The following is a 70,932-nucleotide window of genomic DNA, read 5'->3' as shown; positions in this document are numbered from 1 at the left end:
CATCCTTTGAGAAAGTAATTTCTTTCGGAAGAGCCTTAGTTACATCCACTTTAACAAAGACTTTTGCCACATCAAAGTTTGTACAGGCTATGGTTTCAGGGTGCAGCCTCACCGGTGGTAAGTTTATTTTACTATATTAAAGTTAGTTTTGTGGTTTTGTTACGACTTCTAAATTGATATTGTTATTTAGAGTTGGAGAAATCAAACGCCACTGGGTTGAATGATCAAAAGGCCAACATTGAAGCTGGTGAATCTGAGTCAGATGACAAAGATAAATCTGACTCTTAACTCTGATGTGGTAAATTTAATTTCGTTTTAATTAGTGTAACGTTTAGTTTTCTTTTTGATGGGTTGTGAGTAGCATTGACTCACTTAATTTTTTTGAAAGCTATGATCTGTATACTGATTTTGCTTTATTTAGTTTTAGATGGGTTTAAATGACGATGAGAATGACTCGAAAAAAGAAGAGGAAACACCTTAAAGGTATTTTCCTAAAGAACTGGTTCTTTGCAAGATCTTACGAACATTTTAGCTTTGAAAGCTTGTGAAATTTGGATCAATAATGCAAGGAATAAAGAGTGGAACCACTGAGCAAGAGACCCAATGGTGGAGCAATAAACAACAACAACACAATTGTGTCAAAGAATCCAAAGATGCAAGTCAGCATAAGCCGTAAGGTAACTAAACCCAACTATAGCTAGAGCTGTAAAAGCTCAAAACTTTGAATATGAACAGTTGGATTAATGTTTTGTTACAAACTAACTTGGTGCAGGAGGGAATATGTGCACAAGTGCGGTTGTGTTTGTTCTCCAAAAAGAAACCAGAGAACGGGCCAAGTCACATTTTTCATAAAAAAATTTAATATTTTTTTCCTATTGGTGAATAGTTGAGTGGGTGAGTGAGGATTTGAGTTTAGTAGGCTAAATATCTTGGATTCAATATTTATTTTAACTGCATTGAGTTGTCGAGGGATGTGGTTTACAGTTTTTTGAAAGTATGGTTTTTTTATTGATTTTTTATTTAACTTTTCACTTTAAATAAAATATTTTATTAGATTAAGAATTTGAAATGAATTCATTTTTTCCTCAAAATATTTTTAATTGGATTCATATTCTACAAGAATATAAGAAATGCAATGTTATTTTATTAATCATCTGTAAAAGCTCTTTCAAAGTTCTTATAACATTCGAATAAGTATTAACAATACATCAAATGCTCTATAAATAATATTTATGTCTAGCAATACATCAAATAGTTGTGGTTTTCTTTTTTTTTGGTTTAACTTAAATTTTGGTGATAAAAAAAAGAAAAAAAATTTAGTAATAAAAAAAGGAAACAATTAAGGAATTCATTATTTTTTTAAATTTTTGTTAATGTGAATTTGAAGAATCATCAAAAAAACAAATATGTTTTTCCAAATATGATAATACACAAACATATAAGCTAACATGTTATTTATAAATATTAAACCGTAACAAAGAATAACATATTTTATTGTTACTTGCTTATTGTTCTTTAAAAAAAATTGAATTTTCTTTTTAGAATTTTTTAAATTATAATATTTAAGAAGAAATTTATTACAAATCTAATAAATTCAAGAAAAGAACATATTGTGAACAAAGTAAAATACTTATAATATTTATGAATTGTTTTAATATTATAACAAATATATAATTTGTAAGAAAGTAAAATTTGTAGTAAAAATAGTGAAAATTATAATTAAAAAAACTTAAATTTATTAAAAATTAAAAATGTATTTGTACTGTTTCGTTCATTTGCTTAGCCGCCCATCCGAGTATTATAAATAAACTTGTTATTTTTCTCTTGTGTGTACACGACTCCCATGATTTGTCGTGTAGAAAAAGATGATTAGTTTTTTTGACCCATTTGTAAACTGTAGATTCTACATCTAATCTATTAAAAGAGAAGTACCAATTGAGACTAACCCTTAAACTTGCACAATATTTACAGTTTAATGCCATTGAAATAATTAAATGAACCTACTTTTAAGTAATCTTTGTCTTTTGCAAAATTAATGAAGTAATAATTACTCCTAATTTTATGCTTTTCATGTCTTTTTAAAAATTAATAAAACATTTCCTAAATTAAATTCACAATCAATTAAATATAAATCTTTTAACTTATCTATATCATATTAATATTATAAACATTCATGAATATGAATAATATACACAATATATTTATGTAACAATATAAATTACATTTTTGTCTTATTTTCTCCCACAATTTACGTTACTCTTCTTTTTTTGAACAAATTCTTCTTCTTACCAATATAAGTATATTACATGCACCATTACAATTATTTACAAACTTACCATGTATATAAAATAATTTATTAGACATTCTCATTAAATTTTGATCCACAAAAAAAACAAAATACAACATTTGAATTGATGCAAGGATCATATTCTAAAAATGGTGGTAATACAATTGACGGTTTACAAGATAAAATAAAATTTAAAAATATAAACTATAAAATTATTATGCTTATAAATTTTATTAAATAATTATTTAACACAGGTAAAATTTTAAAATACATATTATCACTTAGCCAAAATAAATATTTATTTACAAAAATAAAAGCAAACATCTACAAGGTCGTGGTTTAAATGTACACAAATTTAAACTCATTTATAATTTCTTATCGTTACATCAAATTTTATTTTATTTTTAATCTTAATTTGTATATGTTCCAAATTTCATAGAAGTTTAACAATCATTTTATTTTTTTACAAATATTATAACTAATGTTTCATTTATAAATAGCATACTAATTCATAATTGTCTATTTTTATACTTTTCATTTAAAAATTGTGTTAGCTATATATCTTAGACATGGATATTATTATATAAATGTTAGATTTTTTATATAATACCTAATATCGGTGATACATTTTACGCTAAAATATAAAATTAAGTACAAATATAACATTTACATTTAAAAATGTGACTACATTAACAAATATATCATTAAATACAAACACAAATTAAATATTCGCGCGGTCGCGCGGGTCAAGGTCTAGTTCTTGTTAAAATAATTGAATTCCACATATTTTAGTTTCTTTAATTTTTACGGTGACTTTTAATTTATACCAGTTGATTTATTTGGATAACTATTCTTTCGACATTAGCGTGAGTAAAAATAGAGGCAAATGTTCTCCACACAAAACCATGTTGTATTTTACTTGGGTCATGTCTAGATCCAAATTTAGCTAAAGCCATTAATATACTATTTAAAAATAGAGGCAAACGTTTTCCACACAAAACGATTACAAATACAGGATACAGATAATTTTATTACTTCAAAAATTATATCTCACAAAAAAAAAAATGAATAAATTCATAGTGTTTCTATTTGCTATTACAATATGTTTTGAATCGAGTGAAGCTTTTTGCGCAAAAAGTAATGTAGAGATCAGGAACGAACTCGGCAAAGGTATTAAGCTCGAAATCGAATGTAGAACTGTAGAACCAACCAAAAACTTGGGGAGAGTGTCTATACCATTCAATGACAGAATGGCTTATGGATTCGTGGCTGTTTATGAACGAAGACACAGAACTATACATACTTGTAATATATGGTACGCGAGTCCGAAAAATCCGAGAAATCCTCGCGGTGGAATGCACATTGTAAATAAGCTTGAAACATTTGCAGCGGGCTCGAATAGATGTGGTCAATACCGTGAATGGGTTGCCAGACCTGATGGGATTTACTTCAGAAGAAATGTTAAAGACGCATTTGAACGTAGAAAAGACTATTCATGGAATACACTATACTTTTAAATAAGTTTTTTTTCTTATAACATAAAAAAGAATATTTATTTAAGTTGATTATTTGTATTTGTAAATAACTAATCCCTAAGTTTTGTATTAATAATGTGCTACAAATATGTAGCAAAATGTAATAAAATGTGAGGTTATTAAATGATTATATATATATATATATATATACAAGTGTTAGAGCATGTTTATTCAGGGTTCTTAAGTGTGGTTCTTAGGCTAATAAGTAATTAAAAAAAATGAAAAATGGCAATTAACTTAAGAGGCGGGTCTCGGAGAGGTGATTTTGGTCGGTGAAGAAAACTTCAACCCGACGAAGGATATGTGTTCTCTCTTCCCCGAAGTCGACGATGACCACGCTACCATACGCCGACGTCGTCACCTCTCTCGCAGGTTTGATCGACAATAGTTGAACATATCTACGTGTAAGTCGATCTTAATTTCGCTATTGATTGTTAGATGATGGACCTGGATTCTCCGCGAAGGAGGTAGGAGGAAAGAGCCGTGATCGTGGTCGCGGTCGCGGTCTCCGGAACTATATATACATCTCAATTCGTAGTTGAGCGTATCGTCTCACATGATGTTGATGGGATTCAGATTAAGCCAAAGTCTAGACATATTAGGTGTAGCTTGAGAGATTACGATGATGGGCTTATTGATATCACTAACAGAGCGCTGCGCTGATATCATTGTTTCTTGGTTTATGTTTATGGTTTATTTATTTGTGAGTGTTGTGACTGGTGCTTAGTTTTGTGTTCTTGGTTTTACAGATGTCAGCATGATAATACGATGTTGATTGGAGCAGATCCTTCTCATGTTGATGATAGAAAAATTGCTTAGTGATCAACCTCAACTTCTTCAGCAATTTGGATTGGATCTTCTTCCAGTTCTAGCGCAGGTACTCTCTGTTGTATGTTAAACTATCTTTTTTCTTTCCAATAGATTCATGGTTCGCCGTAAATGTCTCTCAGTTATCGGAAAGTTGATAGCACTTCAGAAATGATGACACAAATATATCTAGGTATGTTGTTTACTATTAAATTACTTCACGTGATAGTGGGTGCAACATCTTATATCTTTTTCGTATATCCACAAGTCTTGGTCCATGCTCTTCAAGTTGCAGAAATTCTGATGGAAAAGCTTCCTGAAACGTTCTCTAAAGTTTTCGCGAGGGAATGGGTGGTTCATGCTGTAGATCAACTTGTCTTGGTTGCTAAACCTATATCTCATGCTTGTTTCTGAGTTTGTTTGTTTGTTTCTCAGTTTATTATTACGACTTTGTTTTGAAGACTGAAGTTCATGTTTGTTTCTGAGTTTATTTTTACGACTTTGTTTTGAACACTGAAGTTCATGTTTGTTTCTGAGTTTTTATGATAACGTTTTTTGTATTCATTTTTTTTTTCTAAAAGATTTGGAAGTTTAGTTGCGTGTTTTACGTTTAGTTTTATAAAGATATGATTATTTTCAATTTTAATGTTTTAGGATAAACGTGAATCTATAAATTTTATCTTCAATAAAACAATGTTTAATAATTTTTTTTAAGAATCCTTAACTTAAGAAACTACCATTGTAGAACTACAATTAGGTGTTTCTTAACATAAACTCTTAACTTAATTTTAATACTTAAATATTGACTATGAACCCACTTAGAGTTACCCCAATAAACATGGCACGGGTCAAAGGTCTTATGTTTTTAATTATTTTATAAAAATTCTGTTTTATACTATTAGTAAAATTTTTAAGAAAACTATGTACTTTTTGAGTTTAAATTGGTTACTATTGTGTATTTTTTGGTCCTCATAAAACTTCCAAGCAATATTATCAGACCAGTTTTGTTGTTCTTCACATAAAAGTGCACATCCTCATCGTGTTTTTCCCATAAAGTACATTCGATGATTGTTTCACTATAATTAAAAGCACTGAATTAATATGCAACCAAAGTTTTCGTAACACTAACGTAGGAAAAACTGTGTGTAACTAAAATACTAACATAACTAAAATATTTTATACAAATAACCTCAGATCTTGTAGTTGAATATCCAACACTTTGTTAAATTTCCTGCATAGTTTCTTCGGTAATAATTTCATCTAGTATGTCTATATAAAAAATAGAAAAGTAAGGAAAAATTAGCCAAATTGTGAATGGAAAAATAATATTCTAACTTCATTATCTATTGAAATATGTACAACTAAAGAGAAAGAATATACCCATGAAGACATCATCAACATCTGACTGAGATAAAATATCTGGAAAATAGTTTAAGTTGAAGCGGGATATATTTGGAACCTTCTCAGATGTCTTCACATATGTAGTAAATATAAAATTTATCTTGTAAGGGTGTGTGGATTCCTCCGTAATCACCATTTTTACCCAATACTTAGAAATTCAAGATATCTAGATACTCTTTTTTTTAGCTTCCTTTTGTATTTTTTAATCAATTTCTGTTCAATAGAAGCTTGAATCCTGTCTCCCTGTCAAGTGTAGAAACTACGCAAACATATCAACATTTCAGGAGTCTACAACATACTCTTAGAAAACAGATCACTATTTACTCAAACATTCATGAATTTACACAAACATTCATCAATCTCATTTGCAACATATTTTTAAAAATTAAAGTGTGTACGTTTTCATCCACAAGAACAGCTTCCATCCCGAGAATAACTTGAAATTTAGGTTTAGAATAATATTTCCAAAAATAAATTACGAGTTCCCTCTAGAGAAAAACTCTCTCAAGCCCGCATCCCAAGACGCCTCCGATGGATCTCCCATGCTACAGCCACGCCGCTCTTTCATCCTCCCTCTGAAGCAGCTCTGCTCCTCTCCATGGCCATGATGGTGACTACTCCTCCGTCATGTCTCCGGCCCCCTCCAGATCCGCCGCTGTTTGAACGACCCACTTGAAGCTCTCTCTCTCTTCCATGTCGACGCTGTACACCACCTCGCCTGCTACTCTTCACGATCTGCTACTAAATAATTCCAAACAGTTTGCTCCAGCTTCACTCCCTCGGACTACTGTCTCTGCTCTTACTCCACAGGGATCCCGTGTCCCAGCTCTATGAGCCACGACGTAACAAAGAACATTCAGTTTGAACACAAAGCTTCATCTCTAAACCTAGCAGCAAGGGCCTTGTCTATAGATAAGGAAGTAGAAGTGAGTTATTAGGGCCTCTTTCCAGTACACAACAAATCTAAGTCTTGAGGACTGGCTTCTGATTGTCAAAGTACCGGGAGTGACTTGTTTTGTCAGTGTTCAACTCATACCAATGTACCTTCTCTGTTATGCTCAACCAGATATGGTTATCGAGGACTCCTAGGAAGCTGTTTCCTTCTCCTCTGCTCAGTGGCTCCTCTACCTTGGCAACATACCTCTCCTCGTTACTGGTGCATCCCTTTCAAACGACCACTACAGCTTTCTCATTATCGACATCCTCCTTATGTGGTCATTAACCCAGTGCCGCCGTCTCTATATAGCACCAACAGCGCCCATTAGCTACATTATTTCAGAGCTCAAAACCTGCAGGATGGCAACAATTTCTGTTATGGGCGTGTCTTTCCAGCTTATGATGTTCAAGGACAAGACGGTACTATACCTCAAAATTCATCTAGTACTTTTCCGTATGCGTACCTCCGGTTCACCTAGCTGTCCCCCTAATGGGGTGTTCCTTGTGATCTGTCTATCTCCATTGCTGCATTTTATGTTTTTTGAGCGTCGAACTCTCACGATGAGTATCTTTGTCTTTGGGGAAATGGCATTTTATGTCATGCCCGACGAATTCTCTAGAGTCGGAGTTCTTGACTCAACTCTCTTTGACCAAGCAAATTTAATGGAGCTTTCATCATATGTTATTGTATTAGCCTCAACCGCCTCACCAAAAAGTTTGCTCGTCGTTTCTTTAGAGATTCACCAACAACCAAACAACTGAACTGTTTCTATATAACCCATTTAGTGGAAGCCTAAATTATCAAGAACCAGAGAGTATCCATAATCTTTTGGGTGGCTTTGCAAATGAGGTTTTGTAAGTATCATTTTCACATTTGCTACTTAAGAAACTCTGAGGAGAGTGATTAGTGAACCTTTACTTTCACCTGTCTTTCCAAGGAGAAGACATAGACCAACACAAATTATAATCAAACAGATGAAGAAAGTAATTAGTGGCTCTGAAACTAAAATGTGTGATTGAATAAGTTTGTTTTATTTAGTTTTTTTTTTGGGTGCAAATGTTAAGATTTATACCAAGGTTTTTTGTTTTACAAGAGTTGTGGCAAGCCACTTATTACAAGAAGAGGAGGAAATTACAAAACAAAGAGCAGAAATAAAGAGAAGCTAAGGGGGATGATTGAGGGAGAAGTAAACCTGCAGCAGTGAGTGGTGACTGCTAGACAAAGACGGGAAGGAGATGACAAGATCCCTTAGGAGACGGTCTACCTGCTTAACCACAGCTGCTTCGGAGATTGATGTGCCTGCAAAAATCCTGGAGTTCCGCTCTCGCCAAACACAATAAACAATACTCTGCAGTAGAAGCTTTAACACTACCGGCAGTCCATATGAATCAACAACTTGTTGCAGAGACAATAGATCCCCAACCGATATAATAGATGACGGAATCGGTAGATTTGAGCTACAGCAGTAGTGTGTCCAGATTGCAGTAGAGAATGGACAGTGGAAGAAAAGGTGATCGTGTGATTCCAGACCAGAGCCGCATAACACACAGTGCAATGGGACTGACATACCCCAAGATGCTAAACGGTCCCTTGTGGGTAGCCTGCAAAGGATTGCCATCCAAGAAACAAACGAACACCTAGGAATCTCCTCCTTAAACCAAATCAGACTTGACCAAGAAACTTCTAAGGCCCTTTCTCTGATAGAGTGCCATGTTGCCTTAGAAGAGAATTTAGGTACATAATGGCCTGCACTGTTCCGCCAGAGGAACACATCTTTTCCTCACTGAGTAGAAAGAGGTGCCATTGTTGTGAGTACAATGTGAAGAGTTACAGCCTCTTCCGATCTAGCTGGTGGAAGCCGCCACTCTTCATCGCACACTGCATCACTAACCGCCGCGTCCTCAGCAATCCGGAGTTTCCTAGGTCCACGCTGTCCAAAACCATCTATTAGGGGACCTAGATCCGTCAAGTAATCATGCCAGAATCTGGCCGTTTTTCCATCTCCGATACTACACCTTAAAAACTCAGCAGCTGCTTCCTTTGTTCTCAACAAACTCCTAACAGTAGGGGAGAACCTCTGCGCATCAGCTGTAACCCAAAAAACTCTGTCTTCCAAACACTTTAGAGTGGAGGCAAGCCACCCATAATGACCCTGACCCTGAAAAGAAGTTCCAAACTCTTTTTAGCTCAATAACCTTTTGGAACTCCTCCAGTCTTCTAATACCAAGTCCTCCCTCCTTCTTTGGCTTGCAGATGCTGGCCCAACTAACTCTAGCCCCTGCGGCAGAGGAAGTACTATTTTTCCACAAGAAGCCCGAACAAAGGGAGTCCACTTTCTCGTAGAATCTCTTAGGCAAAGCAAACACTGAGCTCTTAAAATTTACCATCCCATACACCCCCGATGCAACTAGTATTACCTTACCCGCAAAGGACAGGGATTTAACAGTCCATGAGTTGAGCTTCAAGGTTATTTTCTCAATAAAAGGCTGTAGAGTAGCCATACTGATCCTACTAGGGTTCAAAGGGAGGCCTAGAAACCTGGTCGGAAATGTGCCAATCTTAAACCCGGAGAGATCGCTGATAACAGAGGCTTCTATGGAATTGAACCCTCCAAAAAAGATTTCTGACTTTGCCGCATTCATGTCTAACCCCGATCACAACTTAAACTCCACCAGTACCTTCCTTGCTCCCCTTAGAGAGTGGTTCGAACAATCTGTTAAGATGAGCAAATCATCTGCGAACAACAAGTGTGTGATACGCGGATCATCACACAAAGGGTGCAGTCGTATGTCACCAGCTTCAACCGCCTTTTCCAGCAGACTAGATAGAACCTCCATAGCCAAGATGAAAATATAGGGAGATATAGAATCACCTTGGTGCAAACCCTTTTTTCCGGGAAAGAAACCCGCTAGCTCGCCGTTGATCGCCACTGAGAACCTCGGTGTAGTAATACACTCCCTTATCCAAGTTACGAATATAGGAGGAAAATTCTGGGTGTCAAGCAGCTTCAGCACAAAGTCCCAGGATATGGTGTCAAACGCTTTCCTTATATCAACCTTAAGCATACAGCTCCTAGGGAAAGATGCTGAGTTGTATTTCCTTATAAGCTCTGATGCCAGTAGGACGTTTTCGCCCAAGTTCCTGCCCTTAAGAAACGCTGCTTGATTTCTGCTGATACAAGATTGCAGGATCGGCTTCAATCTGTTTGCCAAGATCTTAGTAATCACCTTATAAAGCAAGTTACAGCAGCTTATAGGTCTGAAATCACCCAATCTACAAGCTGCATCCATCTTGGGAATGAGACAAATGGTAGTTGTGTTCAAGTCCTTAAGAAGCCGGCCGTTGCGGAAGAACTCCGAGATGGCAGAGATAACGTCAGTTCCAACCGTGTCCCATGAAGCCCGAAGAAATTCGATTGAGTACCCGTCAGGCCCGGGACTTTTGTTCATAGGCATTGACTTGATTGTGCCTATTATCTCAACCGCTGAAACCTCTCTTCTCAAATAAGCAAATTGCAGCTCTGAGCATCTGAAAGACAAGACCTCTCCAAGCGATTGCACGGAGATAGGAGACTCATGCATGACAGTTTCACCGAGAATTTTCTGGAAGTAGGCAGCAGCATGGGTTTTTATCTCAGAGATGGTACCCAAGAAACGGTCATCCTCGTCTCGAAGATAGTGTATATGATTGTTCGAGTTGTGTTGGATAACGGTTTTATGATAGAATCCAATGTTCCTATCACCCACATCTGCCCACCGAACTCTTGATCTCTGTCAAAAGAACTTTTGCTCAGCATTTAGTAACAGGTTCAGTTTCCTTCTTTCACAATGTTCTTCCGCGGCTGTAGCAGGGTCTGGCGACATAAGAACCACACGCTGGAGTGAAGCCACTTTTGCTGACTGCTCCTTTACCCTCTCAGAGATACCACTGTAGTTTCTCCTATTGATACCTCTCAGCTCCTTCTTCAGTAATTTCAGAGATCTCACCAGTTTGAACTGATCAGAACCCACAATCGATCCGGGATTCCAAGCTGCAGCAACTATAAAATTATACTCAGGGTGATCGACAACATGATGATAGAACTTAAAGGGTTTAGGACCTCTTCGCCTCAGAGAGGGCAGTCTAACAATACAGGGAGCATGGTCAGATTGGCCTGGCTCCAAGAATTCCGCATAAGCATCAGGAAACAGAGAAGTCCAAGCTTGATTGATGAGAACGTGATCGATACGCTTGGACACCGGATCAGCGTCGTTATTGTTCCACCACGTAAAGGGAGAACCCTTGCATTGTGCCTCAAAGAGCTCAGCCTCCTGGAGAGCATAATTCATATCATCCATTCCAGCTGAGTCCACAACTTGAGAAGGGTAACCAGAATGGTGTTGTAGCCTGATAATTTGATTAAAATCCCCTAACACGGCCCAGGGATTACCGCTCAATGCTTGCGTATCATGAATGACAACAACCTCCTCCCACAAAGCCTCACGTTCTGCCACAACATTCAGGCCATAAACAAAAGTGACGGTGATATTTATATTCTCCGCCATAATATAGATACCACAAGTTACTGCTTGCTCCGAAACCTTATATACAAATACTGACACTGACGGATCCCAAACGACTACGATCCGACCCACTTCGTGATGCTCGTAGTTTCCAAAATATTTCCAACCTCTAGGGATTGCATTCAAAATACAAGCCTCATTATTTCTCCGGATATGTGTCTCCAAAAAAGCACCGAAGAGAGGTCTATGGATGTTAATCCAGCGTTTTACCATATCGTGGCATCTGTCACTATTGAGTCGTCTGACGTTCCATGCAAAATACATAGATAATTATTATTATTTGGGGTGTGTGATCTTGCGGCCACTCTTCCTTCCGCCTACAAGGAAGAAAGGAGCTTCTTCTACTGTTGTGTCCCTACCACCAGTAGCTGTCTCATCCTGCGGTGAAGTTCTCTCTACACTGGATTCATGCTGTACTATTAGAGCGTTGTCAGAAAAGCTAGGAGTTTCCGGAACCTCCACTGAATTCCCAATCTCTACCGCAGCTTTGCCAATCTCCACCGCAGCTTTGCTATTAGCGTCCACAGTATTAATATAATGGCTATTGTCTGTTACAGAAGACTGAGGAATCTCACCCTCCTCTAGCTCAGATGTCCTCTCAGTCCCAGCAGACGATTGTTGAGTAATCGTCCGCGGAAGTTGTCTAGTTCTTCAATGTTTGGATCTGTTCCTGACATTTTTACCAGCACCCGGAGGACTAGCAGATCGTTAACGAGATGAAGCGGAAGACTTAAACAGCCTGCATTCATCACGCTGGTGACCAAATTTTCCACACCCTTCACACTTTAATGGCAACCAAGGATAGCTGATTGAAATCTCATTTTCCTTGCTATTTGAGAAACCAGAGATAATCTTACTAGGCAGAGACTTAGTAAGATCCACCCTGACATACAGCTTAGCCACTTGAAAATTTTCCTTCCTCTCTGTTTCAGGTGCTAGAGAGATAGGTTTCCCCACCGCAGTAGCAATCCTGCTTAGACTCTCCTTGTTGAAGAGGAGATAAGGGACATTCCTGAGTTCCACCGGTACCACCGCACTTGTGATATGAGCCTCTTCTGGAGTAAATTCGGGGGACCAGGGAGCCACAAACATAGGATAACCTGCTACATTCCAACAGGTCCTAGCTAACATAGATTCCCTGGTTTTCGCATTAATGACCTTGAGAAGGAAAGCACCATCTCTTATATTGTGGACAAAAATTCTTGACCCAGCTCGCGCCCAAATTGCGTTGACTACACCAATGATACGGTCCATCGATGGGTAATCACCGTGAAATCTTGCGTAGATGAAATCACGGAACTCTTCCTTAGCAGCCACGATATTCTCATCGGGTATAAACACGAAGGGGACACCCGAGACGTGCTCTGTTGGCGAACCCAACTCCTCCAATTGAGCCGAAGCTTTAAGGAGACTTGCATAGCTTTTAACCTCTGGCAAATTTGAGACTGAGGGAACCTTTGACCCGCCAACAGCTTCAAACTGAGTAGAAACACCAGCTGGAGCCGCTCTAGCTCTAACCTCCTCACCGGAAGTGGAAGTAATAACTCGCTCAGAAACCGGAGGAGCCGGAACTGAGATACCTGAAGTCAATGAGACATGCGTCGAAGAAGTACCACAATCAGATCCAGATAGGTTAGCCTCGGCAGGAGATCCCTTCACTGGAGAATCAGCCATCTCTACCACCTCGGTGGTAATTGCAGCGGCAGCGCACAAAGCACCGGCGAGAGACGACGATTTCTTCAGAGTACGAACAGAGGCAGGGGGCTTAGAAGCACCTTGAAGGCGAGCCATATTGGTGGAGCCCCAGAGAGCGTTACGACGTTTCTTCTTAGGAGGCATTAGAAAAGAGAGAGCAGAAGGATAGGGGAGGAGGGTTCTCGCCGGAACGGCGTGGTGCCGACCGACGGCGGAGATTAGGTTTCCGAAGCCTTATCGCCTAATCGCACTTTTACGAGGAGAGAGTTAGCTGCGTGATGACTTTCAAAAAAGATATTGGTTGATATTTGGCAAACGTTACATGTAGTTGAACTTGTTAGTTATCAATATTGTTAACAGTAATCGCATTCCACATATTTTAAATTTTTGGTTTCTTTTATCTTGTGGTAACTTATAATTTCTAAATTAATTTATTTAGTTTTATTGTTTTCGGATAACCATACTTTCGACATTAATCTGACTAAAATCTATTTTGACCAATTATTTTACTTGGTTCATATTTTGTTTTCAAATTTAGCTAACGCCATTAATAGACTAACTAAAAATAAAGGCAAACGTTTTCCACACAAAAATTTATAAATACAACAGATAGATAATTTCATTACTTCAAAAATTATATCTCACAAAAAAAAAATGAATAATTTCATAGTGTTTCTGTTTGTTATTACTATATGTTTTGGATTGAGTGAAGCTTGCGCAGAAAGTCGTGTAGTATTCAAGAACGAAATCGGTAACCGTACTATTTTTCATGTCACTTGTCAATCCTGGAACCCAGCCATTTCTCATGGACAAATAAATATACAACCCGACCGTTCTCATATTTTTCGATTCGTCTCGGCTAAAGAAAGAACATCGTATATTTGTAATCTCTTTTACCAGCTTCCGGTCGATCCACATAATCCTCGTCCTCGAATAAAACAGTTTCATCATCTTGAAGCATTTCGAGCAGGCACAAGGTCGAATAAATGTGGTCAATACCGTGAATGGTGTGCCAGACATGATGCAATTTATTTCAGAAGAAATCCTAGTGACCCACTAGGACCTGTGCTTCGTTGGACTACCATCGACTAAATATGTTTTCCTAAATGTTATAACAATATTTATGTAAGTTGATTATTTTTATTTGTAAATAAAAATCCCTACGTTGTATAAATAAAGTGCTACAGTATGTAGCAAAAATAATAAAATGTGTTTATTAAATGATTATATATATTGTTGTTTCCATATTTTAGATAATCTTTTATTTTATTTTTAATAAGTAATATTTGTTTATTCAAAAACAAATTACATTCTCTATACAGCTGACAAGGACTGCAACATCGAGATCATGCATTTCTTCAAAATTAAATGTTCAACCAATTGGGACATGTTGTGTTCCCATGTGTTGGTATGGACATTCGAGTTTTAGGTCAGGTTTGGGAATTATTGGATATGACTTTTTTCATATATGTGAGTTTTGGACCTATATAGATACCTATATTCAAAGAGTTTTGGTATGATGTTGGTACAATTTTAGATTCTTTCTATTTGATTTTGTGTCGGTTTGATTTTAAATATTTTATATCTATAAATACACACGAAAACAAAATACCATTTGCTTAAATTATTTTATACGAAAACCCCATAAAATTTACCTTAAATTGTGTAAAATGACCAAAATATATTAGAAATAATTGAAATTAAAAAAAATTAAACTTCATTTTATTTTATTTGTAACTTCTAATTTAACATATATATAAAAGAGAAGTACAAAAATAAAATACCCCTTAATTTTTCGACTAATTTACAACGACATGCCACAGAAGTTATTAATTAATTTAATTTTTATGATTCTTTGTCTTTTCTTCTTTAATGTATTTCCAAAATCAAATTATAACTAAAAAATTTTGGCAACAATAATTAATATTATATATGTGTGTTTGGAAATAGTTAATACGTTAACTAACTACTTTACTAATTCCATATATACATAATATATAGTATATACAACAAATTTTACTATACATTATCATAAACTTTTAATCCATAAATAGTATATAAAAAATATTATATATTATCATAAAATTTTGATCCATACAAAAATAAAAATACATTTGTTCGGATATACATGTCATATTCTATCATAAAATTGATGATTTACAGGATAAAATAAAATTGTTCAATATAAACAATAAAATTATTGTGTTTCGAAATGTCATATTAAACAATTATTTGAACGGGTAAATTTTAAAATATATATTATAACTAATACAAATAAAAATTTATTTATAAAAAATAAAAATAAACACCTCAAGCTCTAGCTGAAGTTTTATACTACTTAAAAATGTCTTAAAATATGATTTTACAAATAGAAATTCACTACAACTAAATAATAACTCCGAAGGTATCTTTTCGGGGGAAATGGCTTGAAGAAGAGACCAGCACTAATACTTGAAATGAAATTCACTATTCAAATGCAGAAACATGGAAGCATTCTCTTCTAACTGATCTCGAGAAGTGATGGATCTTAAAATCCAACTCAGAAATTAGGGTTAGAGTTTACTTGACATGTTAAAAAGGTAACTAATGAATCAAATGTCTAGTGTCGATTTTGTAGGAAAAATGTCTGTTTTATTTATAATCTGAGAAAGTACAAACTCTAAAGAGACAAGGGTATTTGGAGTATAGGTTTAATATGGAATCATTCGGATCCCTTTTTCTTGTTCCAGGTACTCGTTTTATAGACCTTGGGAGATGGATCATAACGACCACACGATCGAGCATCAGGTGACTTTATGATCGTCTTTAATGCCTCGATCTTCTTTACGTTTTGGTTTGAGTATGTCAACTCGGCATTGATCATCCTAAAGAGCTGGGGATGGGCATGTGACCTTCGTGAGCATGTTGCGTTTGTTCACAACTGGAACTCAATGGCAGCCCTTGACAAGTACGTACCCTTCCATATTTTATGTTGGAGGTGGAAGCAGAGGACCTCCTTCTGTTATGCTGTCTGAGAAAGCTCACAGCTGTGGGAGGTGAAGAAGCTAAAGAGTTAATGGAACCTATTGTAGTCGCTAGTTAACCTTTTCTCAAATGAAAAAAAAAAGAAGTTTAATACTATTTGTTGACTTGTGGCCAATACTATATGTTGATTGAGGATGCTAACTTGCATAAGGCCAGAACGAGTTACAGCCGCTTATATGGTACCAACGGAGATGTGATTGACTATATATGTATAATCTTGTGTGTACACGAGTCACAACCCAAGCGATGCAGTTTCACATTCGGCGAGTTGGTTATTTGATCGAGACTTCTTTGGGTTTCACGCTTAGAGAGGAAAGAGGAGGGCCAACCAGAGAGACGTAGACGTACCGTTATTGAAATCAGTCAACGTGGAGACCATCAATCCTTTCTTTTCCAGCAATATGTGTCTCGGTGGTTCATGGAAAAAATCCACTTTAAGCGCTCTGCACTTAATCCCACAGATTTTGTCATGGATGGAAACATCTAATCAACCTTTGGGACCAAGAGAGATCAATTTAACCCTATTCTTCCTTTGAGGAAGAACACTTCCATCAAAAATTCATTTCTTCGAGAAAGGTCCTTTTTTGAGATACAATTTCGAAGAAGATCTTTATCCTAACCGTCTTGCACTCTTGTGCGAAGGTATTTTGGAACCGGTAGATGCAGCGAGATTCATTTTAATGAAATTCGAGGTTATGGACTTGTATTTAAAGCCGCATTCACAAGTTGGTTCATCAAAAGTCGTTTGAAGAGATTAAAGTGAGATTGTTCTCTTTTTCTAGTGTAATGTTTGGCATGTTTTTAGATGCATTATCAAACTCTGTTGAGTTTGTCTCTCTTCGTTTGTTTTCCTAAAGTTTTAAACTTGGCTATTCGGGTTTGTCCGGAAGAGCTTATTTGTTATGTAGTGTTTTAATTATGAACTAGATTAGGACTCGTCCTTTCAAATGGCGAGTATATTTTTTGTTTTATTTTTTTGATAAATTTTAATTTTTATATTTGTGTTATTTTTTGTGATCATATTTGTGTTTAATTCAATGTTTAGAGATGTGATATAATTTGATGCAGTTATAAAAATAGTTGAACATAACATTTATCAATAGGTCATGTTCATGTTTTAATTGAATAGATGAAAATAACTGATTGCACACAGAAAAAAGGAAGGACAAATGTGAAATGGACTTTACTTTGGTGTGTTTTATCAGCCCAAATAACAATAATCCAATCTTACATATTCTTCACTTGCTTAGAATTAGACAGGTGGCAAGCTATGATATCTTTATTTAGTGACGTGGAACCCCTCTCGGAAATGAAGAAATCCTTACTTGCTAGTGGCTGTGCTACGTGCAGATTATTTGATACTTGTGTTATATAAATTTGTAAAGTGTTGTGTTGATTTGTTGTATAATTTGCTATTAGTGTTAAATGGACATATTCTAATTATGTAATGTTATTAGTTGATGCAAGTTAATTAAACTTTTCATGTTGGGCTTTACTAATTTTTTTTTGACAAAAACAGTTAAACTAAGTAATTAAACCATCCGATTCGGAGAGCCAAGCCGGAGGTGTGGAATCGACATATAGCATAGTTGTAGGAGAAATTCTCGCACCACGTGCAATTCTGTCCGTCAAAGTGTTTTGTGCTCTTGGAATACGTCTGATTCGGAAATAAGGGAAGAAACACTTAATGCGTCTAAATTCTTCCATGTGTGTAGAGAAAGCTGGCCAGTCTCAGGTGTCGACACCATCTTCACCAATTGAGAACACTACTTCAAAGAACTGAAGGGTTTTCATGCACTCTATCGCCCATATCAATGCTTTGCACTCAGCATGAAGAGGAGATAGACTTCTACGGAAATTCATCGCACCCATCATAACATCTGCCGAGCCAGTACTTCGACATAACCATCCTTGTCCCGTGAATTTATCTTCTTTTTTCAGGCTCCATCAATATAACAAATCCTCGTATTGTCCAAGGAAATCCAATCAGTCCCCTGTTTTAAACTCCCATGATGAAGATGCTCATGCTGTTTCTTCACCGTTAATTGTGCATCCATCCATGTCGTGCTTTCCACTTCAGCTAGGCATAGGATGTCCTGCGGGTTTCCATCCTTATTAGAATAGATCTTATCATTTCTAGAATATACCATAATATCCATGGGAAATAGCCAAACTCATCCAAAAGATAATGTAGAACCTTTATAAATTATCGGGACTTTGAAATTTTATTAATTTATAGAGAAATTAATTTACAAAAATTTCTTTATTTAGATTTCTTATTTTAGGATATATTTATTCTAAGATAAGAAAAATATATGATTTTAGTGTATAGACATTAATTTTTTTTTTAATTTGAAATTTATATTAATTTTATTATTTTATTTGGTGTATATAATATATATTGCATAGAACTTAAATGTGTTTTTAGATTTAATATTACTAAATTTTATCAAAATATAATGATAATTCTATTGTGAATATAAGACAGACAATATAATAATAGGTTCTTACTTATATAAAATATATATACATATAAATTATTAATTTATAATTTTAGTAGGACCATATATTTACATATATTTTCAAAAAGAAAATATTATCTTATTATTTTATAGATTTTTGTCAAATTTTGAGTTGGGGACAGGCAAAATTTATAATTTATATAAATTATTAATTTATCAAGTATTAATTTATGGAGGTTCTACTGTATAACGAAGCAAACTCTAATAACTTATGGGCCTTCTAAGAAAATAATATAAGAGCATATAGCATTTAGTCCGTATGTTTCAAAATGTTACATATTTTAAACTTTTCACACATTTTAATAAAACACACTAAATTTTCATATTTTTTGTGAGTATCTTTTTCCCATAATTCTAAGCTAATAAAAATTTTATAAGTGCAATTAAGTTTTTTGAAGTTTGCAATTAGTTGATAAAACATGCATTAAAAATGCAAAAAAAATAGATCTTTTTGAAACAAAATTTTTCTCTATAATATGTAACTTTACGAAACATAGGGAGTAACAGTTATAGAATATTGCCCATACATTAGTATTCGGTCAGAATGTAAATAGAGAAGCTTAAAATAGGATGACACGTGGCTTTGCCCCAAGGAGAGAGAAAAAAATAATATATACTATTATTTGCGAAGTAATTTTTCGCAACAGAACTTTCATGTTAAAAGTTAGAGCGGTTAATATTTATATTACCCTTAATAAATATATAAATAGTTATTTTAATAATTCTATGTATAATTGATTACACTTTACACGTTATTTTGATAGGTATTTTGTGGGCAACTTGATAATTACACGTTAGACTAAATAAAACAAAGACTTCTAATAATTCAAAACAGTCAAATAAACCTGTAAAATTAAATTTTAAAACAGTAAGATAAATATGTGTCTATATTTATCACGCAAACTAAGGAAATATTGTCCTTATCTCAATTTTCTTCTGTTTTAAGTTTATACGAAGTTATCCTAAAATTTAGTTTTTAATTTATTTATTTTTCTTTGTATTTATTTTCGTTTTGTATTTTCAGTTTGTTTTTGATAGTTTCTTGCATGTTGCTGGTTTGATGAGGTAAAAATAACTGAAAGAGAAGAAAGTTCATCTTTTTAATTTACTTCATTGCGTGAGATGGTTGATAGGTGATTTTTCGTAGTTTTTAGATTCCACTGATGTTCAAGAAGATGAAAATTTGACAAAAAAAACAAAAAAAAATTGTGATTAAAAATATAAAAAATAATTTAGCATGATATTTTTAAAATTTATACTTTTCGTAAAATGATCATGCCCGCATGTGCGGGCCAAACACCTAGTATTACAGTATTAGAGATAGATAAATAGATTAATAATGTGCTACAATATGTAGCAAAATAGTAAAAAAATAAGTTTATTAAATGGTTATGTATATTGTTGATTGTGAGTGTCGAAAAAGGTCGAGTCCGTAAAGGGTTTGCCTCAAGACTTTAAGAATACACTGGTCCCAAGGTGCCCAGAACTATTCAAGGAGTATTCTGTGTCTTGTTTGCAAGGAGCAAGCTGATTGCATCTAGCGTAACTCAATAGTTCAAGCAAAACAGAAACAAACATGTACCACTATTCCATTTCCATTCACCAACAACCAAACAACTGAACTGTTTCTATAACCAATTTAGTGGAAGCCTAATGATAAAGAACCAGAGAGAAACCATAATCTTTTGGGTGGCTTTGCAAATGAGGTTTTGTAAGTATCATTTTCACATTTGCTACTTAAGAAACTCTGAGGAGAGTGAACTTTTAATTTCACCTGTCTTTCCAAGGAGAAGAAGACAGAGACTATCACAAATTATAATCAAACAGATGAAGAAAATAATTAGTGGCTCTGAAACTAAAATGTGTGATTGAATAGGTTTGTTTTATTAAGTTTACTACAACTAACATTTGATAAACATATTGGTTGATGTTTGGCAAAAGTTACATGTCGTTGAACTTTTTAGTTTTCAATATTGTTAAAAGTAATCAAATTCCACATATTTTAGATTTTTGGTTTTCTTTATTTTTTGGTGACATATAGTTTATAACAGTTAATTTATTTAGTTTTATTGTTTTTGGATAACCATACTTTCGACATTAACCTGAGTAAAAGCTATAGTGACCAATTATTTTACTTGGTTCATATTTTGTTTTCAAATTTAGCTAACACCATTAATAGACTATCTAAAATAAAGGCAAACGTTTTCTACACAAAAAGTTATAAATACAACAGATAGATAATTTCATTACTTCAAAAATTATATCTCACAAAAAAATGAATAATTTCATAGTGTTTCTGTTTGTTATTACTATATGTTTTGGATTGAGTGAAGCTTGCGCCGAAAGTCGTTTAGTATTCAAAAACGAACTCGGTAAAGATAATATTTTACATGTCAAGTGTCAATCTTACAACCCATCCATTAATCATCCACAAATAAATATACAACCTGACCGTTATCATATTTATTTCTTCGTCTCGGCTAAAGAAAGAACAACGTATTATTGTAATCTCTTTTACCGGCTTCCGAAGGGTCCAAATAACACTCCGAAGGGTCCAAATAACACTCGTCCTCGAGAAAACCATTACGAAAATCTTGAAGCATTTCGAGCAGGCACCCGTTCGAATAAATGTGGTCAGTACCGTGAATGGTGTGCCAGACATGGTGGGATTTATTTCAGAAGAGATTCTAATAAACCACTGGGACATGTGCTTAGTTGGACTACCAAAACCTAAATATGTTTTTTTTCTAAATGTTATAACAATATTTATGTAAGTTGATTATTTGTATTTGTAAATAACAGCCCTAAGTTGTATAAATAACGTGCTACAGTATGTACCAAAAATATTAAAATGCTAGTTCATTAAATGATTATGTATATTGTTGTTTCCATATCGTAGATAATCTTTTTCTATTTTATTGGTAAAACTTGTAACCAGAACGAATCAGTTTTGGTGGTAAATGGGTTATGGCTCACATTACAAAAAAAAAATCATTGTTTAACATCATTTATTTTTAATATTTACATTATTTTATAATTGATGTCAAATAAATTTACATCATTTAAATAAATGATTTTTGAAATGGTAATGCAAATAGTTAAAATCATTTTATTAGTAAACTAGGGTCGGCCGCCTACGGGCGGAATGTGTTTTACATGCTTGTATTGAAATTAGTTACCAAAGTTATTGAATCTAACGAAGATTTTCAGAGGATATGTGATCTTACCAAAGTTACTTGTATTATAAAAAAAAAATTGAGTGGTTCAGTTCTTTCAGATAATTTTAAAATATTTTGGATTAAAACATACTCTGGCAATTTGTTAGTTTTTCCGGTAGTTCAATTTATAATTAGTGTTCCAATAATATATGGTAATTTTAATACTAATATTTGGTAATTTTAATACTAATATTTTGTAGTTTTTCGGTTCGATTTCAGTTCAGTTTCGGTTCAGTTTGGATATTTTGTTTCCAGACATATATGGACCATTTGCTTATTTGTGAACATTAATTCAGTTTTGAATTCAGAATTTTTAATTCTATTTTGGTTTGATTCTCGGTTATCTGTTCATGTACTATGTAAGGATAATTAGTGTTCTATTTTTTTTTTGTGGAATTTCGTGTGTAAACGTTTTACACTGTTTATTTTTCTTTAATATAATGATTTTTTAATGTGATGTTTAGAATTATGATGCAAGTAATCATTTACCTTTGCAGCTCTACCACCAATTTTTTGTATTCATCTACTACCTTTTGTGAATTATTCTCTTCGATCATAGCTTTTGATTTCTTGAATTGCTACTTAAGCCATGCATATGTCCGTGCTCATCAAACAGTTTTGCTTATTCAATATCTATTACCGTGTGTGAATCTACAATGTCTTAAAACATAGATTTTGATATCCTAATTCCAACTCAAGTTAAGCTTTCTTTCTTTAAGTTCAACTACCTGTTTTTCTGCATCATCAACTTTAATCTTTTGCTTCTGCTCCAAATATTAAATCTTAGATTTTGATTGTTTGAGTTACGTTTCTGCAACTCAGTCACATCTTTTGTTGATACATTTCTTATATTTTGTGTCTTTTCTTCAAGTTGTAGGTCTTCTCTCTGCAGCTCAAACACCAGTTTCATTTTTTTTTTTTTTACTTGTTTCATATTTTACCTTTTGTCTTTTCTCTAAACCTTAGTCTAGCATTTGTTTATGCGAAATCCTCCTTTTTCTTCTTTATTGTATTACTAGGATAGGCCCGTCCTACGGGCGGGATATAATTTACTTGTGATCTAGATTTTAATTTTTTGTACGATTCGTGGTTTGTGTTTTAGGTTTGCATTTGTAAGAAATATGTATTAAAATGATTGTTGTCTAATAGAAAATTTTAAATGATGAAAAATATTATATTCATTTTACTTAACGTTTGATGTTTGCTTCTTTTTGTAACTTGTTTTTGTTCTTTTATTTGTTGTCAAATATATTTTATGACATTATACTGTTTTAGGTATTGTTTTTCTTTCTTGTTATGTTTTTTATAATGAGAATACATTTTTATGTCATCTTCGCAAATCTCTAACTAAAATTCATTATTTTTTTATTATTCTTTTTAGAGATATAAAGTTGTATGACACGAATTTCATGATTGAAATGGTATATATTTTCTTAAGGTTTCCTCAATTTTTTTATATATAGTAAGTAAATTGAAGTTTGTATTGTTGTTGTTAGGTTTAATACTCCAAATATTGATTATTTTATATTTTGTATATATTGAATGTACTTGTGTTTTTATAAAATATTATTATTCAGTTTTGTATATAATCGGTGGCTTTTTTACTTATTCTATTACCTCTTATATTGTTTTTATTTGTTATACCGAATAATTTATTATTTTATTTTAGAATTTTACTATAAATCTAATAACATAAAGTAGAGAGGGACTCTCTTCTCCTTGCGCCAGCTCAACAAATAGAGACAGGATGTTGCGACACGTGTCCAATCAGTGAAACGCAGTGCATCGTTTAAGTCGTTGTCTCTGGGTTCCATTGTTTTGTTGGGCTTTACAGCATGCAGCCCATCACGTGTTTTAGAACATAATGGTAACTAAAAGCCCCGTTTTGGATTAGGTGTACGCGTAATGGTTTACGCTTCTCGCGTCTCCAGATCGAAAGGTGACACCCCTTGCGCAGCTGACGTTCCGTCTCCTTCGTTGCAAGCACTCAAAAACCGATCAATCAATCATCTTTAATCCCCCCCCCCATTAATCTAACACCCACAATCTGGATTCAATGCGATATTGTTGATGTGCAAGGCGTTCGAGTCGACTATAAAAAAGGTATGCATGGTTCTCTCGGAGACTACATCTTATTCGTTCTTAACTCATCAAAAAATACAATGTTATGGCTAACGTTTTGGTTTTCCTCTCCGATCTCCAAGCCGGTGGCTCCTCTTCCACCGTCGAAGTGTGCTTGCTCCGCTTCTGGGAGGCCAGAAACGTCCGCCGTGGTGGAGAATTCATGGGCGTCGACATGCTCTTGCTTCACTCTCAGGTTATGTTTTACATCCGCCGTTTGTTTTAGTTTTCCCGATTGAATGTTGTACACGTACCTGCCGTTTTGAATCCACATTAAATCCACGCCGATCATTTTTTTGTTTTTAATGTTGATGTAAGATGATTTTGATTCTGTATACTGATTTAGATGATTTTGGTTTCGTTTATAGATTTTGTTTTTGTTTGTTAGTGTAAGATTAGTTTGGTTTCATTTATTGATTAAAAATGGTTGAATCTTGATACTGTGTCGAGTTAAGCTTGCTGATGAGGCTGACAAAGCTGTTCTGTTACTATGTCTTTTATAGGCTGGAGGTGTTGGCAAGACATACATATTCCAGCTCAGCGTGACCAGTTTCATTACACTGCAGAGCGTCAGACCTTCACAGTCTTACGCATCTTCAACGAGTCCCTGATATGTTAGTTTGTAACTCACTTGATATTCTGTCAAAATAACAATGTGTGTCTTGGTGTTATCAGGGAGACAACGGTGGTCTTGGAGATGATATAAACACTGGAAGCTCAACTTAAGTTGAATCTAAAACTGTAAGTCCTTTTTTTTTTGGAGCAATGCTTTTTATTACATTTTGTAGACACTGTTGGTGCTATTGGACAAAATTGAAACTGTCAAAGGTTCAAGCAATTAAATGCTATTCAGAGAAATACATGTTTCACTTCCCATTTACTTTTGAAGCTTCATTGAGAACATATTGTCAGAGTGCTTTTATGTTCTTAAACTCATATTCAAAGTGTTTTTTAAGCCATGTTAGAAGTGTTCTTAAGCTTATGTTCATAGTCTTCTTTTTATGTTATTAAACTCATGTTCATCATGTTCTTAAACTAAACATTATGAAATTGTTATATTCAGATCTTAATTAACCATTTTCTGAAAGATTTAGTAAAAAACTGTTTGTGATTTTGTTCATCTAGCTTCCGAGGCTGCTGCAACGGATCTAGATCAGCTGCAGTCAACGTGTTCATCCTACGTTATCATATCGTCTGGGTTCTTGAGCATTCCTTACTGCAGATTCATCACCGTCAAAGCCGTTTTTACCAATTTCGCAGCGAGGCGACTTTACCAGAATGGATTTGTACGGGGAAAAAATCTTAACTTCTGTTTTCTTTTTTCCTCCCTCTGGTTTATCTGTTTTTTTACAGCCGTCTTATTGTGGTAAAGGGCTTGGCGGAAGTTGTGTGTATGATGAGCAGTGCTGCATATCAAGCTAAGAAGAGATGCAACAATGTACAATTAGCGGAAGAGACTGTAGCTCACCGCCAAGCCCATGCTTTGGAGCGTGTATGAATTGGCAATCAGAATACTGCTGGGATCTCTACTGATGATGAAGACTTATGAGGTAATATTTTTGCAATCCTTTTTTCTATGGTTTTCTGATTGTTCCTTGAAGCAAGTAATGTCTCTTTGGACAAGTGAATTTTGTTCTGACTGGGTTCATGCTAATAGAATAACCTGATTGTATAAATGATGGACCAGATTGAAGCTTTTAGTCAGGACAGAAAGAGATGGAGGATACTTTAATGCTGATGGGAACTTTGTAGAATATGTTAGAGACAAGGAAGTCAAGGTGCAGATCAAACATTGGTTTAATGTTTGAGGAAAATGAGCAAGGTCAAACGTTGGTTTAACGTTCTAGGAACGTGAGCAAGATCAAATGCAAAATTTGAAAAAGAGTCAGCAATTGCAAGTATGGTAAAGGGCACACAGCTTCAAGACGTCATCAGTTAATGTATATACAAATATACAATAGTTAGAAGGTCATTTGTATTGTTATCCATTGGTCGCTTACAATGACGTTGTGAGTCAAAAATGCATAGGACATGCCAACATTTGAATAAAAAGGGACATGCTGAGAGTATTAGAAAGTTGAGTGCTTTATAAATATGATATCTTTTATCTCTTAGTTGATTATTTATTGATGTGAGTTATAAATTCATGGTTGTCCTCGATTGTTTAATGTTACTCTATAAGATTTTTACTTAATATTTCCACAAATATTAATTTGATAATTTGACAAAATATTTTAGAAAATCGATGTAAAAACAATAGATATATATAGATGTGAAGAATATTGGTCAGTTTGGACAATAGATATAATCATTTTCATCCATATAGGCGACCACTATTAGTTTTGTTTTACTTTCTCAGATTAGTATTGACATGTTCTCTTTTACTGGTACATTTAAAAGGTAAAAAAGTAGATTTCATTCATCTATATTTTTAATCTCTATTCAAAATCTCAGCATCTTAACAATTTATACCCAAATAAAATATCAACATGCTTTACTAACGACCAAGTAAACAATAGATTTTTTTCAAAAAATATAACTAACGTTTTAATAATAATTAGAAATAAAAAGAACTTTAAATTAAATACAATTCTATAAAACTGATAAATAATAAAAAAACATACAACTAAATCTCATCAAACCTATATAATATGTTACATGCTGAAACCTCATAATATAGATACAACTATAAAAAACAAACATTATAAATATTTCTATACCCAATCATTCTTAAAATCCATAAACGTTATTAAAAACATCTCCTGCAACTGCTAACATAAAACACACAATACCAAACACGTGCTAAAAGATTCAAAAAGCCATGATTAGCTTTTAGGTTTTTATTGATCTATATCTATCTAATAATATAAAGAAGAGACTCTCTCTTTCTACATTGAGCCACGTCACTAAATAAGTTCGTCAGGAGTCGACACGTGTCTAAACGCACCTCCTAGCCGCGTTTCATTTATTCTGTGTTAATCCCATTTGGGCTTAGCTTACGTTCGTGGGCATTAGTTTGGCTCATAAAGCCCATATTTATAGTGTAAGGCAATATGATCAAACACGTCGTTTTTTATTTTTTTGTTTTATCTCTCTCTCTTCTGCGCGGCTGCTATATCGGAGAGACTCTAGGGTTTTCGATGTTTCATCTTCTTCCTAACTACCCGTGAATTAACCAGTTACAGATTCATCCTGATAAAGACGTTCTTCAATCCATCATCCACTATCTACCTTAAGTGCGGCCGTTGCTCTTGATAGACGGTGGAACTTCAAGTATAAAAAGTTAGCATCCCTACTCTCAAAATCATCCTATCAATCTATTGAAACAACAAAATCACCTTATTTAGTGAGTAGTGCATGGCTATCTCTCACGTTTTCCTTTCCGATTTGAATCTGGTAGATGTTCTTCCACTGTGGTTAGGTTGCTGCGAATTTCAAAGGAATTTTAGGCGCGGTGATGAGCTCATGTCTGTTGATATACTCTTACTTGATTCAAAGGTGAGTCCGGTTTGAATTTATGATAATAGTGATGTTTATTTTTCTGTTCGATAATAATTTTCATAGAGCATGTATGATCGGTTTATTGATTACGACGATTCTCATTTGCATTTTCAGGCGACTCTTATGCCGGTTAGGAAAAATTATTATTGGGGGTTATGGGGGTGATGAGGAAACTACATACCCTCAAAGCAAATGAAGCTGGTCATATGTTGGTAAGTTGCCATTCTAACTCCCAGCATCGTTCTCATCGAGTAGGGTATAACACATGCGATCTAAATTTCATATCTAGGCTGGAGAATGTGTGAACCCTGATGATACTCAGGTCCCCCTTTTTATTTTGGACGTAGAAGGAAAAACGTTCACCTTTCCGTTAGACTTTCACCATCATGCGCATCCTTAAGGAACGTGAGTGTGCATCTCTCCCCAATTTCACTTATATTGTAAGTTACATGGTTGTTTCATCAGATCACTATCATATACTGTAAATAAATATATATTTTTGGATATGCTCAGGGTGGCAACGACAATGATGGAGGCGAAAAGCCAGATGACAACACGGATCTTGCTAAGGTTAAGACTGGTGGTAGCAGTCAGCAGACAGCACCGGATGCGGGAACAGTCCCAAATGATAAAAAGCCAAAGACGCCTTCAGCGGAAGCAGTTTCCAAGGTGGTCAAGAAGGCACGCATGGCTTGAATTGTGATGACAAGAGTCTGCAGTTACAATAATGCTATCACTTTGGTTTTTTCATGCACGAGTACATTATTTTATTTTTGGTTTTCACCCTCTTTGGGTAGTCTATGTTTGATTCAGACGAGTTTATAATGATTTTTACTTGATGTCTTCAAATGATTTGGTTTTATATGCCTACGTACATAAACAAGATCAGTTTATATAAGAGTGTACTCCAAACAGAGGAATGGAGTTCATATTTTAACCGGTTTTGATTGACTATTTATGTTGATTATAACAACTTTACTCCAAAAGTCTGATCAACGTAATAATACAATATGACCATAAATAAAGTTTGATTGTAAAGTCTAATATCAACCCTAATCATTATGTTGGCTTACTTTGTGAAACAACAACTTTCTACTTCCTTACAGTTTTAAAATATGTATATTAAAACAAATTTATAAATAAATGATATTAACATGAAGTGAATAAACCGTTCCGGTTGTGAGTTGGGGATGAAGGGGCGGCTGAAAGAGGATGTAAAGGAGGAGGAATATGTGGTGATGAAGACAGAGTGCGAGCTGTTGGAGAAGATGACGAGGAGTTAGACGGTAAAATGGTTGATGAGTTTTACTTGGAATGCAAGCCAAATAAACTAAGCTAAGTGGAAGGAGCATGGTGACATAAGTGAGAGATAATAACTATCAAACCATGCATTTTATTCTTCACATCAACTGTTTTCTTTTTTTTGGAACTAATTTTCATATTAACTATTTTCTGTCTTTCATTCTGTTGTCAAAATATTTCTAATCATCTTATGATGATCATTCATGTATTTTGTGATGTTGTAAGCTTAGGAGATCTAATGAGCTTAATTAATTACGTTAAGTAATTCCTAGCTGAAATTATTACAAAAAAAATTATTTAGTCACGAAACTCTGTTTTTCTATCCTGCATTCATTTTTGGCTCTACAGAAACAGCTTCGTGGTAACATTGTAGCCATTTTCAGCAATGCGAAATTTGCAAGTTTGGGCATACCTGCAAATTTGACCACTCCATAATCTCTTCTTCTTCTTTTTCACTAAGCTCATCACTCACTGTCATGCCCCTCAAGACTTACCCTCTTGAGTCCTAATTGCTGAGCATAATAGCTCCATCACCATCATTCTCATATGAAAACTCAGAGCTTCATTCTTCGAGCTCCAAGTGAACTCACAACTACAACACACGTGGTAGTTGTGGACTGTTGCTGATGAAGCCTATCCATCTTCTTCTTTAAGCATATTGGGCCATTCAAATCCTGCTGAGGCCAAAAATAAGACTCAATTAGCATTCAGTTTAAGACTTCGAAGTTAAAATACAAAACTCAAAGGAGATAACCTCACTCTACAGCAAAAGATAATGATACATGCACTATATGATTCGGCAGTTACAACTACGAAAACAATTTGTGCTCTCTTAGTTGCGGCCATGATTTTTATTTGCAATGCATTAATCATTGGCTGGGTAGAACCATAAGCTGCCAAACATGCAGAGAAACCAATTTATGATTGCAAACATTATTTAAGATTTTAATGATTTTTTTTTAAGAATTCCCATAATACCATATGAATAAACAACTGTATACTAAAGATCTCAAGACTAATAAAAACATATTACAAATAAACCAAAAATAAATATATGACATCCCGCGTAGCAAAACATAACAAAAAAAAAGAATTGATCCATATTCGGCTACTTAAAAACGTTACACACGTTTAACAAACTGCTACAAGGCAACATTAACAAAAGTGATAGACCAGTTTCCCTAACGGCCCTATAAACTACAGCCGACATACGTTCGACCTTATTACATAGTATCTACTAACTTTAGGCCATGTTCAACGCATGCTCTTAACCTTGGGTTCCTATCAAAGAATTAATTAAAAAATCAGTGGATCGCATTGTTTATTTAAGAAACGGGTTTTACGGGTCGTATATAAAGACCGATAATTTTTCGTTTCTTGCATGTTTGCGGACTCCACTGACACGTGACAACCCGCGATTAGTTCGTTTTTTAATTATTATTTTTTTATCAGACAAAAAAAAATAAAAAAGGGAAAAAAAATTACCTATGATTCCGTGTCGGAGCTCCATGCGTTGAACATGCTCTTAAGTCACCATCTCTTTCACCCATACAATAAAACAATAAACACAACATAAAAACTAGACAATACCTAACAAACAATACTCTTACAATTTTGTGCAAAAGGAAAGATACGTAATCCAAATCCGTAATCTAAATTCCGCGCGTAGCGCGGACTGACCCTAGTATTATTATAAAGTAGACATTGTCTCTCTTCTTAGGATGACACGTAATCAAATAGTTAACTCAGAGTGCGACACGTGTCCTCCATCTTTTGAAAAACCTTCATTTATAGTTTGGCTGATCCGTTTTGCATATATTGGGCTGGCAAAAAAAAACAAAATGTTGACCCTTTAGAGCTTGCCCCGTTAATCGACACTATCTTTCTCACGAGTCATCGCCTCTTTTTTTTAGGGTTCAATGTTTCCTTGAAGCTCTCCTTAGGTTCGCCAACAATGGATGTTCTGAGAGGTTGTGCCAGACAAGCATTTCCCACGCCATTAACAAGTTCTTAAATCTTTGACCCACTATATCTAATTAAGTGATCCTTATCTCTCTCCTAGACTTTAGAACTCCACCTATATAGGTAATTAATCATCGCTAGATCATCATCCTCACAGTTTTTCATAGCAATACAAATTCGAAACAAAATCCGGCATATAATCTCAAAAGTTTCAAACTTTTGTATGCAAATCTTTATTTAAACTCTTACGGAGTCCGTTTTCGATTATTCTGCCGTATGGAGTTTGTTATCCCATTAATTGTAGACATCAAGAGTCTTGACTCAAGACTATAAGAATCCATTTGGCAGAAAAGCTGGTTTGTATTTTTGTATTTTTTCATATTTCGTAGTAATATATTGTAAATGTTAATCTCACGTCTCTTGATCTTTGGGTTTGACATGTTTCAGATTTACGGTCTCTGCAGAGCTTCATTTACTGGCATGGATATTGGACAAGATGAATAAAAGGAGACATACAGATATGCCAAGACGGAACAGAGACAACAAAACATAATGTCGAGCTGTTCAATTCTACTCCACTTCCACCTTCAACACCAACGCTGTTAAGGTCAAAATAATCTTAAAGCAAATAATCTATGGTATCGTCATATAGGCTGCTCTTGATTTGCTCAATATTTCTTATGCATATAATTGTTGGCTCAACTTCCGATCGCATCCAACAACATGATGCTTCCTCAACATAACCATTAGTTTATATGATTATGCCATTGTCAAAGTCTAACAAGTGATGGCTATGATGCTTCTGGTAGAGAAGGCAGTGATCAGAAAGTGATGGCTATGATGCTTCTGGTAGAGAAGGCAGTGATCAGATTCCTTCTATAAACATCCCACATCAAGACGAGAAGTATAATTATAATCAGTAGATTTTAGCTCTCAAGGGTTGATCATCCTTGAGCATTTTTTGATATATGGCTGGTAACGTTCAAATGCATTAATAAAGAAAAGTCAACAATCTCAGACAAAAGATTGATGGGCTCTTAGAGTTTTGGAAGGAGATCTTAAGATAAGCATCAGTGGAAAAATAAACAAAAAAATTGAAGTTTTTTGTGCATTGTCAATGAAGAATAATGTAATTGTTTTTTTTATTTTCACAAAGAATAACCCATTATAGTTTAACATTATATGATGAAATTTAGTTAACCACAATGAAATCAAGGTTGAATATCACAACATCAAACAATTTTAACCCTAAAAGTTGATTAACAGAGAAATCAAATAAATAATGATTTACAAATAATATATAGAAATTTTTTTAATATTACATATAATTAAAATAGGTAATGTTTCATAGTGCTTTGTGATTTTTTTTTTTTAAATCTATGTATCTTATTGGTATAGTTAAATTAAAATAAACATTGAGAGAAGTTAAATAATTATATTTTTCAAATTTTAATATAATTAGACAAGTTTATAATATCTAAATAATTTTAAAATACATAGAAAATTTAAAACATTTATGGTATTTTTAGTTAAAAATAAATTTAAATTTAAAATAATTTATATTATTATATATTTAATCGCCCGTCCGTAGGGCGGGTTTACCCTAGTTTATTATGAAACAGAAAAAACATAATATGATATATGTATTAGTTAAAAATATATCGTGTGCTATAATTTTATAAAGAGAATCACAAAAAGTTTACTGCTGAAGTTGAGTATATGAGAAGCAAGCACTGCTCACATCTTCGCCACTTCAATGACGTCTTCTTTGCTTGACATCTCAGATAATTTTAATTTCTCAATTTCCCTGCAAGAAATCTTGATACATCAGAATAGTTGTGTGCATATATAACACATTGGTTTGAACGGGTCAAAAATCGCCAAAAGATATGCAATAAAAGAAACATTTTTTTTTGTAAAGCTCTAACTCCATTCATTTAGTGAATCAAATACATCAAATCCCATTATCTGTTGAAGCTAAACTGATCCTTCGTGTTTTCTGAATTTACTTGTCTAGACTACGTAGCTACACATCTACTGCAATATCACTATAAAGCACACTACTATTATACCAAAGGCATTCAGACAATAGTTTTCTTTGACTTTAGATTGTGAATCCTCTTGCCTTGCATTTCGTAAGTTCCGAGTATTTTACAAATCTGTATTTTTTGTAAGAAGGTGAAGTAAATCAGCTTTAACAAAACTATACTTAGCCAGGTTCGAGAAAGGGAATGAATAAGTAAGTGTAACCTGATCCAAGTCGCAGAAAATGAGTTCGAGATTGATGAAATCAAGGTCAGACGTGGGATTTATTTTGCCACCGACATGATAATTATCGTTGTCCTCAAAGCAGCACACCACCTGATGAGAAAGCAAATCAGTTACTACACAATCTTCCAAGAAGGAACTTGAGCAATCAGTGAGGGAGAGAAAAAGGTGAAACCTGGAGAATGGAATCGACTTCTCTACCACCTCCTCACAATTGAATGGTACTCGGCATTAGGTATTCCATAATTCTCATAGTCTATAACCATCAGATGCATCTAACGATCTGTGATTTGCCATAACCTGATGTGAGTTTTGTTGTGAAGAATTACGTTAAGCGTCAATTGTTCTTTACTGCTTTTTATAAAGAAAGAATGATTAAAGCACGCCATGTTCGCTTGCTCACTTAGGTGATCTATCATGGTGAAGATGCAAATTGATGTTCGTTTCGTGCATTATAATGCTACATCCAGATGGATCACCCAGCTGAATTTTTAAAAACTCCTCTCCAATTCTCACCCAAATGAAGATGAGTCTTGATGGTGCATATGGATGCAGATGCATCTAGTTCAGTCCAAAACAATAAATGACAAAAATGACCTTTAAAAATCAAAAAATTATTTTCAAATCGTAAATTATATTTTTTTGCATATACATTTTTTCACTATAACCAAAAAAATGCATTTTTTCGCAAAAACTGAAAAACACACTTTCCCGCCAAAACCGCATGATGCATTTTTCTGCCAAAAAATCATAAAACACAAATTTTTATAAATACACATTTTTCGGCTAAACAAGTAAAATCGCACTTTTCGACCAAAACCACAAAAAAACGTATTTTCCCGTCAAAACAAAAAAAATACATTTTTCCGCCAAAACTCAAAAAACGCATATTTCCGCCAAAACTCCAAAAAATATTTTCCGGCCAAAACCGCAAAAAGCATTTTCTCGCCAAAACCGGAAAACACAATTTGTCCGCCAAAACCGGAAAACACAATTTGTCCGCCAAAACCGGAAACCACAATTTGTCCGCCAAAACCGGAAAACAAAATTTTCCCGCCGAAACTGGAAAACAGAATTTTCCCGTCAAAACCGGAAAACAGAATTTTCCCGCCAAAACCGAAAAACGCATTTTTCGCCAAAACTGAAAACACAATTTTACCACGAAAACCGAAAAAATGTATTTTCCCGCTAAAACCGGAAAAAAAAAAACGCATTTTCCCGCTAAAACCGGAAAAACGCATTTTCTCAAAACCGGAAAAAATGCATTTTCCCGCCAAAACAGGAAAAACGCATTTCCCGCTAAAAATGGAAAACGCATTTTTCCGTCAAACCCGGAAAAATGCATTTTCCCGCCAAAACCGAAAAAACGCATTTTCCCACCAAAACCGAAAAATGTATTTTCCCACCAAAACCGGAAAAATGTATTTTCCCGCCAAAACTGCAAAAAAGATTTTCCCACTAAAATCGCGAAAAAAAAAACTTTTTCCGCCAAAATCGCGAAAAAAAACCTTTTCCCGTAAAAAAAAACACTTTTCCCGCCAAAACTTCAAAACACACTTTTTCGTCCAAACCGCAAAAACGTATTTTTCCGCCAAACCCATAAAACATATGTTTTCGCCAAAACCATAAAAATGCACTTTTCGTGAAAACACACATATTTCCTCAAAAACTGCAAAAATATTTTTGGCCAAAACCGTAAAATGCTATTTGTCCGCCGAAACATAAAAAAATTTATTTTAGTCATTTTATTAACAAGTCCACCTGAATGCAGATGGAAGTTAAAAAATGAAAACCAAACGAACATAGTTGCATTTAGATGATTCATCTGGATGCATGGACGAAATGAAGAAACGAACAACACCCAGATGGAGCATCTGGATAAGACATCTAGATAGACTATCTGGATGCATCTTCCAAATGTACAAACGAACATGGCTTATATCACTTGAGCAGTTGGGTAACTTTTAAAAAAGATAAAAGAAGAGTATATCCATTAAGACATTCTTACGTTTAGTCTTCTAGCAGATTAAATGTCTGATAAAGCTTCTTGCTTGCACTTCTTCATATTTCCAAAATCACCAACCGGAGTTGCAGAACCTTTTATTTTCTTTTTTTTTGTTGCAAAGAAAATAATAATAATGTATTCTTGTCCACGCTCAGTTGCCTTTCACAGAATGGTATTAGTTAATAGGAACAAATGAAAGCAGTAAAATTAATCAACACAGAGTTCTAACCTGTTCGTCAATAAACAGGAGCTATAAACCAATTAAAATGCCCCTTCGTCGTGTTCCTCGCTTCCCAAAAAAATCCAAACAAATCAATTAGCCAGAATCGAAGCTCCGCTCGTCCCAAATCGAGATCGACATCGTTCAAGAACGTCTCTGTTGGTGTCTTTCCAGTTGATCTTAACGTTTGATTGGAAATGGATAGGTGGTGAGAAGAAGCACAAACGTCACCGTGTCGCCGTCGCACGATTAGGAGATACGAGCACCAATTCATTGTCTCTGCGTTATTAGGGTTACAGAAGAACTCTACTTCACGGACCACACCACGACATCAGCCCAAACACGCGATTATACCAAATGAAAATCGAAGCCCGCACCAGAATTAATGAAACGTTGAGTTTTACATCCAGGACACATGTCGCAACGTCAAGAAACAGACTTTGTGACGTGGAGTCTTATGTGGCACCCTCAGGAGTAAGTAAAACACTACTTTATATAAAAAAAACTAGGGATTAACCCGGGCTACGCCCGGGATTTTTATTTTTTTCTAATTTAAGTTGTTAAATTATTTATATTTAGGCTATGATTTATATTTATATAAATGTTAAAATGCATGTCATAATTAAAATTTATTTTTAAATTTTAACACGTTAAATTAACATATTTTTTACTATTTAAATATTTTTTTGTAATTTTATTGGCTATTTAGTTATCATATTTAGCAAAACTATCTTTTGAGTGTTGGAATAAATGTTTTAGAGATTTTATTAAACTGCAGAGTATTTTTGGATCGACCACATGCTCAACATTCGATCGATCCGTAAAAAGATGGTCGATCTCCTTGGCCAGGTAAGTACAATTTTAGCAAAAATATCTTTTATTTTCAAATATTAAGTATATAACTATTCTTTTTAATATTTTTTTAATTGTATTTTTGATTAAATTATTGTATTATAATGGTTATGTAAATATTTTTTGTGATGTTTGAATTTTTGTTGTTCGTATACTTAACCTAGATGATATTGATGTTTAACAATTTATTGTTTTCTGGGAATAGAAAATAATGATATATCAAAACGTATCTAATACTTGTTAAATGATAGTATAATGTAAATTACATCCATTATTTGAAAATAAACATTTGTTGTTTTTATTTTTATTTTAAATCAGAAATTATTTTTATTTAAAAACATTATTCATATATAATATAATAGTTTAAGTTTGGAAGATTAATCTATATATATAAATTATGTATATTTTTTAAAACATAATTTAAGATATTATATATTGAGTATCTGAATAAAAGCTGAATTTCTTATCTTGAAAATCAGATATTTATATTTTTGTCTTCATGTTATACTCACCAATCCATCATTGATATTTATAACTCAGTATGTTTTTTAAAAAACTTAGTTTTAAGTAATAAACGAATTTAATAAATTAAATTCATCACCTATAATGTTCTGTAAACTATATTTGAAAACTCTCTAAAATTATATTTTAAGCATAATATTATTATTATTTAATTTAAGTTATTTTAAACATAATATATGCTAAACCAACTTAAATTATATTTACAATAAGACCATCCTAAACCGGTTAGTAAACCAAAAACAATACTAAACCAATATGAACCAATACCTGATTCGGCGAGGAAGGAAGTGTTTCGGGATAAACGCTTGAATGGTTATCAACTGAAATGGTTTGATCATGAAAGAGTTAGTATGAATATTAACAATAAAATTATAGATTAGATTAATTTAAATTTGTAAGAATACCTTTGAGTCTATGAAAAGCAATTCAATTCCCATGAATAAGTTTGGCTTTTGGAAGTTGCGGGTTTTCCAACAATGAATCACCTAACAAAAAGTTTGTTGTTATAAAAAAATTTCATTCAATGTCATTAAAGGTTTCTGGGACGGCAAGAGTTGATAGTGAAACCATTTTTTTGCTCGAGTGCTTTGAAATTTTGCTTAATAGTGTGAGGTTGATGTGGATGGAATAATGAGTTTTATAGGGACTTTCTTGATGTAAAATTATACATTTTTTTTTGTTTAATGTGGTATTTCCATTTTTATATAATTTACTACCATTTAAAGATAGAAGTACATTTTAAGATAGATGTTTAAATCTTAATGTACTTTTTCCATTTTTTAAAATGTTTATTTCCATTTCTTATATTTTTATTTACGTAATATCTAAATTTTATATTTTTAAATAGATATTTAAATATTAATACACTTTTTCCATTTTTTAAATTGTGTATTTACTTATATTATATATTTTACATTTTAAGATAGATGTTTAATGCTTGATGAACTTTTTCCATTTTTTAAAAAATAGTGTATTTACTTATTATTACATATATAATTCATATATTATATATTTACATTATTTACTTATTATTTATTTTCATGTATATGTATTTCCATTTCTTGTACTTTTAATTTACTTAATATCTATATTTTACATTTTTAGATAGATGTTTAAATCTTAATGTATGTTTTCCATTTTTTAAATTGTATATTTCCATTTGTTATACTTTCTATTTACGTAACATCTATATTTTAAAATTTAATATATATTTTTAAATCTTAATGTAATTTCCCATTTTTTAAATTTGGTATTCACTTATATTATATATTTACTTATTATTTATTTTTCTTTATATTGTGTATTTCTATTTCTTATACTTTCTATTTACTAATAATTTTATATTTTAAGATTGATTTACATTTTAAGATAGATGTTTAAATACTAATGTATTTTTTTCCATTTTTTTAAATTGTGTATTTCCTTTTCTAATACTTTCTATTTACTTAATATCTATATTTTACATTTTAAGATAGATGTTTAATATTTAATATACTCTTTTCATATTTTAATAATTGTGCATTTACTTATTATTGTATATATAATTCGTATATTTATATATTTATAATATTTACTTATTATTTATTTTTCTATATATTGAGTATTTCTCTTTCTTATACTTTATAAAACGGTAATGTTACATTATGAAGATAAGCCGTCTTTTTTTAAGTGAAAAATAGTAATCTTACATATGTTTAATGTAGTTTTTATATTTTTTTTATGCTGTATGTTTACATATTTTTTATAATTTTCGAAAATAAGTAATATTAAAATGTAAAACTATATTTTAATGTCATGTGTCATCTTTCGAGATTATATTATATATTTACTTATTATTTATTTTTCTTTATATTGTGTATTTTTATTTCTTATACTTTCTATTTACTAATAATTTTATATTTTAAGATTGATTTACATTTTAAGATAGATGTTTAAATACTAATGTACTTTTTCTATTTTTTTAAATTGTGTATTTCCTTTTCTTATACTTTCTATTTGCGTAATATCTATATTTTACATTTTAAGATAGATGTTTAAATCTTAATATACTTTTTCCATTGTTTTTAAGTTGTGTATTTCTTTTTCTTATATTTTCTATTTACTTAATATCTATATTTTACATTTTAAGATATATGTTTAATATTTAATATACTCTTTCCATTTTTAAAAAATTGTGCATTTACTTATTATTGTATATATAATTCATATATTTATATATTTATAATATTTACTTATTATTTATTTTTTTATATATTGAGTATTTCTCTATTTTATACTTTATATTTAGTTAATGTCTATATTTTATATTTTAAGATAGATGTTTAAATCTTTACGTATTTTTCTATTTTTAATGTAAAACGGCAATGTTTAATAGAAGAACTTGGACAAATAGTCAAACATATTTATTTTTAATGTAGTATTTCCATTTTTATGTTGTATGTTTTACTTATATTTATTATTTTCGAAATTATATATAATGTTTTTTGTTTTTTTTAATAAAACGGTAATGTTACATTATGGAGATAAGCCGTCTTTTTTTTAAGTGAAAAATAGTAATCTTACATATGTTTAATGTAGTTTTTCCATTTTTTAATGCTGTATGTTTACATATTTTTTACAATTTTCGAAAATAATTAATATTAAAATGTAAAACTATATTTTATGCCATGTGTCATCTTTCGGGATAAATTTTTTCCGCTGATGTGGACGCCGTATGGAGCCTCAAAAGCTCTCTTTTATTAGTAGAGAAGTCAAACATATTTATGTTTAATGTAGTATTTCCATTTTTATGTTGTATGTTTTACTTATATTTATTATTTTCGAAATTATATATAATGTTTTTTGTTTTTTTTTTATAAAACGGTAATGTTACATTATGGAGATAAGCCGTCTTTTTTTTTTAAGTGAAAAATAGTAATCTTACATATGTTTAATGTAGTTTTCCATTTTTTAATGCTGTATGTTTACATATTTTTTACAATTTTCGAAAATAATTAATATTAAAATGTAAAACTATATTTTATGCCACGTGTCATCTTTCGGGATAAATTTTTTCCGCTGATGTGGATGCTTCCATTTTTTAATGCTGTATGTTTACATATTTTTTACAATTTTCGAAAATAATTAATATTAAAATGTAAAACTATATTTTATGCCACGTGTCATCTTTCGGGATAAATTTTTTCCGCTGATGTGGACGCCCTATGGAGCCTCAAAAGCTCCCTTTTATTAGTAGTTCAAAATTATATATAATGTTTTTTGTTTTTTTTATAAAACGGTAATGTTACATTATGAAGATAAGCCGTCTTTTTTTAAGTGAAAAATAGTAATCTTACATATGTTTAATGTAGTTTTTATATTTTTTTTTATGCTGTATGTTTACATATTTTTTATAATTTTCGAAAATAAGTAATATTAAAATGTAAAACTATATTTTAATGTCATGTGTCATCTTTCGAGATTATATTATATATTTACTTATTATTTATTTTTCTTTATATTGTGTATTTTTATTTCTTATACTTTCTATTTACTAATAATTTTATATTTTAAGATTGATTTACATTTTAAGATAGATGTTTAAATACTAATGTACTTTTTCTATTTTTTTAAATTGTGTATTTCCTTTTCTTATACTTTCTATTTGCGTAATATCTATATTTTACATTTTAAGATAGATGTTTAAATCTTAATATACTTTTTCCATTGTTTTTAAGTTGTGTATTTCTTTTTCTTATATTTTCTATTTACTTAATATCTATATTTTACATTTTAAGATATATGTTTAATATTTAATATACTCTTTCCATTTTTAAAAAATTGTGCATTTACTTATTATTGTATATATAATTCATATATTTATATATTTATAATATTTACTTATTATTTATTTTTTTATATATTGAGTATTTCTCTTTTTTATACTTTATATTTAGTTAATGTCTATATTTTATATTTTAAGATAGATGTTTAAATCTTTACGTATTTTTCTATTTTAATGTAAAACGGCAATGTTTAATAGAAGAACTTGGACAAATAGTCAAACATATTTATGTTTAATGTAGTATTTCCATTTTTATGTTGTATGTTTTACTTATATTTATTATTTTCGAAATTATATATAATGTTTTTTGTTTTTTTTAATAAAACGGTAATGTTACATTATGGAGATAAGCCGTCTTTTTTTTTAAGTGAAAAATAGTAATCTTACATATGTTTAATGTAGTTTTTCCATTTTTTAATGCTGTATGTTTACATATTTTTTACAATTTTCGAAAATAATTAATATTAAAATGTAAAACTATATTTTATGCCATGTGTCATCTTTCGGGATAAATTTTTTCCGCTGATGTGGACGTCCTATGGAGCCTCAAAAGCTCCCTTTTATTAGTAGAGAAGTCAAACATATTTATGTTTAATGTAGTATTTCCATTTTTATGTTGTATGTTTTACTTATATTTATTATTTTCGAAATTATATATAATGTTTTTTGTTTTTTTTTTATAAAACGGTAATGTTACATTATGGAGATAAGCCGTCTTTTTTTTTAAGTGAAAAATAGTAATCTTACATATGTTTAATGTAGTTTTTCCATTTTTTAATGCTGTATGTTTACATATTTTTTACAATTTTCGAAAATAATTAATATTAAAATGTAAAACTATATTTTATGCCACGTGTCATCTTTCGGGATAAATTTTTTCCGCTGATGTGGATGCTTCCATTTTTTAATGCTGTATGTTTACATATTTTTTACAATTTTCGAAAATAATTAATATTAAAATGTAAAACTATATTTTATGCCACGTGTCATCTTTCGGGATAAATTTTTTCCGATGATGTGGACGCCCTATGGAGCCTCAAAAGCTCCCTTTTATTAGTAGAGATGTTGAAGGGGACGTGAACATTTCTTTTATTTATTTATGCTAATAAAATGGTTGATAATGTGTGTTGATATCCTATTTGTTTAAAAACGTTCTCAGTTATTTTTTTTTTTTCCATAGCGGTGGATTAAAAAGGAAGATGATATGTGGAGAATGAGTGAATATGTTAAAATATATTTATAAAATTTTACGGCTGACAAAAAAAAGCTGACAATTTTTTTACTTTTCAAAATATTAACATTTTGGTGTGGTGGAAAAAGAGAATCCGTGAGATTTTTTATTAATTCTGATAATGGAAATAGAGATACGACAACATTAGGTTACATCAGTTGCTTACAGAATAAAAATGAATTCTGTCATTTGGCTATAATCATAGCACGTGTGACACCGATTATCTATACTGTATCGGTAATATTCCTCATGGTATTTTTTTGTGAATCGACATCAATTTCTTGTAAGCTTCACCGATATAATTAACCTCGCCAGTCCTCTTTTGAATAACTTTAAAGGGAAGAATCCGAGAGTACAACCCTCACAAGAGACACACTCGGAGTAGAGCAGGTCTGAGAACATAATGCTATCTACTCAGACTAAAGCAAAAACGACGACAAAATAGAAAATTAAATGAAACTAACCACCAGAAGGTGGCATTACAGGACATCTCCTAGCACAATTAGAAGACAGATGTTATTACGCTTCTTGCAAGACCTCTTGGAGAAATGTATAGTTACAGAGTACTGTCTATTGGGGAACCTCTATTACCAGAGATGGCTTAGGGAACAAACTTTTCCCCGATACAAAGTCTTCTACTCGTAAATTTGCACTCATCAATATAAGTGTAAGCGGCAAGATGATTTTGTTTTCTGATGCTATTGTGCTTCCAGATTGTAGAAACTTCGTTGATCCTTGTAGAGTTTTTTTTTTTTTTTTTTTTTGCAACTGATCCTTGTAGAGTTTTTTTTTTTTTTTGATAAAAAACTGATCCTTGTAGAGTTCCTCTCTGATTTTGATGGCTCGAGTGAGCATCCCAATTAGAATGTATGTCTGTTTTCAAGATTCTTTCATGAGCTTCATCTAGAATGATCACAGAGTAAAGCCTCAGTGAGAGATCATTCTGCAACAAAAAGAAACTTCATACAAAATACCCGATCTTACATACATTTGAGATGAAAAAAAAAAAAGAAACTACAAAATCCCATCGGTCATAAAACTTGATAGATGAATTCTAGCCAAGTTTTTTACCGTACTTAACTTGGAAACCAACTTCTTGACCGAGACGAACACCAAGCTCATGAGCCACCCTCTTGGCAGTGGCGAGGACAGCCACACGACGTGGCTGTGTAATACCGATAACCACACTTCAAGAACTGAATTGTTTTGAGCCAAAACCCGCTTCATAAAGGAACTGAAAGATTCATAAACAGGATTAGATTAAGCATTGAAAACAAAACACTCAGACATGAGCAAAACCAGACCTGAGGAACTTGAGTGGTTTTACCACAACCGGTCGGTGGGATGATAATTGATAGTCTCCATGATCTCCTGCTCCATCATAATTATAGGAAGATCCTTCCACGTCTGTTCAACTTCAGCTGGTCTTGAAACATGAACTACAAACACAGGTCCTTGTACAATTAAATCTTCACTCTCATCATACTTTTCGTTATCAAAACCCATTAAAAACCAAACACACATCATAGCCGATTTTTTTTATAAAAAAAATGACAAACCATTCTTTATAAGCCTTCTTCATCATCACGAAAATTGTCTGTAGATTCATATACTTCGTATCATCTTCTTCACAGACCTCTTAAGCAGAGGTCATCATCACTTTGGAATCGAGTTCATGGGGATGATAAGTTGGTCAGAATCAGATTGAAGAGACGGGATATGGATTTCAGGTGTGGTAAACAAAGGAGGAGACACATGCAGAGTAGTTGGAGGCGCAGTGGCATCAAGACAGGTCCTAGACGGCGTGAGAAGCAGCACTCGAGATCGAGGAGCCCATGAGACTTTAACGGAGAAACTCATTAATGAGGATGACCGGTAGGAGAAACAGATTTGAGTTTTGATATTGAAGAACGAAGAGGGGAGACGAACTCGGACGTCCGATGAACTCCATCGCCATTTCTTTGCGTAGTCACTAATTAGGGTTAGAGACGTTTCATCTACTCAGGCCGTAAAAATCATCAAAACTCTAGAGCCCAAACACGATAACAGACAAAGATCAAAACCCATCATCTCTCAGGAATAAATGAAACGCTGAGTTTCAGTAGTCTGTGACAGGTGTCGGTCTGAGAGAGATTGACTTATCTAGGTCAGAACTGAGATGGCTAACCAACTCTGATACCACTTGTAAAGCCCCAACCGCCCACAGCTAATACGCCACCTACACCCGCTCTCTCGGCTCGTGGGTCCCATTCCGTCTGACGGTCGGTCTGTTAATTTTCCAAAGGTTCGAAATCATTGTTTACTGACCCTGCAATCATTATCCGACTTTTTTCCATGCTTTGGTTTCATTCGCACGCTATCACGAATCGCTTTCCGATAGGTCACCCATCCTTCCACTACTCCAGCTCAAGTACGCTTAACTCTGGAGTTCTTTCAGGATGTACTCCGGAAAAGGTAAGTCAACTTTGGTGACATAGATAACCAAATCAATTCTCTTAAGCCTTTTTTTATTATAGATGTTACATTTTTATGACACTGATCGATTATCAGAGAGCTAAAGAATAGCAATTACAGAGTTTTATGTCATCAATGTTAGGTTACAGTTCATGCTTTGTCTCCATATAGCTTTTGTCTTTTAATGGATCTCTCTAGGTTTCTTTCCTTAATTGTTTGTAAAGCGTGCGATACTTTGTGCCTATTTTATAGTATATTTTTGTTTTTCTTCTCTTCTTGATGTTTCGCTTTGCAGGTGAACATATTCACGGTGTCTCAACTCTCAAGCACGTACAATCATGGTTTGATCGTCCGAGAGACACGAACATAGTCTAGATACGGTTTCTCACGGCACGAACATAGTCTAGATACGGTTTCTCAGCCGTGAGTGATTTCCTGTGGTATGTAATCAAAAAGATCATTTTCATTAGTCTCTTTGCGTTGTCTCTTTTTCTTGTAACGTTTTTAATTTTTTTTTCTTTTGGGGAGATTCTATATTACTGGATTGATAACGGGACACTTTGGTGTAAATTCATATTGTGTAAACAAATAGAACATACGTCCTGTCATTGATTTCATTGTTAGAGATCGTGATGTTTTATTTGTCTTTTTACACTTATGATATCACTTAAGTCTTGATCAAAAAAAAAAGAAAAGATATCACTTAAGTCATTCCTAATCAATCTTGCAATAGACAATTTCCCCTCTCGTATTTTCATGGTTCTCTAAAATATTTTCCTTGTTTATTTGCTTGCTTGTTTGTGTGTTTGTGTTTTGCAGGTTTGCTCCATAAATCCTTCCTCACTCTCATAAAATATCAACACTCTGAATTCTGATCAAGCTTGACCCTTTGGTGGCTGTACAGTTGATCCCAAGGAAGATGGTGAAGACAGCCAAAGAAAGCAACTTATTCTTAAGTGTATGAGAGAATATGCAAGAAGTCTTCATAGAAATGGGATAAAAGCCCAATTGTAAGTAGTATACTTGTGATTGTATATTGATTGACAAAAGAACATTCAGGAGTCAGAATCATATTCATTGTTGCTTCAGTTCTAAAAGTGTGTGTATATATATATATATATATATACTTCTTCTGAAACAGCATGGACTAGGAGTTTCAAAGTCTACTCCAATAAAACAGAAGACTGATCCAGCTTGTGTAATGTAAGGTCACATCTCTTGTGGCATAGTAGTTGTTCATTTTTTTGGTATGAGTAATAATACTATTTTTTTTTGTATGAGTAATAATACTATTTCTGTTTATGCACACAAGACTCGTATTCCTTCAAGGTTTCTCTTAATTCACTGAAGATAAGAAAGACATTTACTAAGTTTAAGAAATTAACCTTCTGCTTTTACATTTTTAGGAGAACAATTAGCAGTGGAGCACAATATGCGTAATATGTATACATATAGCTTCATGGTTAGCTAATAGCTTCCTACTACTACTCGATGATGAGATAGAATAGATACCCAAACAAGCTGTCCCAAATTTTCATTTTATTTATTTGTTTTTTTACAATAAAGTGAAAAATAATAATTATATATTTGTTGAAAACACTAAGTCTGATCTAACCATGGTCCATCAATCAATCATGCAAAACAGAATTTCAAAATTGAAAGAATATGTCGGCCCGTGGCTGAATGACAAAATCGATTGGAGGATGAAGTGCCCCCCAGTATATAACTTGTGTCTAAACAGAGAGACACGTGTCTTCTGTGCTGCTCACGTGGTTTAATCCTATACTAGGTGATAACCCGCGCCCTGCGCGGGGTGAGGAGATTATTAATGTATTAGATATTATAATATGTTTACATAATTAAAGTTATAGGCATAGTAAGAAAAATATATATAGGAAAGTACGGATTATAGCTAAGAATTTTAGTATGTGAATATAAATTTACATGTGATGGGCATGAGAATTAAATTGTATATTTGTTTGCATGCGGGTAAATTATAAATATAATATTAAATGAAACATAAGTAACAGGCTAATAAAATATTAAAAGAACAATGTATAAAAAAACAAAAGAAAATTAAAAATTCAGACAAAGTAACTGCTGCCAAACTGCAACCTTCAGAAGTTTTCGTTTGCAATCCTATTATGAACAATAAAAAAGAGATCATGTAGAGAATTTAAAAATATTATTTAACAAAATCTGTGAATGCATATATTACCTTAATCGTAAAGCATCAATTTCTGGGACACCAATGGGGTCGAAAACAATTTTGGAAATCCCATCAATGTTAGTAACCCTCTTAAGTCGGCCTTTTTATGAAATCCAGAAAAATATTAGGAAAATATACATATAATATCAGCTCCTATTAACCTATTGTATATACAATAAATAAAATAGATTACCTTGTCCCCAATTAATTTGCCAACACTGTAAAACACATAATATTATGTCTGCATCTATAGAATTCCATAAATCATTGAAAACATGAGCAAGTGCACCATAAGCGACACACTTAATGACGACGTTACTGTAAAACAAAAAAAGAAGGGTTAAAACCATGTGATACTATACAGATGTATATCTTTCTTTTTACAGAATACACTGAATACTTACGGGATGTGAAGTACAAAAAAACGGATTTTGTGGTCGATGATACCATTATTTCCGTTTACAGGCTCCATGATATATTCTTCAAGAAATCCAACTCCTATCACTTGACCATAAATATCTAATGGATAGGCAAAAACATTTACACATATTTAGGTATTGCCTATCATCAATATGAACCGATTCGATATTTAGATATTGCCTAACGATTATTTTGCTGCTTTCAATTACATTTAATTATATAGAAGATAAAACATACCAATAGGAAACTTAGGATGATGTAAGCCGCGGTAGAGATCATCCCAGTTTGGAAAACAATAAAAGCTGAAATGTTTTATAGGATCGATCTTCAAAATGACAGAGGATTTAGTGATGTTAATATTGTATCGGTTCCTTGTCAATCGAACACGCTCTGGTATGACATGGGATAGCTCGAAATCTTTAATTTCATAAGAGTGACCTTCCTCCAATGGCATATCAGCTGAAGCCTCCAAATCTCTAACCAAAGTGGCTTGAATTGTATTTCCCTATGTCAAACATGTAATCGAATGTATTAGTATCTTTCTAACGGAAACGTATAATATAATGTAATGACTTGAAAATGAACAGAGCTTACCTTCTCATCTCCAATAATCAGAACGGTTTTTTGGAACCCTGACCCGACAACCGTCGGCCCCTTACAGATGACCTTAACACGAACTGGATGCAAAGGTTTGTCAAGACTCAGCTCTGAAACTAATCGATGAGTACCCATGGCAATAGAAATATAAGAAAATTAGAAAATGTTTAACACGAACGATATCATGACTAAGAAAGTTTAGTATATATATTGTTAAGAATTACTATACAATAAGGAAATACAATGAATAGGTGTAGGTATTAATTGGGACGTGCATCACGCGGGATTGATACAATTTATTTCCTTAAATTGTATATCGTGATTGTTAAAATCATCACGTAAATGATCGATAATATATGGTTAATATATATTGTAAATATAGAAAGCTTATTTATACACATTTGAAAGAAATTTTCCTTAACAGATAAGGGCAATCAATCGATATATTCAAAACTTCGCACCAAAAGTGGTAATAGGAAATAGCATTAAAATACATTATACGAATCAATGATATGATATGAAACGAAATCAAATTAACCATTTATCGTCTTGGGTGACATATTAAGAACATTCATTTTCTTCCTAATAGATTGGCTATAGTTTTACACTCGATAGAAAAGGTTTCTAATAAATCTAATTACGTAAATCAATCAACACATTTATTACATTTTCTCTGGTTGACAATCAATATAAGATATACCGGTTTTAAAGGTAGATATAATTGTGACTGGTTTTAAAAAAATTTCAAGGTCGATTACAAATAAAATGGTAGAACTGTCCAAAAAATAAATAGGAATTTCCAGATAATCGTGTCTTTGCTTTAAGAAATTTAAAATTAATGTTTTGCATCTCTAGCACTCTTTCTGTAGACATTGTTTCATTTGTAGACAAAGGTTCTTTACAGAATAGGTAAAGATGTTTAAATTTAGTAAATTCGTTCTCATCAGCTCTCTTATCTGCTGCTTGGGGATTGTATGGATTGAGATCTTCATGCTATACCCTGTGAAGAAAATGATTGAAGATAGTTAATGCCCTTCCAGTCGATCCAATCTTTCTGAATTCTTTAAGAGATTAGCTTTATCCCTTTTTTGAAACATTTCTGAATTCGAATATTATAATATAATTCGTTAAACTCTTCATGGTATGAGATTATACTTACCTTTGACTACCATATGCTTCATGATATATCGCAGCAGCTCAACGGTTAATATAAACCTTGAATATTAAATCTATAATATCAATTATACAGTGGAAAAAAATCTGAGACGGCGCATATGAGGTTGAAGAATTAGATACCTAAAATTCAGAGACTTGATTTATATTCTGAAAAACCTCCTTGTACACGACATTCATAGTCGAATGTTGAGGTTTCCCATCCTTATCAGTGATAAGAATCTTTAATCCCTTTCTTGACTTCACACGAGACACAGCAACATACAATTGTCCATGAGAAAATACTGGTCTAGGTAGAAACAAACCAACCTTCGCTAATGTTTGACCTTGGCTTTTATTTATTGTCATTGCAAATGCAACTTTCAATGGAAATTGCCTACGCCTCATCTTGAAAGGCAGCTTAGAATCAGACGGTGATATCAGCAGACGATGTAACCAGACCTTCGCACCAACTCTAGTCCCGGTGATTACCTTAGCTTGAATAATGTGATTACCCAATTGCATTATCTGCAACCTGGTCTCATTGCACAAACCTTCTGTAGTATCCATATTCCTAAGCAACATCACGGGTGTACCAATCCTTAGCCTGAGAGCATGATTAGGCAAGCCTGACGTTTTTATACTATTCAGAAATTCAGGAGTGAAAACAGAGTCATCTCTTGAGTTTGAATCAGCTGGGTCAATACTATCAGAGCTCAAATATATTCTTTCCTCCCCTGCACATGATTTAAAAAATTTTAAATCATTCATAAGTAACGATAACTTTATAAACAGATATCTGATTTATGACAAAGTCTTGACACAATCGGTAACTTTTATTTCACTAATACCAGCAGCTAAATAAAAGACATGAGTAATACCTTTTAAATGGTCAAGCATGTAGTTGTTTACGACATCAACGTCTTCATTGGTTGGACATAAAATAGCTCTCTCCTGGAAAAAAATGGGGTCATTCGAATCTTTGAAAGTAGATTCATAAACCTCTGAAACTATAGACTGGATAGGATCAGTGCACTGATCAATCAGCAGATCCTTAGGAATGTCGATCATAGTTTCTCCACTGTTCGGCTCATTAATCTTTCCATCTCCTAAATCCAATATCCATTTTGAAAACTCCTTAATTTCCTCAGCTTCACGGCAATCAGGCTCAGAAAAAAGCCGCATATTTTTGGTTAGCTGCAAGACTTTGCAATGCTTCCACAAATAAGATGAATTAAGAGAAGCCATAACTATATCAGCACGATTTCCCTTGGGAATTACGGGTAGGATCTGTCTAAAATCACCTCCGAAAACGACAACTTTCCCACCAAAAGGCCTGTCGTCTGTAGTCTTCATAATGCCGTTAAGACTACGATCAAGAGACTCAAAGCAATGCTTGCTCATCATCGGTGCTTCGTCCCATATAATAAGAGATGCCTTAGATATCAATTCTGCCTGGTGACTACCCGGTTGTATCTTGCAAGTTGAAAATTGGTCCGGATTTATAGGGATGCTGAACCTTGAATGTGCAGTTCTTCCACCAGGCAGCAACAATGCAGCTATTCCGCTTGAAGCAACATTAAGAACCACATCACCTCTCGAGCGTACAGCAGCAGATAGAATATTCCACAAAAAAGTTTTCCCTGTGCCACCAAAGCCATAGACGAAAAACACACCGCCTGATGATGAATTGACAGACTCCATAATCTCGTTGTAGACACCCCTCTGCTCATCTGTCAATTGTGCGAACCAGTTTTGGTGTTGTACACGCAATTCATCAAGAGGATAGTTAAGCTCATCCTGTAATAGCTGATTCTCTGTATTTGATACCTCGTTATCTATAGGCTTTGGCATCGTCTCCCAGTTAGCCAAACGACTATTCTTACTGCGCAAAACCTTATCAATCAAAAGTAGCGTACAATTGAGGATTTGTTCTTCAGTCAACACCAAACCTACAAAGATTTCGTGTATTTGTATAGTAAGTTTTCTGATTGCGTAATAAAGTTAGGAAGATCAATAGAGACAGTTTAATAGAATCATAGTAAAAAACTCACTTGGATTTCGACGCCTTCGTCGCTCAAGGTAGAGAATGTCTTCGGAAAGTAAGTCTTTGGTTGCTTCCCATACCAATTTTGGAGAGGATAAGCTTTCGTTTACCAACATTTGTGCAAACAGATTGCGTACATACTGACCTGAGGCCCAAAAAGCACATTCTTTAAGACCTTCAATGTACTCCTTGTCGTCATCTAACAAACCTAGCTTATAACATGCATCCTCAAAACTCGCTTGAACAACTCCATCTACTGTCTTTATCTCTTCATAGGATCGTGGACCTTTTATCTTATTTAGCAATACTCTCAAATAATAAAGTTGTCCAGAACTTGGAGATACATGTTGCAACCTCCCAATTGCAAAACCTTTTTTCCGTCTGTTCCAGACTTTTGCCTTGGAATCATATATGAACCTAGTGGGCATCTCTGCATAAGTCAGTAACCTAGCTTCAGGGTATTTTTCACAACAGTCGAACCAAGCTAGGAACATTGTCTTCTGTACATTCACACGAGCCATAACTGATTCCACTGTATCACCTTCCTTGTAGACTACGGGTTGATCACCTTCTAAATGGAATGTTAGCTTCTCAACAGGTGTAGCTCGATAAGGCGTCGGAAAAGCTAAAATTCTCCAAGTTGACTCACAAGCAGAAATGTATCTAAAAAAGTAGATAAATTTATGATAATATATTAGTTAATATGTCCAATAGAACACAGGTTTTAAAATAAAATATTATCAGACATACCTAGCATCGAAATACTTTTTAATTTCATCTACCAGTGGTTCTGTTTCTTCTCCAGCAGTGTCCATACGAACTCCTTCTCCAGCATTGTCCATTCCAACTCCTAGTCCAGCACCGTTTGTACCTTCCTCGCGATTCACAGTATTCTCATAAGCTTCAGCTCCAGTTGAATTCTTGCTAGCCTTCTGAGTAACTGCTGCTGTCACACAATCAGATCCTTTGTTGATATACTTAAATAAGTATTTAATCGATCGAGACTGATTACACCACTCAACATTGATATGAGCATTGTAACGAAGCATGAGATTCTTGTTATAAGGAACCACATATCCGTTATCCAGCTGAATTCCTTTCTTCTCTACAAAACGACCATCTTCCCTTCTCCGGTAAATGGGATAACCTTGAGAGTCAACCGTTGTTTTCTCCACATTCTTTCTGGGGAAAAATTTAGTACACTTCCCATCATTCATGCAAGGAGAACTTTTATTAACCACTCCACATGGACCATGAATCATTGTGTCTTTGACAATATCATGCAATCGAGGCTCCATTTCCTTATCAGGAATCTCAGCTGAAATAATGCGATCAATATCTTCTGCTGTTGGAAATTTGTCTCTAGAGTCCATGAACAACAGAATATGGGCATGTGGAAGACCTCTTTTCTGAAACTCTATAGTATAAACTGCTACAATAAACCAATAAAGAATTCGTTTAGATCTACCAATATATAAATATATATGTAATCGTTAAAAAGGTATTGTAAAACGTCAAAATATTTCCTTACCAGACACGGTTCTCCCAAGCAAATGTTTCTTGGTTAAATCATCCATCAAAGTATCAAGTTTAACTTTAAATAGTCTACAACACAAATCTGGTCTATCCTCTGCTCTGAGATTATATTTCTGAAAATATCTTGTCAACTCAGGCCACTTAGGATTACATGTAAATGTAATAAACAGATCTGGAAATCCATAGTGTTTGCAAATAGTCATTGCATCCAAATACATTTGATGCATGTACCTTGGTCCACCAGTGAAGGAAGATGGTATAATAATACGGTTTCCTTCAATGGGCAAGGAAGAAAACCCATCACTTGCAGCAGCCACAAACTTACTATAATTCAAAGATCTCAAATTTCCCTGGTTCTTCCGTATATACCGAAGTCGGTGCGACTCAATCATCGTATAAGCATCCACCAAAAACTGTTGTAGTAACCTCCTTGAAAAGAGAAGAACTTGAGAACCCACACTACGGACTTGAATGCGGTAAGCAAAGAACTCTCTCATGCTAATATTTGGCTTCTTGTTTTTGTTGAATCCTGTGAAACCGTTCTGGATGCCAAGACGAAACCCATCCTCTCCGTAAGGGAAGATAAGTGGATATTGTAGTGGTAGATAACACGGATACAACTCGTTGATCCGTTTTAGCTTACCAGAATACTTCTCCAAAATAATATCCCTTTTGTCCATATGTAGTTGGAAATCACCGGGCACCAAAGCTGCAACCTCAGATGAAGTAGGGAGATTGTAAACTCGTCCATCTTTTTGTCGGTTGTGAATCAAAACCAGCTTGACGTCTTCGCACTCGGATTCATCGTTAAATCTATCCATTGCATTTCGGAAAGTCTGCACATGAACATTTGAATCCCTCAACATCTGCATTATTGACTCCACCAAATCAGCTCGGAGTTTACTTTTATCAGCACTCCCACTATCAAACCGGAAAAAATAAACGTTAAGCTCGAATAGAGATAATTAAAAAGGTTATAGACAATTTATTTATTAATTTTATGGAGTGAAGATAAAGGTATTATACCTCAATGCTGATATCCTGTTTTGAACTTCGTTTTGGGTATCATGAATATACAACTGTGAAAACTTAGCTGCTTCATTAGGATTGGGCTTCACACTTCCTATAAGATGATAATTCTCACCATGTAGTTTAAATATTTTAGGACCTTGACCTGTGTTAATTGAATTATCAATCTTTCCCCCAAGTGATGTAAAAGAGAACATCATGTTGATAGCGCGAATATTATCCCGAAAATGCCTACTAAGGCCATCGTCATTCGTTAGAAGACCATGTAGATAAGCCGGAGGTTCTTTTAGAACAGGAAGTTTTATTTTCCCTCTAAGACAGCACATAGTGAAAATTGGTGTTTTTGTTTTCCTGCTTCGACCAATACGCTCGTTATACCAGAACAATGCACCACATCTAGGACATTCATTTTCAAGTTCTCCATCATCATTGTATTCCACTACAAGAAATTTGTGTTTTAATAGCACTGCAGCATAGCGTTTTTATCAATTGTGCTATGGTTAATATACCTCTAGTTTTAACATAACGTTTGTATTTTCGGAAACGCTATGATAGAGTGGTATATTTAGTAACGCTATGAAAGCTTAGGATTTAATAGCAAAACATAATAAACGTTATGTTTTCCTTTTGAATCCCTAAACCCTAAACACGTTTTTAAACCCTAAACTCTAAATACAAAACTTAACTCTAATATTTTAGCATCAAAACTTAAATTTAACTCCAAATCGTAAATATAAACTAAAAAAATCAATCTTTAAAAAACATTAGTCTCAAATCTTAAATTCAATACCTCCAAACTCTTAATCCTCATACTCTCTATACCTTAAACCTTTATTCTAAATTCCAAATTTTAAATATAGTCTCTAAATAATAAACTTTTAAAATTTAATGCATTGATTTTAAAATTATAAATCATAAAATCTTAAATTTATTTACATATGTAATTTACACTAATTATATATAAATCTTAAATCTATTTACATATATACTTTATATAATTGCATTTTTATGGATTTCTTAGATAGAAATGAAATATAGTCACTTTGTTAATGTTATATATCATGAACTTTATAAATGTAAATGATAATTTAATTTTTATATAAATAAAATTAGTTAACAATAAAATTATAATTTCTAAAATAACTATTAGAATAAAAACAGTTTTTGATTGATTAATTTTCAACCATTGATTGCTTTTAATCCAATGGTTACAAATCAATTTTACTCAATCCTTGTCCTTTCTCTTTATTGGCCAATCTATCAAAAATAGGATTACAATTTGTGGCCATCGATTGTTTTGATCTTGTGGCCTAAGATCAATCTTCTTTCGTACTATACTTTTTTTTCTGAACTCTCTCTTGCTATACTAAATCACAAAGTTTTTTCTTCTCCTTTGCTAGAGAGTCAAGTGACTCAAGTCTCCACTCTTGTCTTATCCTCTGGTTCATCCTCCTCGAGGCTTTGTCATCCTCAACGGCGAGCATACCAAGAGTCACAAAGAACCCTAGACCGCCACGCAAACAAACCTTTCCGCCGGTATCAACATCTGTGTGCTGCTGACGCTTCCATGAGTTCTGTGGTTTTGATTCCTTTTATATTTGTTTTTTTTTTTTTGAGATTTTGTAGCAGAGAAATAGATCTCGTCTTTCCAGATCCTTTATATTCAAGAGATTCAGAGATGGCGAGTGATAAACAGAGATGGCATAGCAGCGTCAGTGGCAAGGTGGAAGACGGAACGCTAGTGGCAAGGTGGAGGACCGGAGGAGATAGAGGAAAAGGGTGATGGCGGTGGCCCGAGCTTCTCTCCGCTGAGAAAGAGAAGACAGGGGAAGAGGAATCTGGTGGTCAGGGGATTGCGGCGAAGAGGCGACAGAGAATCTGGTGGTCAGGAGCAGAGTGGACGTCATGGGGCTTGCGGTGAGGATGCGACGGAGAAGCTGGTGGTCGTGAGAAGAGGTGGTGGTCATGGGGCTTGCGGCGAGGAACGGAGAAGCTGGCGAGGAGATTAGGTCTTGATTAAGGGTTAATTAAGATGAGATTTAGATTAGATTTAAGTTTTAAAATATCTGGTTATTTTTAAAATATATATGGTGAACTGTGGAATATCTTTTAGGATTAGTTATATATATATATATATATTTAATTTGATTAATTTTGTATAACAATTTTAATTTGTAAACCAAATTCAAGTATTTGTAAATCAAAATTAATTTATTATATATTTTAATTTCATCGATTTGTTTTTTTTTTTAATTTTTATCAGTATAATTAATAACGGAAAATAGACGCTATTAAAAATAATTTAATTGCATATATAAAAGCGCTATAGTATACAATAATAAGATAGCAATACTAAAAACCGCTATCTAAAGTGTCTGACCTATTATGACGGGCGATGATACAGCGCTTCATAAACCGCTATCGCATCGTTAGATAACGTTTTTTGGCTGTTATTAAAAGCCTTTTTTCTTGTAGTGTTCTGATCCAGAAAAAATGATAGTTAGTCTTTCATTCCACTAAAGTTATAAGAAACTAAAAAAATAAAAATAAATAACTGTGATTAATTATGTACCCTCTTCTATTGGTGCCGATTCAACAGGAGATGTAAAAGAGGAATGTAAAACCTCAGGTAGATCACCAAAAAATTGTGCAAAACAACTTGCTACTTTTTTGGTGTATGCATGAAGTTTAATTTCAAGCACATATTCATCTTCGGAGTCGGTATCTGAGGTTCCCCAATCAGCATTATCTTCGTTGCTTGAGCAATCCCAACAATCTTCGTAATCTGAAAATAAATAGTAACATTCCACATAAATACTTGCACAATCAAATAACGTACATGGGGCGGAAAAACCTTTGAAATAAATCTAATCATTACAATCGTAGACAATTTTTTTTTATAGGAGAAAACTGATGTTAAAAGGAGATTCTTCAAACCTGATGAATCAGAGTCAAGTGACGAAATTATAGATTTGCCGGTAGAACGGTTTTGATTACAACATATGTTGGTGGTGTCTAAAGGAGAATGGTTATATCTGTGTACTGTCTTAGCAAGACTACACTGAGTAACACCCGAGGAGCCAATAGTTGAGTTTTGGAATGAGCTATAAGGAGTCATAAATTCCTTATTTTGTACATCCGAAGGTAGTCCATGTTTGGAACCTAGAAAAAAGTAATAATAGTGTCCAAACACTTTAGAATTTTGGGGTTATTCACATATCTGAAAGTGGATAGTGTTGATCAACCTCATCAATTTAATATAGGACATATAGCTAACCTGATGCATCAAGTTTTCCAACGGCAACTTTCTGACTGATATGAACAATGGGAGGATCTTTAGAACTCCGTTTCAATGTGGGTAATGATTTAGAACCACTACCCTCTTGAAGAACTGAGTTGCCGCCAGAGCCGGCTAGATACGGTTTGATCAAAGGGAGACGCGGCCTACCCACTGGTTTTTTCACAGACGACCGTTGAGACCGTGAACATTTCATTGTCGTCTGAGTTGTTTCTTGAGTGGCATTTATCCTGATCTCCGTGGGATTTCCAGTTAGTTGTACTGTGGAAATGTCGCTATCTTTGAATATCAAAAGAGAGATGGATTATTTTTTGAGTGAATGTTAGCAAAAGGAAAACATGGATCGACACATTAGTAGGGTACATACTCTGAGTCTCATTATTCGAGATGATCAGTTGTCCATCTGAAAGAACTGTATTTGAAGATTCCTGTGTTGTACGTTTGGTAGGAGTGGTTCGAATATTGTCTATAGCAGAAACTTTTCTTTTCTGCCGTAAAACGCTGAGCCTTTGTGTTCTAGCATTTCTTTGAAGTAGGTCATTGTTATTAGTAACGTCAGCCAGAAGATTGGTGTTGTGGACTGGTTGCTGTGTCTGGACAGTAACCACTGAAGCTGGTGTGAGTCGCTTATTTGGCAAATCTATTTGTGAATCTGCCAACAGCCATATGAGAAAATGTTTTAGATTATTAAATATATATTTGAACTCATAACTGAACATCTATTGAAATACCAATACCTTGTTTATGTCTTTTTGGTGGGCGGTGGTCGTCTGGATTTTCTTTTCTCGAGTTATGTTTTTCGCGGTTCATGATTGAACTCAGAGTTCCCAGCACTGATTTCACGAAGACGACTTTGTCTTACCGAAGTGATAAATTGGATTGTGGTTCGTACTTCATCACCATCTATGATTTACCGTAATCATATATTTCCTTACCTTACTTTGTACCATAAGGGAATAATCAGTGCTGGTGATTAAATGGCAAGTCTTTAGTAATATACTCAATTTACTAATATAAGTTCAATAATAGAATATTTTACTTATGAATTAGTTGCTGACGTTTTAAAAAAAACGCCGTAATATATTTTGACTTCGTGTGATCTCTGTGAAGCAATTCTATAAATATATAGTTTTGAGATAAACGCGAAATGAGGTTTAGACTGATGTTAAGGCCCTGCCCTAACATCGGCGTCCCTATAGAATTGCGTCCTAGAAGTTAATTTTACAAAAACTCATTCCTGGCGATGAAATGATATAATGAAGAACAGTTTGACTGTTAATTGCAATAAGATAAGACAAACTGTTGACAAACTAAATCGTCGCTGATTACCTTATATTTAATCTAATATAGAATACTTCTCATTCAGATTAGGTAGCGACAAATGTAAAAACTTGCTGTCTGTAGAAAGTTAGAGATCACAAACACACTTTTAAAATGATGTACTGGCGAGGTATAACCAATATAAAACACAGAGTATAGATAGAAAGTAGGAGAGGGGGGTTAGTGTAAAAGAGTGTTTAAGAAATGCAGCGAAACAAACGAAAAGCTAGATTAAAAAAACAACCAGAAAATTTCGTAAGGAACAAATGAAAAAAACAATAGGCCCCTTCCTTCGTCGGCACACTCCTTCTTTAGCCACTTCTATCGGTCTTCTCCTTCTTTTTCCGCACCGAACATGATCCCTTTGTCCAAACATTCATCTCCAGACTCTCGGTTTCGTCAAAACAAAGATGGGATACACGCCTTTTAGCTTGTGAAAGATAGCGAGACATGAGATGATTGTATGAACCACAGAGCTTAGATGTAGATCCCTGATAGCCAGAAAAAAAAAGAATATTTTTTAACGATTACTTTTATAAATGTGTTGTAAGCTTCTTGTTGAAACAGTCCTATAACCTGTTCAGTCGACCACTTCCCTGGAATTGCTTGGCAACTTGTGCTTCGAATACGCTGTGGTTAATAAAAACATTAACAACTAATATTTTTCAAAGTTGTTAACAATAAGTAATCATAGTAGACAGACAGTGTAATTCACATACCATCGGATAATGGTTAATAGCAAGCTCATTGATGCAGTCCGTACTTGTTATAAGCTTCAGAACTTTGAAAGTTGCATAGTTGCATCTATACCTTTTATACTGGGTAGTAATCTTGAAGATGGTTGTCTTACCAACTCTCTCTGTCAGAACTGCAGGGAGAGCACGTCCCTGGATCTGCAAGATTGGAGATGTATGTTGTTTATGTAAGAAATATTTATAATAAAACACATATTTATAGGTTATAGAAAACGTAATAGTAAATCAATTCATAGACCTCATCAATGTTTTCACCGATTAACGCACTGCAAGGTTGTCCAATTAGTTGTTCTGCAACATTTTCGAATAGAAGGAAATTTGTGTCGCCAGTACTGTCAAGGACAACCAAATTTAGGGCGTACCTGTTACACATTAATACATAAATATTAGAGATTTTTTGGATCGACTATATACATATGAGAATTTAGATGTTCTTCATAGCATTGTTTGTAACAAACCTTGCATCGGGCTTTTGAATATGAGTTTTACACTTTTCACAGTAGTAATTTTTCAGTCTATTACAATGTGCAGCTCCCCTAGAAGACCAGTCGTTAGACACATTATGCACTTCAACTCCGCAGACGTTGCAACTCAAATAGTACCATCCCTTCTCAGTATCAAGCGCAGCAATGGTACAGACAACAAAGCACATCTGGACCTGCATAATGTAAATCAGTTGGTCCCTACACTTTGACATTATCATATATATTTACTTAAACATTACGTCCCAATTTTACCTGCGTGGTGTCCAACAATTCTGCAATTGTCTTCCATGGGGTTTCAGCAAAAAAATCCTTCTTTTCTGTAATATCGGAAACCAGGCATATGGGCTTTGAATCCATATGTTCAACGGTAACCTGCTTACGCGGTAGCCTATTAAAGAGATTAAGAAGACATAAGTTATGATCCAGCAAGTATATTACGTAGCAACAACGAAAGACTGTAATGTTTTAGTATTAAAGTATAATTTTACAGTTTCAAGAACGCTTCCACATCATCCATATCTGGATGCAAGGCAATATCCGAAATATTGTAGACGTTAGAAACAGTGCGTTCTGCTGTACATTTAAATAAACCCTAAAATTAATGGAAAATTAAGAATAGGGGCCGCAAAATTTAATAGGCTCGCAAATTTAGCTTCAAAAATATATATATACGCTATTTAGCTCTATGTTGATGCTTACATTGGCACACACTGATCTTTCCAAATCGGACAAAGCATATCAAAGGACAACTGCTTCCTAAACGAAGAGCATTACTAAACACCTCAGCTTGTTTACCCCACACATTGATTGTGAGGCGATGATCACTGAAATAAACAATAACAACTACACAGTATTAAGTTGTATCCATAAATAATATATAAGGGACAAAGAAAGAATCCTTACACTTCATTCCTGAGCTGTAGCGACAACTTGTGGGTATCTTTCCCATGGACAGAGATAATATCCACATTACTGAACCCAACCACCTGGCCGATTACGTCTAAAAGTAAAGTAATAATAAAACCATTCCAGTGGAGTGAGCGCGAATAGATTCAAAATAATCAATATAAACATAAGCTTGTTTATAGACTTATCAATACTCACCAACCAAGTAATCAGAATAAAAGTTCCCATCTAAAACATCACAAAAAGGGACGGGTTGAAAACCACTCAATTGGCGAGGCAGGTTTAAACATATGCGTATACGGGTGGAATCCAAAAACGCGATTTTGTATGAATGGTGGGTTATTCGATATGCACCTACGGACGGCATGACCGCAAAATTCACTATAATCATCGAATACCCCTCCTTCATAATGCGATCATAGCGTCCTACAAAATCTTTTTTAATAGTCGCATGAATGGTATCTCCCTGCAGAAGTTTTAAAGTAGGGTCGAATATCAAAAAATATATACCAAAACAACTATGTCATATGAATTTTATGAAGGATAAATGTCTCCTTACAAAAGAATCGCATAATACCAACTCAATACTCTCTCCAACAACCGGAGAATGCTGCTTCCAAGCTCTAACAATTTTGGTCTTAATCTCTTGATTACATTGATTAGGTTTTAACCCAGAGAAATAGCTAAAAGTAGCCATTCGTATCTTAACCACAAGAGATCGACTATGACAAACACTCCAATGGTGGTGTGTTTTCTAAAGTATAAATATATTATGCTGAAACCTTGGAATATATTTAGGAGTGTTTATCACGGTGCGTGTTAATGATTAAATATCTATGGTAAGTGAATAATATTTTTATGGTAAGAAAATAATATTTATATGAGTGGACTGCAAGGTAAGGGAATTAGTATGTTTTCAAAATATTCAGTATCCACTATGTTAGAAAAAGAATCAATATACGGTATCAAATCAAATAAGAAAGGGATTAACAATAAATATGTTTTAAGCAGGATTGGTTTATAATCGACTCCAATATTCCCATTATAATTTATGTTCCTAAACCTACATATTAGGTGGTATTTACAATAAATATGTTTTAAGCAGGATTGGTTTATAATCGACTCCAATACGATGAATTGCATGATCTTTTACATAACCTAACTCGTTACTTTTTTAAAACCTGAGAATATTCAGTATCCATATTTGAAATATAATTCCCGTTAGTTTTTTCTATGTATTCACATGCTGGTAATCAAAGATTTGAATGAGATATATAAATTCTATTCCCGAACATGTCAGAAATAGTAGAGAATTTAAAAGGTATTTAAATTTCAAAGATGTTGTTCATCTCTAGCTAAATATAAACCTTAATCTACATAGTTTGCGGGACAAATATTGGTCTCAAATGATCGATATAAGAAACTGTTTTCTTACCTTAGTGGATAGAAAATCTCATCAGTTTTCACAATTTGCCATCCCGTTTTCTTAAACTTTGAAAGTTATGGTGAATAGACTTTAAATGTTAGGTATAATTTCACATAATTTCGAAAATAACGGTAGACATCACGAATTATAATTGTATGTTCTTAACTCTGATTGCCAAAAGCCCTGTTAAGAAATGTATGTTCTTAACTTTGATCACCAAAATTTTATCAAGATATGTAAACATAATAATTTTTATTATCTTATCATGGTGTCACTCGTCAATCAACGTGGGGTTTCCTTTTGAAGCAAGTCCATTGCATGTCTTCCTTGGCATAGTACTTTCACCAAGGTCAAGAAGAAAAGAACATATTCCCTCGCTTAAAGCGTATCTTTCCTCCCCTAGCATGCATAAAGCACAACTTTTCAGATGTTGTAATAATGTGGAATCTTTGTTAAAAACAGGAAGATGAAAAAACGTGTCTAACATGTAGAACTCTACTTTTCACATGCATGAGGCTTCCATTCTATTTAAGCCTTTACCCTTCCTGGACTTTCACATCCACCTTTTCAAAGAGAGTGAGTGTAAGAAGCAAGAGAGAAAACAAAGAAACATATATTCCAAAAATACTGAATCAAAAACGATGGAATCTGCTCAATCCGTGAACAATTACAACAACAACGTCAAGGTTGAGGCATCTGACAACGACGACAACATTTTCGTAGATCCAAGTGGCTATTACAGAAACCTCAGCCTTTCCTACTTTGTTGCGGCACCAAAGCGAATGTTGACTGAGCATGAACGGCTCAAGGAACGGTGCCTAGAGAATGGCAACACTGAGGCCCACTATATTGAGGGCGTACTTCAATTCTTCGTCCAGAAAGATATCCAGATAGGACTCATTCATCTACGGAAAGCAGCCACTGGTAACAACCCCACTGGTATGTATCTTTACGGTTTGTTAATGCTTGCAGAAGGTCATACTCATTCCGGTAAAAAGTATCTGGACAAACTCAAATGGAAGAAGGAACGCCGTGTCTCCGATAATTGCTGGGAAAGAATAAAGAACTCACTAAGTGAAATTCCTGTTCCTATGAAGCAGCGGTACTTTAACAATATGGTCAACCTATACCCGCAGTCAAAGTGTGATCCAGAAAACCTAGCTAAAGTATGCAAGAAGTGTTACTACTTCAAAAGGCTTACGCAGTTTATATTATTTATAACTAATAAAGAATAAAAGTAAGGGGAGCTTTGAAAAAATATTATGTATTCCGTATTTGATGTTCCGGGAGTAACATCTTTATGAATGTTGATATTTGGTTGCCTACTAATATTTGATATTTGCTTGTTGATAGAAGCATTTTTACATATTTATTATTCCAAAACACATATAATCTCTTAAATCACACGTTTAGTTATTTTTTGGGTTCTTCAATTACTTGGTCTAGCATGTAACAAAAAAGTAAATATTCCAATATACATTCTTTCTTGAACTTTAATTTCTTTTTTAAATTAGGTAAATAGATTCTTTTGCTAATATGGTTTATAAAGAAACACATGGTTCCTTTTCTGACCTTATAAAGGATCCACGGCCGACACATAATAATAAAGAGGCTTTCTATTAAAACTTAACGGTAATACAGCAAGGTAAAACCGATGCATAAAAATATAAAAATCGAAAAACCAGAAGAAAAGAAAACATAAACTGAAACAGCTAAAAGTTTAAAAAAACCAAGCGAAAGCGAAAGCCTCTCAGAAATCTTCTTAATGTTTCACAACCTAGCCACTTTTGTCAACCTTCTCCTTCTTGACTCGTGTACTGATGCCGGTTTTTGTAACCGAGTTCTGATCAAACTCTTCCTCCAGATTCACGGCAGGTCCTCCTCGACGCTTAGCAGGGGTTAGCTCACTCGGAAAGCCTTCCTGCGACGACCCTTCTTCCAACAACATTAAGGATCCCTGAGGACATCAGAGAGCACGCAGTTAGTATTAAGCATATAACAGTCCTTGTGAATTAAAGAACTCTCTTATACTGACCTCTGGTGCGTCGGAGACAATCGAATATTCATGGCCCCTACTGATCTGCGTGCTTGGTTCCTGTTTGTTCAGCACAAAAGTTTAATATAAACAATTAATGATAAGTTCACAACATTTGAGAATATACCTTTGGGGCCTTGGGTGTGTCAAACTCATTGATAATAGCGAGATTGGTGATTATCTTGTTCACTTTGAAGGTGTCATGCTTGTACACAAAGTTTTCTCGCATAATTTCCACCTTGAACAAATAGGTCTTACCAATCAGGTTTTGCAAAGCCAGAGGTAGAACATCCGGGTCCTGTACCTAAACCATCATATAAAGCAATTTTCAATCTGTAATCGGACATGTCATAATGTTTTCTCTTTAAACAAATACTATATTAAATTTTTTAGTGAGGACAGAACTATAACCTCATCAGTAATCGGTCCGGTTAGCTCAATGCAAGGTTGATTAACCAATTGCAGAGCAAGATGGTCAAATAGGAGGAACTTGGAATTACCAGTATGGTCAAGAACCACCAAATGCAACTTGTACCTGTTGTAAAAGAACAGAATACATTGTTCGATTAGTTTAAAACTAATAACCAATCAGTTAATCGCCTGTTATAAAGACACTTATTTTTATTACCTTGGAAGGAGCTTAGGTTCGTAACTCTTGCACTTAGGGCAGTAGAGTTTAAACTTTTGGAGGTCATCATCTTCGTGATCACCAGCCACAAGAGGGGGCATGTACATAACTTTTTTGTCACAAGGTTTACAACTTAAGTAGTACCACCCCATGTCCGTTTCAATGGCCGAAATGGTGCACATAACAATACACTTCTCCACCTACAGAAATTGGATCGTATAATTTTAAATTCTTGCAAAATTATAACATGTGCTAATTAAATCAAAATCGTGTTCCTTATTAATAGTACCTGACGACATTCAATCATCTCAGCGATGGTTTTTCTTGGAGTGTGAATGAAAAAATCATCTTTCACAGAGACACCAGAAGCCAGAGTTAATGGCTTTGGTTCAACAATAGCCAATTGAAGTTCATCAGCTGGTAACCTAGAATTATAAGTTACATCAAATACAAGCAATTCGTAACCTTAATCTGCTCTGTTTCTAATATTGTATTTGCCATATTACAACCACGTTCGACGAAACTTACATTGCCCTAAAAGCTTCGACCTCCGCCATGTTGGGATTGAGCTGAACGTCAGAGACATTGTAAGCGTTTGAAACGGAACGATCCTCTACAAAGGGACGATTCAAATAAGCTTATCAAATAATCGATAACAAAAAAAAAATCATTTTGCATATTAAAATTATAATATTAACCAAACCCTAGACACCATTTAATATACCTTTCCAAACCTTAATCTTGCCGAATCTCAACACCAAGATCAGACGACCCTCACCACGTAACTGTATAGCGTTCGTGACTTGTTCAGCAAAGTTTCCCCACAAGACCATCGGAAGACGGACATCCCTACCATTCAAAATAGTTGAATTTTTGATGTTATATAATATTTGTTGACATACATAACATGTAAATATATGTAAATATGAACATCACTTTATAAAAGTAAGGGTGCCTTACGCAAGATCACGTAGCTCAAGTGAAATCTTCTGGGTTTCCTTTCCGTTCACGTGAATCATCTCAACATGGCTAACTTCCACAACATGTCCGATTACATCTGTATTATATATTATTTTGAAATAAAATTATGAACACGTATATTAATGATTCACACAGATACACCAAGTAAAAATTAATAATGTTGACAACCTCGTATTATAATTGAACTGGACTCACCAATTAGAAAGTCGGGGTTAAGACTACCATCGAGAACTTCCTGGAAGTTCACGGGTGTAAAACCATTTAAACCTACAGGCAAAGCCTCGCAACTTCTCACACGCGTTGTGGCCAACAAACTGATCTTGTAAAGATGGTTTGTCGTCCGGTATGAGCCAACCGAATGATTCAGAGAGAAATTAGTGAGAGTCAGAGTTTTCCCCTGCTCAAGCTGGTGGTCGAACTGGTTAACCAATTCTTTCTTCACAGGCGCATGGATCTTATCTCCCTATACAAATAAATAAACGATGCATGAAAGACATAATTTCATATTAGTGAAAGAATAACTAAATATAATTATTTGATCTTAATAAGATTGTTTCAAACTTACATCGGAATCAATGATAACCATTTCAATGGTCAGTCCTCCAGCAGCAGAGTATTGCTTCCACAGCCTCACAATGCTCACTTTCACTCTCCACATGGTCTTAAAGGGTTTCAAGTCGGCAACAGAGTTAAAACCTGCCATTTGTTTTTTTTTGTTTGCTTGTATCGGGTGCTTAAGGACTTTAGAGAAAGAGGTAATGGTGAGGAGATGGATACGAATTGCTCTAATATTTATATCAAAACAGAGCATAGGTTTTTACTCTTCACGCAATGTTGCATACACGATACGAACATTAATGCTCCTCTTTAAGCCCGTATATACGACTTACCTTATATGGTTATTGCGTGATGCGTTTATATGTTATGTGCACTATCAGATCCGTGATGGTCACGCCAAAATAAATCAGGAATATTCGTCGATCGATTATGGTAAGTATTGAAATCTATTTGATTGTTGTTTCCTTTTATATGTACACAATATTATTGTGTTTACTTAATATTTGACCAAATTAGCGTGTATAATAATTTGGAATCGTGTGATCAGTTTGTTTCCTTTCTTATGAATGTTCTTCCCTTTTTTTTGAATGCGTAACGTGAAAAGAAAATGTTCATAAAATTCTTTTATTTTTAAAAGGCTGTTCATAAGAAATGATCATAAAATGTTCATAAAATTCTTCCCTATTACAATACGATTTGAATGCGTAAAAGGCTGTTCATAAAATGTTGCATAAAAATGATCATAAAATGTTGACTTGGATGATAGAAATTGTTCTTCAAACGTTGCAATATAAGTGCATGCAGACAGAAGGTTTAATTTCATATAATGTTAAGGATAGCATTATAACATACGTTAACAAAATTGTTCATAAAGACAAACCTTAATATTCGTCGCCTCATAAGTTTGTTGCCTTTTACAAAATAATCAATTTACTGCGTGCTTTAAATTCCGGTTTCATATGTATCAATTCGGATTGTAAGCATATATTATAATGCATATTAGCAATGGCATATGGTGGTAATTAATCTAGTAAAGAATGGGTTTTTTTATAAAGTTAGTGAGAGTGCATGAGGAAATGCCACATAGGAAATGGCACTCATGTAATAAACACATGGGTGAAAGTTTTATTTCTAAGAGTGTTTCTCTTTTAATAAGAAAGGGATAATTGGATCTCGTAGGCTTTCTTTTAGGCAATGGTGTCTGTAGTCTCTGCTATTACACACTACAAGCTAGCTTACAGAATTTTAATAGACAGTCCTCTTGGCAACAAACTTTTTCTTTGGCTAATCACTGAACTAGTTTATTGTAACGAACATGTTCTTTGTATATTTGAATGTGTATGTAACTATTTACATATCGATGATGCTGGTGGGTGTAATTTGTGAGGGTTTAATGAACATAGTCTACATAGAGGACCGAGCCTCTTGCCAGAAATCTAAATGGTCCGTCTGTGGCCCATACATACACACAAAGTGTCTCTACACACAAACCTAAATCCATTTGGCATTTGGGGAACTACGCCAAAGGTTTGTCTTAAACTCACAAATCAAGTTTTCATCAGAAAAAAAAAATCACAAATCTAGTTTACTTTCTTTTCACTTTAAAGCCTCGCTTTACAAATCATGAGTTTGTAACTTAGCATACTTTACTATCATCGTAGATGTAACTTTCAAGATAGTTGTATTCACTTTTTTTTGCTTTCTCAGCTAAAAGCCTAGCTGTTAATTGACTATAACTATATACCCCAAATACTGCTAGCTGGGGTGGGTGGAGACATGTGATAGATGCTTAGAGTATTGTACTTATAAAAATCTCTTGCTGGTGCAATCTTTATCTCTTTTTTCCTAGACTTGATAGTCTATGTAATCTTTCCGCACTTTGGTACCTTTCACGTACCATGGTTGGAGATATACTGACATATTATAACATGTGGGCGGAGTGTCCTTGGCTCAGCATTATAGTACTCAAAACACCAAAATAGTGACCAATAGACACACACCATTGATACTTGTTAAAACAAACCTTTTTTTGTTTTTGGCTCAACATCTACTTTCATTATCCAACATAGTTAGGACCTACATCATAGTTTTAACGAACCTTCTTTGATTTTAACTAATCAATAAACATCATACAAAAAAAACAAATAAATAAACCACAAAAGTGCGAAAAAAGTCTCTGAAAAACTGCATCATTTCCGAAACTAATAAAACGACAAGATATTAATATCTAGAATTTTTTTTAGAAAAAATGGCAGATGAAAGAGACAGCTTAAGTAAGCTTCAACGTGAGGAGAGCGTAGATACAGTTACTGAGCATCTGTTTCCTTATATCCCACGCGCATTTATTCCTTTAGCTTAACGCGTCAACTTGACTCTCTCTTAACTCTCAAACCCCAATAAGGAAACTACACAGTACTAAAAGTAGATGGACTAATACTACTAGCTACTCGATCTGTTGAGTTACGGCCTCTACTAATACCACCGTGCTGATGATGAGTCAAGAACGCTCTGTGGTTAGAGCCATTCCCTGTTTTATTGTGTTGAGACGAAGCTGAAGAGAAGAAATGGCTAAATATTACAGAACCACCTCTGACTGAACAAACGGGAACGTTAAGAACAGGAGCCACGCTCAGGTTTACACTGTACGATCTCTCCACTCCTCTGTTTCTATACCCTCCTCCGCCCGGGCTGCTTGAGCTCCGTTCAAGGCTCTGAAACACGATCTTCCCCGACGAGTTTAGCCTCGGACTGTCGCTACATGTTTCAGGAGGCTGCTTCACTAACCTCATCCTCGGCCGAGCGGGAGCGAACGGGTTGGCCGTGATGTTTTGGTTAGCGAGGTGGTTGAGTCTCTCTGCGTCGAGCGATAGCCTCCTCGGGGTGTCGGAGGAGGAGGAAGAAGAAGAGAGGGACATACGTGAAGAAGAAGAGGAGACGGAGAGAGATTCGCTGTCGGAGAGGAGAGGAAGACTGATCAACGAAGAAGCATCTGAAGAAGACGACGACGACGTTTTGGAGCTCCGGTTTAAAAACTGCTTAAACGACGCCGCAGCCTTGCTGTTTTGAGAGAACCGTTTCAGCCCTAACAACTCTCTCCACTTACGTGGCGCCTTGGGAGAAGAAACCAAGCTACTCTCCTCGCCGGAAACCTCCGTCTCAACTTCCACCACCGCCGTCGTCACGAGTTTACCGTTAGAGAAAAGCTCGTCGGCGGGAAGCATTCCGACAGGAACCTCAGTTCTGAACTCGAACTCTTCCTCCGGAGGAATCAGCTTCTTCATCTCCAACGACGCGGCGGATCCAGAGCTCCGAGCGTTGAAACGTCCGTATGCAGAGACAGTCACATTGTTGACGCAAGTGGAAGCCATCACCGGCGTTCAAGGAAACAGTGTCGCCGTCGTCTCGGCCAGATCTAAAGTACAGAGAGAGTGTTTGCTTTGGAGTTTGTTTTTCGAGAAAATAGACTAGTAAATATACTAGCCTGGTGGCGCGTGCATGTCACTCTCGATCAGATTGATTTTGTTTCATTAATTCAACTTTTTAGTTACCTTAATACTCTTTTGTTTGTTTTATTACAGAAAAGTATTAGTACTATTTTTTTATATCTTACATGCAATGAAAAAATTCTATAAAAACATCATTATCTTATAAATTTGGAAGTTAAGAGTAAAGCATGAAATCATCGGTGGTATAGAAGATCACGTGATACAAGGGATCAGAATAATAAATAATAAATGCGCCAAATTAGGAAAATAGGATCTGTTAGGAATCGTTTTGACAGTTAGCTTAGTTAGGTATTAACTGCTTTCTTTTCAGCCAAGTTAGGTTTTGCTCTCATCTCTTCTTGATTTAGTAGGATCTTGTCTTTCTAGTATTACCTCCATAACTAGATGTTAATTGCTTTGATTAAAAGAAATGGCATCACGTTTCGAGTTTTTTTTTCTTCTGATTTTGAAGATTGCAACTGGTATTTGCACAGTCAGGCCACGCATGTTTCTTTAGAGTTACGGATTGTTCTGTGTTTTACACGATATTCAAGAAATTGTTAAGCAGTAGTCGATTAGTACCTAAGCAAACACTACTAGACACCATTTATAAAAATCGTTAAAAATCATTCAAATTAAACCACCGATTTTTAAACACTAGTTTTACTTACTTTCTCTGCATGTATACTATACATTAACACTGACTATTGAGTGGTGCAACGTGTGCGTGTCTCTCCTTTTCTGATGTTGTGTCCATTTCAGGATGGACTCAAGACCTACATACATGGTTTAATCGTTGTCCTTTTGGTTGCAGATAATATATCCGTATGCACATGACACCGATCAAAAGTGTTTGTTTTTTCACATGAATTTAAAGGGAATAACATGAAGGTACATAGTTTGTCTCATCACTTTCTGAGGTAGAGTTCATGTGGATTCAATGATTTCTACATCTGGTGTAGCCAATTTGAATGCTCTATTGATTTGCATCATTATGGGATATTGCAGCTGTGGATCCAGACTGCTACTGAAAGCAACTCCTAGTGAAATGATGAATCTACAGCTAGTTAAAATGAATTCATTTCTCTTAATAGCTAAGCTTTTCATCAATAAATCCATTAGAGTACCTTTCTGGTTGCTTCAAGAATAGATTTAACTTCACAAAATTTGAATATAACATCACTCATTCAGTGGCAGACTCGAGTGAGAGTGGAGAAAGATGAGAGCAGCTTAGAAGAAGATGCTGGACTTTTGGGTTTGCATTGTCGTGGAAAATATTAAGGGATTCAATAAAATGCAGGAGATAGTTGATTAAAGTGTTGAGCTTTGCTCTTCATTCTTGACAAAAAAACAATGCCAATCTCAAAAGGCTTAAGAAGATCAGATCAGATCAGATCAGATCAAGTCATTTGTTTCTTTTATAATCTTTTGTCTAAAAAGAAACTCAAATTTAGCTCTTTCTCATTTGCTGATTGATATGCTTGCTATAATTTATAACTATTATATTTCATCTGTATTTATTAATTTTTTAAGTTCATCACATATATTTAAAAATAAATACATATTTTTGCTTATATTATAAATTATTTTAATAGTTTATTTATTTTCTAATGAAATTCTGTCACTTATATTTTTAAACTTGACACTTGCCAATAAAACGCATTAATAAGCCGACAGAAAATGCATTAATAAAAGTTAATTAAAAAAACAACTAAATTTTTTTTGATATAAAAAGAGAAAAATACTAAGATAGCACCAAACAAAGTTTTTGTTCCCAAACTAACACTCAATGTCCAAAGTCACAAAAATATGTTTC

At 33.9% G+C, this 70,932-nt stretch overlaps 8 protein-coding genes and 4 long non-coding RNA genes across 15 annotated transcripts; 4 read left to right on the top strand and 8 right to left on the bottom strand.

Moving 5' to 3' along the window:
• Positions 1-8,747: 8,747 nt before the first annotated feature.
• LOC106378242 lies at positions 8,748-9,609 on the bottom strand. Its single transcript, XM_022695927.2, has 2 exons — positions 9,238-9,609; positions 8,748-9,125 (listed from the first exon to the last, which is right to left on the bottom strand). Exons 1-2 carry the CDS (start codon positions 9,607-9,609, stop codon positions 8,748-8,750), a joined length of 750 nt encoding a protein of 249 aa, XP_022551648.2.
• A 14,251-nt stretch (positions 9,610-23,860) lies between these two features.
• Positions 23,861-26,303, top strand: LOC106379548. The gene is made up of 6 exons (XR_001276089.3): positions 23,861-24,091; positions 24,193-24,305; positions 24,613-24,850; positions 25,235-25,395; positions 25,482-25,659; positions 25,797-26,303. It is a non-coding gene; the product is annotated as an uncharacterized LOC106379548 (long non-coding RNA).
• Positions 26,304-27,166: 863 nt separating this feature from the next.
• LOC106379549 lies at positions 27,167-28,547 on the top strand. Of its 2 annotated transcripts, none has more exons than XR_001276090.3 (5): positions 27,167-27,391; positions 27,510-27,607; positions 27,725-27,822; positions 27,900-28,015; positions 28,124-28,547. It is a non-coding gene; the product is annotated as an uncharacterized LOC106379549 (long non-coding RNA). The 2 variants fall into 2 exon arrangements; XR_001276091.3 differs by having other exon boundaries at positions 27,900-28,050.
• A 3,915-nt stretch (positions 28,548-32,462) lies between these two features.
• LOC106379550 lies at positions 32,463-35,766 on the bottom strand. 3 transcript variants are annotated; one of them, XR_002660840.2, is made up of 5 exons: positions 35,377-35,766; positions 35,151-35,306; positions 33,318-33,425; positions 33,125-33,235; positions 32,707-33,033 (listed from the first exon to the last, which is right to left on the bottom strand). It is a non-coding gene; the product is annotated as an uncharacterized LOC106379550 (long non-coding RNA). The 3 variants fall into 3 exon arrangements; XR_001276092.3 differs by lacking the exon at positions 32,707-33,033 and adding an exon at positions 32,463-32,681 and having other exon boundaries at positions 35,151-35,764; XR_002660839.2 differs by having other exon boundaries at positions 32,706-33,033; positions 35,151-35,765.
• Positions 35,767-46,366: 10,600 nt separating this feature from the next.
• On the bottom strand, positions 46,367-47,610 carry LOC106378244. The gene is made up of 6 exons (XM_013818404.1): positions 47,473-47,610; positions 47,116-47,383; positions 46,863-46,977; positions 46,652-46,776; positions 46,468-46,558; positions 46,367-46,388 (listed from the first exon to the last, which is right to left on the bottom strand). The coding sequence occupies exons 1-6, from the start codon at positions 47,608-47,610 to the stop codon at positions 46,367-46,369; spliced, it is 759 nt and encodes a 252-aa protein (XP_013673858.1).
• A 1,161-nt stretch (positions 47,611-48,771) lies between these two features.
• Positions 48,772-53,082, bottom strand: LOC106378245. The gene is made up of 5 exons (XM_048772088.1): positions 52,206-53,082; positions 51,425-52,103; positions 50,820-51,337; positions 49,509-50,579; positions 48,772-49,364 (listed from the first exon to the last, which is right to left on the bottom strand). Exons 1-5 carry the CDS (start codon positions 53,080-53,082, stop codon positions 48,772-48,774), a joined length of 3,738 nt encoding a protein of 1,245 aa, XP_048628045.1.
• A 1,397-nt stretch (positions 53,083-54,479) lies between these two features.
• LOC111209052 lies at positions 54,480-55,471 on the top strand. The gene is made up of 2 exons (XR_002660838.2): positions 54,480-54,775; positions 54,866-55,471. It is a non-coding gene; the product is annotated as an uncharacterized LOC111209052 (long non-coding RNA).
• Positions 55,472-58,168: 2,697 nt separating this feature from the next.
• Positions 58,169-60,700, bottom strand: LOC125597329. Its single transcript, XM_048772087.1, has 10 exons — positions 60,581-60,700; positions 60,402-60,469; positions 59,797-59,921; positions 59,586-59,670; positions 59,350-59,485; positions 59,071-59,270; positions 58,851-58,974; positions 58,577-58,750; positions 58,434-58,487; positions 58,169-58,348 (listed from the first exon to the last, which is right to left on the bottom strand). Exons 1-10 carry the CDS (start codon positions 60,698-60,700, stop codon positions 58,169-58,171), a joined length of 1,266 nt encoding a protein of 421 aa, XP_048628044.1.
• Positions 60,701-62,070: 1,370 nt separating this feature from the next.
• LOC106378246 (F-box protein At2g35280-like) lies at positions 62,071-62,664 on the top strand. The gene has a single exon (XM_013818406.2). It carries the CDS (start codon positions 62,071-62,073, stop codon positions 62,662-62,664), a length of 594 nt encoding a protein of 197 aa, XP_013673860.1.
• A 542-nt stretch (positions 62,665-63,206) lies between these two features.
• LOC125597328 lies at positions 63,207-63,778 on the bottom strand. The gene is made up of 3 exons (XM_048772086.1): positions 63,592-63,778; positions 63,465-63,524; positions 63,207-63,386 (listed from the first exon to the last, which is right to left on the bottom strand). The coding sequence occupies exons 1-3, from the start codon at positions 63,691-63,693 to the stop codon at positions 63,207-63,209; spliced, it is 342 nt and encodes a 113-aa protein (XP_048628043.1). The 5' UTR covers positions 63,694-63,778.
• On the bottom strand, positions 63,726-64,925 carry LOC125597327. Its single transcript, XM_048772085.1, has 6 exons — positions 64,817-64,925; positions 64,621-64,705; positions 64,382-64,517; positions 64,093-64,292; positions 63,865-63,999; positions 63,726-63,768 (listed from the first exon to the last, which is right to left on the bottom strand). Exons 1-6 carry the CDS (start codon positions 64,923-64,925, stop codon positions 63,726-63,728), a joined length of 708 nt encoding a protein of 235 aa, XP_048628042.1.
• Positions 64,926-67,806: 2,881 nt separating this feature from the next.
• On the bottom strand, positions 67,807-69,758 carry LOC106379551 (uncharacterized protein DDB_G0271670-like). Its single transcript, XM_013819480.3, has one exon. The coding sequence runs from the start codon at positions 68,997-68,999 to the stop codon at positions 68,037-68,039; it is 963 nt and encodes a 320-aa protein (XP_013674934.1). The 5' UTR covers positions 69,000-69,758; the 3' UTR covers positions 67,807-68,036.
• Between the last annotated feature and the right edge of the window lie 1,174 nt (positions 69,759-70,932).

Source organism: Brassica napus, unplaced genomic scaffold, assembly GCF_020379485.1.
Source record: "Brassica napus cultivar Da-Ae unplaced genomic scaffold, Da-Ae ScsIHWf_1425;HRSCAF=2013, whole genome shotgun sequence".
Lineage (NCBI taxonomy): Eukaryota > Viridiplantae > Streptophyta > Magnoliopsida > Brassicales > Brassicaceae > Brassica > Brassica napus.
This window is presented reverse-complemented; position numbering and strand designations above follow the sequence as displayed.

Bases quoted from the DNA above. Each gene is read 5' to 3' on its own strand.
- LOC106378244 (XM_013818404.1), bottom strand. From the start codon at position 47,610: ATGGGTACTCATCGATTAGTTTCAGAGCTGAGTCTTGACAAACCTTTG. The intron at 46,777-46,862 runs GTAAGTATTCAG...TTTGTTTTACAG, and splicing joins TTTTTTGTACTTCACATCCC to TAACGTCGTCATTAAGTGTG. The intron at 46,559-46,651 runs GTAATCTATTTT...TTTCATAAAAAG, and splicing joins GCAAATTAATTGGGGACAAG to GCCGACTTAAGAGGGTTACT.
- LOC125597328 (XM_048772086.1), bottom strand. From the start codon at position 63,693: ATGCGAGAAAACTTTGTGTACAAGCATGACACCTTCAAAGTGAACAAG. The intron at 63,525-63,591 runs GTATATTCTCAA...CTGAACAAACAG, and splicing joins ACACACCCAAGGCCCCAAAG to GAACCAAGCACGCAGATCAG. The intron at 63,387-63,464 runs GTCAGTATAAGA...TGATGTCCTCAG, and splicing joins TTGTCTCCGACGCACCAGAG to GGATCCTTAATGTTGTTGGA.
- LOC106379551 (XM_013819480.3), bottom strand. From the start codon at position 68,999: ATGGCTTCCACTTGCGTCAACAATGTGACTGTCTCTGCATACGGACGT.
- LOC125597329 (XM_048772087.1), bottom strand. From the start codon at position 60,700: ATGGCTACTTTTAGCTATTTCTCTGGGTTAAAACCTAATCAATGTAAT. The intron at 59,922-60,401 runs GTATTCGATGAT...TGTTTATTTCAG, and splicing joins GATCGCATTATGAAGGAGGG to TGATCATCGCCTCACAATCA. The intron at 58,751-58,850 runs GTCTATGAATTG...CCAATCTTGCAG, and splicing joins TCGGTGAAAACATTGATGAG to ATCCAGGGACGTGCTCTCCC.
- LOC106378245 (XM_048772088.1), bottom strand. From the start codon at position 53,082: ATGCAGATGTTGAGGGATTCAAATGTTCATGTGCAGACTTTCCGAAAT. The intron at 52,104-52,205 runs GTAAGGAAATAT...TTATTGTAGCAG, and splicing joins GCTTGGGAGAACCGTGTCTG to TTTATACTATAGAGTTTCAG. The intron at 51,338-51,424 runs GTATGTCTGATA...CTACTTTTTTAG, and splicing joins AAAAAGTATTTCGATGCTAG to ATACATTTCTGCTTGTGAGT.
- LOC125597327 (XM_048772085.1), bottom strand. From the start codon at position 64,925: ATGGTCTTGTGGGGAAACTTTGCTGAACAAGTCACGAACGCTATACAG. The intron at 64,293-64,381 runs GTACTATTAATA...CAATTTCTGTAG, and splicing joins AGATGATTGAATGTCGTCAG to GTGGAGAAGTGTATTGTTAT. The intron at 64,000-64,092 runs GTAATAAAAATA...CTTTTACAACAG, and splicing joins GAACCTAAGCTCCTTCCAAG to GTACAAGTTGCATTTGGTGG.
- LOC106378242 (XM_022695927.2), bottom strand. From the start codon at position 9,609: ATGAATGCGGCAAAGTCAGAAATCTTTTTTGGAGGGTTCAATTCCATA. The intron at 9,126-9,237 runs GTTAGTTGGGCC...ACTTCTTTTCAG, and splicing joins CCTCTGCCGCAGGGGCTAGA to GGTCAGGGTCATTATGGGTG.
- LOC106378246 (XM_013818406.2), top strand. From the start codon at position 62,071: ATGGAATCTGCTCAATCCGTGAACAATTACAACAACAACGTCAAGGTT.